Consider the following 72089-nt stretch of genomic DNA (forward strand, 5'->3'; position numbering starts at 1 on the left):
TTTAGGAAGTGCTATGGATGTGGATCCTTGGCACATATAGTGAAGTATCGTTCTAGTTCTGTTGGCACTAGTTTTATGCTCGGAGATGAGAGTAAAGGAATGGTTTGACCTATTTTTGGTTCGATGATGTTCGGCTCTTCTTGTCAGATAGCAGAGGATCAGGGTCATGATATCGATGATGCAGATGAGATGCCAAGTATGTTTTCAGATGTCTAAGTTTTTCATGTTGCTTCAGTAGGAATGAGTGCATGCATTCTTTTGTGGTACAAAGTGAACTAGATAAGGGGAACCATCATGTGAGGATCAAGTGTCGAGTTAGAAGACCCTAGCAGAATAAAAAAAAGTTATTTTAGATTTTCTTTGAAAGTTCATGTGATTGACCTACAGAAAATTTCAAAATTCCAAGTTTAACATTGGAGATAAAGATCTCCACAAGAGTTAAAAATACCAAGTCACCTTAACCAATATGTCTATCACTTTGTTCGCCAGAAACGTCAGGATGTACCACAATTAGTGCCACGATACTTCAGTTGCTAACTTGGCACAGATGCCCTAAGTAATCTTGAGGAGTAAGTTAGCCAATTATATGTTCTGATATCGTAGTTCCCAAAATTCCTCCCTAAGTACTAAGAGTACCATGGGTCAAGTACTGAGTTGTGGGTCTCGAAGTGTAGGATTATTCTAATTTTGTTAGTATAGAAAAATTGGTTTTTAGTTGTGGTTGTAGCGACGTTTTTATAGAAAACGTTGGTAATTTTTTTACATATAGCAGAATTTTTGGATAAACACGACGATATACAAATATATAGTTGTGTTTTTGGGACAACGTCACTAAAAATGCGTTCTTTAGTGGCTTTTATGTTAAAAAATACTGTGATAGTCAGATATATAGTGGTGTTTGTGTGAAAACGTAGCTAAAATCTCGTACTGTACTGGCATTTTATTAAAAACGCCACTATAAACGTATATGTTAGTGGCATTTTTGAAATGCCACTATAAACTTGTACTATTGTGGCGTTTGTTATAAAAACACCGTAAAATCACGTACATTAGTGGCATTTTTTTCATGTAACTGTCGCGAAAAGATAATTATATTTCCCCTTTTCTCCTGGCCGATCCCTAATTCTTTTGAACCTTTTATTGCCTATCTTCCCTCTTCTTCCTTAATTCTTACTCGAAAAACCCCAACGGATGGATGTTTGATGATTATGGTTTGTTAGATGACATTACAGTGCCTGGTGGTGATCTTCCTTCATTTCACCCTTCATCCCCTATTTGGTCATCTAATTCTATCACTTGTTGTAATCCTCTCAGGTTCCTCTCTTCTCATTTTCTTTCTTTTTAATTGATTCATTCTGAATTTTCGAATTACATTATCATATTAGTTTTACATTTCACGCAATTTCAAATAGGTTTCAAACTTTGGGTTCTCTAAAAAAAATTAAAGTTTTATGCTTCATTTTAGTGAATTATGTTTACAAAGTAATTGCTTTCATTTTTTTAGATTTTGTCAGACAACTGAAACTTAGTGAGGTTTGTATTAGAAAACAATAGAGACCTCCACAAGGGTCGTGGGTGCGCCTCCAGTGGGCTCCTTAAAGTTTAATGTTGATGCTTCAGTAAAAGGCATCTATGGTGAAGCTAGTATTGGGGGTATTTTACGAGATCATACGGGGTCTTTCTTGACAAAGTTCTAAAAATCAATTACATTTTTGGATCCTACATGTGCAAAACTAATGACAATTCTTGAAGCTTGTCTGTTGATTAATGCATCTAAATGGAAGAAATTTTCTTTAATTCTCATTGAATTAGATAGTTTACTGTCGGTTAAGTGATTTACTGAAGAAATATTAGCCCCGATATATTTAAAGATGTTGTGTCAAAATGTAAATATCTCTCAGCCAAACTTCATTGTAAAATAAACTTTGCGTTCAGGGAATATAATTGTGTTGCACACATGTTAGAAAAAAGGGATGTTAGTCTAGTACCAGAATTGTTGTGGGTTGCTAATTAATTTTGTAAGGGATGTGTTGTTAGTTATGAGATTTGTTTGATAACCACAACATCTATCTAGTAGTTTGGAACAATGTTGGTTTGTCGAGAATGGTCATTTATATAAGGATGATTATAAGTTATCATTGATGAATAAACTTGGATATTCTTTTCCCCTTTTGGGATTAAAGGATTTTTGTAACGAGATCCACTATTCTTTAAAAAAATATATGATTCTTTTAATCTAATTTTCTTTGTTTGTTTGTTTTGAGCTTTATTTGGGTATTGTTATTTCCACGTTTGTTATTGAAGTTGGTTAACCTTATAATCGTAGTTGCTTTAGAGCATTTGATTCATGGTTATTGTTGGGATGTATATCAATTTTGTTTCTGTTTTGAGTATTCTGTCGCATATAAAAATATTCTATATTGATTTATGGCATCATAAGCTTGAAAACATTTTTGTTTTAAAAAGTAAAAAGAAATTCTACATGCACTTATATTTGTTCTATTTCATGTAATTAACAGTATATGTCTTGCCAATTGAGTTCTAATTCCAGTGATTTCTAATTCAAATTCTGTTATATTGATGACAATAGTGATGAATATCAAATGAGTTGTTTGGTTTTGTTTATGAACAAGTTAATTGCTTTCTCCCCTCCCCTTTCCTTTCCTTGTTTCTATTTTCCAGCTTTGATTGATTAGAGGAATTGTCTCCATATTACAGAGAAGTCGAAGTTTTACAAAGATAAGCTTTCATTCACTACAACGGGAAAATTAAGTTGACTAGCTGTAGAACTCACTGCTGCTAAAAGTAACGTTATTATTTTGTTTCGGGAAAATTGAGTTGATTCAGTAGAGAACCCGCTCCTGCTAAAGGTAACATTATTATTTTGTTTCGGGAAAATTGAGTAGTTCTAAGATAAACTAGAAAGATATGTTAATTGTTTACTACGTATACATATCGCTCTCTCAAAAACCGCATTCTCTTCAGCACTTTGCTTTCGTTTGCATAGCGGGAGCCTTAGTACAAACACGGTTACTACATAAGTTATCATGTTTGCTATTGTTACTTGGAAATCTTTATTAATACAAGTAATCATGTATGCATAATTTATCATGTTTTCTATTGTTTGGGGTTAAAATAAAAGATTAGAAGCCATCTTTTAAACTAATCTTCCGCTCAAATAAGGGAGGAAATGTATGCATATTACTATTGTTTTATTTGTTGATCAACCACCTAAACTCGCAACTTGATGTGAACTGTAACTTCAGCATGTATGTTCGAGTTTCGTAGACTTGCATCAAGTTGTTTCATAAAATGGAAGGTCAATTTGAACATATTGATAGAAGGAGATTCTTTCTCTTAACAATATTTGATTAATAACCCCCCTTCATTTTGTATTTTTCAGTCTTTATATTTCAACCTGCAAAGTGGTCCTTCAATTCACATACAATTTTAAAGAACGGTGAGCAGGCTCCAAGGTATGATGCACTCACATTTCCTATCAAATAGAATTATTATTATTTGAAAACAAGATATTTTATTTTCATCTCTCCATCTTGTTGGTTTTCCGCAATGTTAAGACTTGGAGTCTAAGTGATATCATTAGTCTATTTATGTTTCCTTAACATTAATTCTGTTGTTTTATACTATCAAAATTACTCGGTTACTTTAAGTGTAATTTGAGGGAGAAAAATTATATTAAAAAATATTAAAGATAATATTAGTAATATTATCTTTTCAATGTGAAGTGCGTAGATAGATTTTTCAAGCCAGCAAGTGCAAAATATCAAGCCTTTGAGAGTTTTGGTCTATGTTTAGCTCGATTTATAAATAAATATTTATAACACTTAACTTTAAATGTCTATAAATATATCTTTTAGTTGCTTACATTTGAAATTGATATTTCAGAAATATGAAATGAATAAGAGTTGGATAGATTTGTCAAGGGTAACTGATGGCTATCAAAATGGAGCAGAAACTTTTCTACATTTTGCTTTTGAAAATGCAAGCCATGAGAATATGATTCTTTGCCCTTGTAAGAAGTTTGCTAACATTAATTGGCATATTCGTGAAGTTGTCTAAGAGCATCTAATTCTTTTTGGCTTTGTTCAGGGCTATAAAAAATGGATATTCCATGGAGAGTGTACACCTCGTAGATTATATTTTGTGAGTAATTCTGCTTATCCTTCTAATTCTCATCATTAATCTGTTAGAGAAGATGACATGGAGGGTATGTTGCGAGATGCATTTAATATGAACAGTTATCACCAACCTGTTATAGAAGATGAATATGATTTTGGTGGTAATGATTTAACTAAGATGGGAAGAAATGGATGTGATGAAGAGCCAAATGGAGAAGTGGAAAAGTTTTATAAGTTGCTTAATGAAATGAATGAGAAACTTTATAAGGGATCAAAATATTTAAAACTCTCATTTTGTATTCTTCTTTTCTACTTAAAATGTTTGGAAGGGTGGACCGGTAACTCTTTTACACTATTATTAGAGTTTTTGAGAGATATGTTTCCTTTTGCAAAAATCCCTCAATCATGAAAAGATATGAAGAGAATGATAAAGGATTTGGGTCTTGGTTATGAGAAAATTCATAGTTGTCCGAATGATTGTATGATGTATTGGGGTGATCGAAAAAATCAGGAGTCTTGTCATTTATGCATAAAATCTCGGTAGATGAATGGGGACGTCGAAAATGTGAGTGAGGATGAAGTTGAAGCACAATCAAGAAAGAAGCCAGTAAAGATTATGCAATATTTTCCTTTAATACCTAGGCTTCAAAGACTTTTTATGTCTTCAAAGACTGCAGAGTCTATGAGGTGGCATCATGATGGGCGAACCGATGATGGATTATTAAGGTATCATGCGGATTGTTTAGCTTGGAAGTCATTTGACCAAAACTTTCCAAGTTTTGCAAGAGATCCCCGAAATGTCAGGCTCGGTCTTTCATCTGATGGGTTTAATCCTTTTAAAATCATGAGTACTTCGTATAGTACTTGGCCTGTTCTGCTTGTTCCCTATAATTTGCCTCCGTGGATTTGCATAAAATAATCTTCTTTATAGTGAGTTTAAAGAAGTCTTAAGATCTCAGTCATGCTTTAGAAGAATACATCAGCGACACATTTAAAAGTTATTCACATAATCCTTCAAAAAAAGTTATTCACAGAATCCTTCAAAAAAAGTTATTCACAGAAACTTTTCATGAATGGTTAGGGCATACGGTAAGCAAATATATCCTTGCATGACACGTAAATTATGTATGACTCTTATTGTTTTAATTTATTAATATAAATGCTAACCGATTCACCTTTCATTCGTAATAGGTTTAGAGTGGGAGAGAAGTTAATAAAGAGGTTAAATGACTTTATCAAGGTCTGAATAGAATTGTTAAAAAATATAATGCCATCATCATTAATTAGTTCATGTTCCACACAAATTCTCTTAAAAGATTAAGGAGGACACAAAATTGTTGAGTAGTTTTTACTTCTTCAACTACAAGTTATGCTAGTACTAGAGACAACCATCATGCGGAGGGAGATGTATAATATTATGGAATCCTTATTGATATCATTGAGTTGGATTATTATAGAAAACGAAAGGTTGTGTTATTTCGGTGTGATTGGGCTGATGTAAATACTACTCAAGGTATTAAAAGATATCAATTAGGTTTTACGAACGTTTCTCGATTAATTCACACTGGTCACCAATTGATGGACGAGCCATATGTATTTTCTTCTCAAGTCAAACAAGTTTTTTACTTCTATGATCCAATGGTTGAATGTTGGTATGTTGTACTTCGTAACACCCCTAGAGACTTGATAGACATCAGGGATGGAAGTAGAGATGACATTGAAACAAGATCATAAACTTTTCCTTTTCTAGCACAAAATTTAGATGAACGTATTACTGGTACTAGTTCACAATTCCAATGGGTTCGTGAAGACATAGATAAAGATATTTATGAAAATTGGTATGACATAACAATGTAGTTAGATTTTATATCTTAATTGATTAATTTATAATGTTATCATTTATAGATGTTAATGTCGTCGAATATATATATATATATATATTAATAGTATTGTTGTTAGTAGTTACTAAAATTGTTGTTTGTTTATTACAGAGAGAGCAGCGAGAGAGACAGAGAGAGAAGAAGAACTTCACAAAAAATATGAAGAACTTCAAAATCAAATTGAAGCTATGAAGAAGATGATTAAGCAGAATCAAACGAAGAATTCATCATCCTAGGTGTTTTCTTAGGTTAATGCTTTGTTTATGTTATTGAAAAATGTTGAACTACATTTATATTTAACTTGGATGTTTGTAAACTTTGATTTATTTATGTTTTTATGTATTATTACTTAATTTGAATCATAATTATATTTTAGATGTTTATTGGATATTGTTACAGTTTAAATTTGGGTAATACAAAATACGAAGAAGATATGTTGAAAATCAGTTTCGATTAGCGGTGTTTTAGGGACAAAACACCATTAACAGAGTGCATACTTGGCGGTGCTTTTAGAAAAAATGACGCTAAGTAGAGAACCTGTTGTAGGAAAACGCCTATTAATATCAAATCTTTTGTGGCGTTTGTACCCAAAAAATCGCTATATGGTGAACCTGTTGTAGTATTTGTAAACTAAAATGTCGCTATATAACCTGACCTTTAGCGGCGTTTTAGTATACAAACGCCTACATAACCCGACTTTTAGCGGTATTTATTAGTAGAAAACACCACTAACAATTACGGCGTTTTTATTAGCGGTGTTTTTTGCGGCATTTTTTTACACTGGTAGTATTTTTAGCGGTGCTTTTAAACACCGATATAGGAAAAAAAAGTGCCGCTATAGACCAGTTCTACTGTAGTGCCTCGTTGGCTATGTCTTCGTGTTAGTATATGAGCATAAGTTATATACAACACATAGCAGTATGCAACATTGCATATTATCGTAGACTTTGGGTGCTTCAGGCTTAAGGAAAACAAGTTCGTAAGCGTAGTATACCTTTAAAACATATGTCACATCACTGTAACACCCCTAAGTCAGAGTTCAACTGTAACACCCATCTCCCGTATACCTTTCCGTATACGAGATACATATGTCACATCACTTTTAAAACAATTCCTCATTTAAAAACCCGTAAAATTTTGTTTCTTTTTGTAAAACATTTTAATTTACTTATAATAAAGCATGCATTAAACTTAAATAGACAAACAAAAAGAGATGTTCAAACACTTCAACGATTTACAACAGTTTAATTCAAATGCTTTTCAGAGTGTTTTTACTAAACCTATTATATGCAAACTAAAATACATCAAAAGTAGACATGTATGTCATACTGTTACTGACAAGGTGACTATGGCTTTGATGTCCGATGATCTCCTTACTCAGCTTGTATTAAACCTACGCGTGAAGTAAACACACGTTAAGGATTACTTAGTGAGGCAAAACTAACCATACAATGAAATCATTATATCATTATTTATTACCAATCAAATACCAATTCATTATTTTCTAGTCATTATCATTTCTTTGTAATACACCCGTAGTGCCATACGGTCATTCATAAACATATTATGAATTTTGTGGTTTGCACACATAGTGCCAAAATGGTTATTCATCAACATATGATGAATTCCGTACTTTGCAAACTTAGTGCCTATTTGGTAATCACCACACATATTAATCAATCGAACATATATGACTAGTATAACATATAGTTACACAACATATAGTTACACAATTAAATGCACTCACCTGGCTTTCCTCGCTACTGTATCCAAAATGTAAATCTGATTACTTAGGTACTTGACCTTTGCCCTTCATTTTGCTTGTCTCGGAAGCTTGATTTCGATCTACTCAAGCATCCATTAAAAATATGTACCATGTTAATTTTTAGTATATTTCCTAACAATTATGCTTAAACAATACTCAAAAGGACATATCATTAGCTTTCTATCATAATATTAGCCTATTTTTAACATTTCTAGCTCAATAGTATCGATACCCCCACCATGGTATCGATACTACTATACTATAGTACCAATACCATTTTTGTATTCTCTGATCAACAGTATAAATACCATCATCATAATATCGATACTCCCCTATTGGTATCAATGCCACTTGAATCGGTATCGATACTACTCAGCGGATTCTTCTAATTTTAAGCCGATAGTACATGTATTGTTCTATTAGTATCGATACCCGTGCCCAGAATTTCCAGTTTTCCACCCGATTATCACCCAAATGGGGTCAAATTTTGTTATGTTTACACCATACAATACTATTAAACTTCTCTTTACCTATCCATACTAAGTTTCCTTCATTTAGTTTCTTAAAACATCTAAAATCTTCAAAGAACATTCAATTCTAAGAATCACACCACTTTTTCTAATATGTTCTTAATCCTATCCAATGCTTCTAATATCTCATTTACCTCTTTGACAAGTCAAATCTACCAGTAAAAATCCATAAGCACTCATATATTAACATATCATTTCAAAACTCATTTTCAAAAATCTCCATTATTTCCTCTATCTTATAGTTTTAATCCCATAAAACCCTTCCTTAAGCTTCTATCATACTCAAGGCTTCAAAAACCATCCAAAAATGAAAGGATAAACTAACCATATGAAATCTCACCTTTGAGCTATGGAGGAGAGCTTTTCCATGGGGAAAGAAGAAGAAAATAGAGATGACTTTTGTGGTAACCTATTTTCCTCTTTACTTTAATACCTTATTAGAATGAATTTTTAATTCATTTTCATTTAAAGGACCAAAATACCCTCTTAATCATCCATTGACACAATTTAGCCTAAACCACTATTCCAAATCATTCTCATCTTTTATCATTTAATCAAATAAATCCTCATAATTTTAAATCCTTTCAATAAAGTCCCTAATTCGATATTTGGGGCATTACAATTCTCCCCTTTAAGAAAAATCGTCCTCAAATTTAAAGAAGTACATGAAACGAAGAGATGTGGAAACTGTTTTTTCATATCCTCCTCTCTTTCCCAGGTAGCTTCTTCTATGTTATGATTTTTCCAAAGAAATTTAACCAACGAAATCCTTTTGTTACGAAATTCTTTGGTTTCCTTAGCCAAGATCGCACTGGTTCTTCCTCATATGTCAAATATGGTCGAATCTCTATTTCTTCAGGAGTGATAATATGGGATTGATCGGATTTGTACCTCCTAAGCATTGATACATGAAAACATTATGGATCTTGTCCATATCCGGAGGTAAAGCTAATTGATAAGCTATTGGTCCGACCTTTTTTAATATCTCATTCGGTCCAATGAATCTCGGACTCAACTTTCCTTTTTGCCCAAAACGCAATACCTTCTTCCAAGATGATACCTTCAGAATACTTTGTCCCCCACTTGAAATTCGATTTCTTTTCTTTTCATATCAGCATAAGACTTCTGCCGATCTGAGGCTATCTTTAGATTGCTCTGGATAATTTTCACTTTTTCCTCCATATCTTTCATCAAATCCGGCCCAACCAGGTCTCAATATTTCAGTTCAAACCAATTTAATGGTGTTATGCATTTCCTCCCATACAAACCTTTATACGGGGCCATCTTAATACTTGATTAATAACTATTGTTATACACAAATTCCACTAAATGCAAATACCTTTCCCATGATCCCTTAAATTTAATCACACATGCCCTTAGCATATCCTCTAGTATCTGAATATCTAGCTCTGATTGCCCATTTGTCTACGGATGAAAAGTTGTAATAAAGTTCAATCGAGTACCCAATGCTTCATGCAAGGACTTCTAAAATCTTGAAGTAAACTTGTGTCTCGATCGGACACTATCGATATCGACACTCCATGCAGTCTAACTATCTCTTTTATATACAGCTCTGCATACTTATCCATTGAATAATCTACTTGAACTGGAATAAAATGAGTCGTCTTGGTCAATCTATCTACTATTACCCATATTGAGTCCTTCTTACCCGATGATAAAGGTAGCCCCGAAACAAAATCCATTGTAACTCGCTCCTACTTCCACTTCCACTCAGGAATGGTTATTGGCTATAGTAATCCGGAAGGCACTTGCTGTTCAGCTTTTACTTTTTGACATGTTATACATTTTGACACAAACTCTATGACAACTCTTTTCATGCCAGGCCACCAGTAATAACTTTTTAAATCCTAATACATCTTATTTCCACCTAAGTGCATCGTCAAAGGGCTATAATATGCCTCACAAAGAATATCTTTCCTCAATTCATCATCATCGGGAATGCAAAGTCTTCCACGGTATTATAAACATCCATTATCCCTTATTTTGAAATCTTTGGTCTCTTATTTTTTGACTTGCGTCAATCTCATCAAGAATTTTTCATCTCGATCTTGCAGCTCTTTTACCCGATCCAAAAGTATCGACTTTAACTTTAATTCAACAATCAAAACACCATCTTCTTTTAAAGATATACATGTATCTAAATCCCTTAAAGCTGCAAAAGTCTTTCGAGTGAGCGCATCTGCTACCACATTAGCTTTTCCCAAATAAAAGTCAATAACCAAATCATAATCTTTTAAAAGCTCAATCCATCTTCTCTGTCTCAAATTCAGCTCTTTCTAAGTCAGCAAGTATTTTAAACTCTTGTGATTCGTGTAAACATGGAAACGCTCACCGTACAGATAACGATACTAAATTTTTAAAGCAAACACTACGACTACTAATTCCAAATCATGTGTTGGGTAATTTCTCTCATGATTCTTCAGCTGTCTTGAGGCATAATCCATAACTTTCCCCTCTTGCATCAACACATATCCCAATCCGTTATGGGATGCATCACTGAAAATGACATAATGCTTACCTGACTCAGGTTTTACAAGAACGATAGCCTCCGTTACATTTCTCTTTAGCATATCAAAACTTTCCTAGCATCTTTCCGTCCAAACAAAAGGCATATCCTTCCGTAACAACTTAGTTAGCGGTAGAGCTAACATTGAGAAATTCTTCACAAATCGCCTATAATAACCAGCAAGCCCCAAGAAACTGCGAACTTCAGAAACATTTTTTGGGGGTTGCCAATCCACTATGGCTTGAATCTTTTTGGGATCGACTCTTATACCTTATGCAGAGACTATATGACCAAGGAAAGCAATATTAACTAACCAAAATTTGCATTTGGACAATTTCGCATACAACTTCTTATCAGGTAGTGTCTGAAGAACCACTAAAAGATCAGCATCATGTTCTTCCCTTGACTTGGAATATACCAAGATATCATCTATAAACACTACCATGAATTGATCCAAGTACGGTTACAATACTTTGTTTATTAAGTCCATAAATGTTGCAGGAACATTGGTTAATCCAAACGGTATTACCACAAATTCGTAGTGTCTGTACCAAGTCCTAAAAGCTATCTTTGAAATATCATTCTTCTCAATCTTTAGCTGATGGCACTCCGACCTCAGATCTATCATAGAAAACACTATTGTGCCTTTCAACTGATCAGACAAGTCATCAATCCTCAAAAGAGGATACTTATTCTTTATCGTTACTTTATTAAATTGACGATAGTCAATACATAATCGAATAAATCCATCTTTTTTTTCACAAATAACACAGGTGCTCCTCAAGGAGAAAAACTGGGTCTGATAAACCCTTTATCAAGTAGCTCTTACAACTGTGTTTTTAATTCCCTTAACTCCGTTGGAGCCATTCAATACAGAGCCATAGAAATAGGTTCGGTACTCGGGTAAACCTCAATTCTGAATTCTATTTTACGATCTGGAGTAGGCCTGTAAACGAACCGAACGCACACGAACAAAGGTATGTTCATGTTCGTTCATTTAATAAATAAACGAATATAAAGGAACACGAACATAAATGAACAAAATGTTTTTTGTTCATGTTCGTTTATTAAGGAATATAACTTGTTCATGTTCGTTCATTTAATAAATAAACGAACATAAACGAACACAAACATAAATGACCACGAACATAAATGAACATGAACATAAACGAACATAAACATTGGAGACCCTACCTAGGGGTATAAACGAGCCAAGTCGAGCTCGAGTATTGCTGAGCTCGACTCGAACTCGAAAACTTTCAAAGTCAGCTTGACTCTACTCAAAAACTCGCGAGCTTAAAATTATCAAGCTCGACTCAAACTCGAAAAGGATTGAACTCAAAAAAAATATTAAGAGCTCGATTATTGGATTCTTGAGTTCAAAGTAAGCTGACTTGAGTTGCTGGATGATCACTAGTTACTTGTAAATTCGAATACTCCATTATATATGAAAGAAAAGAAGATTATTTGAGTAGAAGAAACGGTGCTTAATACTTAACACCCCTTCCGGAATCCATCACCTTTGGACTTGGTTTCGAAAGCAACCGGCTTATGGGACTCCTCTTTGCTCATCGGATAACCAGCTGGTGGCGCAGTCAAATAGGGTTCCGGCGCAATGGATGTTAACGGTAAAGAACTAAACTATGTTAATATTGTTGGATTTTCCAAATAAAATTGGGTTAATTATGGAGTTGGTTATCAGAATATCAGATTAATTAATATTTTTAAGATACTTACAAATTAGTCACCAAAATTGATTTAAGAAGATTGGCTTAAACATAAATGAATGAACATAAACAAACATAACCGAACAAACATAAACGAACATAACTGAACGAACATAACTGAACGTTCAGAAACGTAAATGAACGAACGAGACCTATGTTCATGTTCGTTCATTTAATTAAACGAACACAAAATCATGTTCATGTTCATTCATTTAATAAATAAACGCACATAAACGAACTTCCCGCCGCACAATTCACGAACGGTTCACTGAACGTTCAGTTCATTTACAGGCCTATTATGGAGGCAAACCCGATAACTCTTCCAGAAAAACCTTGAGAAATTCCTTAACTGTTGGAATATCTTTCAATCTCACTTCTGGCACTCGTGTGCCTATCATATTAGCTAGAACAGCTACGCATCCTTTGACATCATTTTCTTTGCTGTCATGGTTGATATCACATAGGAGGGTGGTTTCACTTTTTCGCCAATCACTACTATTTCGGAGCCTTCCGTATCCTTTAAAACTAATCGCTTCCTGTGATAATCCACCCATCCATGATGTGGAGACAACCAATCCATGCCCAAAATGATTTCAAACTCATCAAAAGGCAACTCCATCAAGTTGGCCGAAAATACAACCCCTTGAATCTTAATTGGATATTTTCTACATACCCTAGTCACTCTTGTACTTTGACCCATGGGATTTATCGCTATCATTTCATTAGAATTTGGTTCTAAAGGAATTCCTTTAGTCATAACCAACTTTGTACTAATATAAGAGTGAGTAGAACCAGGGTCAACTAGAACAAAAATAGGCTCATCAAAAAGGTGAAATATACCTATTATGATCTCTGGATCATCCCGATCATTAGTGGTCTTTATATTATAAACTCGTTCCACTCCCTAAGTATCTTTTCTTTGGCTAGCCTCAGATTGACCGCCTGATCTTCCTCTTCATCTGCTTCTACTAGGTGCTGCTATGATCTCTCATATTATATTGATTTATCCCCATATCTCTATGGGCGACTCCTAGCATAATGACCCATTCCTCCACAAATAAAGCAAGCGCCAGAGAGCACTCTACATACTCCCTGGTGAAATTTGCCACATGTCTGACATAGGTTACCTCTTTCTCTAAAAGCTCTACCCGAGCTAGCTGCAAAAGAATGGGATTGCTTAGTTTTATGTGTAGCTATAGCAGAATCAATCCTATCAGTATACCGGGAACCTGAGCCCTTGCCTCTCTTAGCATGATGTGTAGATGAAGACATTCAAATTATTTTTCCTATTTGCATACTCTGCTCTACTGCCAAAGTCTCCTCTTGAGCTCTTTCAATTGCCTTAGCTCTGTTTATAACTTCTTGTAGGCTAGGCAAGTTTAAGGCCAACATCATATCTTTTAACTTAGGTCTCAGACCCTCAATAAACCAATATCGTTGAGCTTTATCATTAAGAACCACCTCGATAGCATACCAGCTAAGCTTATTGTATTCAGCCTCATACTCATGCACTGCTCGATCATCTGGTTTCAAGTTAAGAAACTTCAACAACATTGATTTCATAAACTGCTCCCTGATATACTTGTTCTTAAACTCATCTTGGAAGAATTGCCAGTTCACTTGTTCGGGTGACGCATACATCGTTGCATTTGTCCACCACACCTGTAATATCCCAAAATGCAGCTAGTGACTAAAATGATAATTTTGAAAGTTTTGTGTTCAATTTTGAAATGAGTTAAAAGTTATGGGATTTAAGTAAAGAATTTTGATGATGGATTAAATAGCATAGATGGATAATTAAAGGGGCAATTTAGTCTTTTCAGCTTAAAGGATATTTTCCCCCCTTTAAATAAGAGTTATACACGTGGGTTTTGGGAGATTTCTGGAAGCCTTCTTCTTGCTCTCTTCTTCTTCTTCCCGTAGCTTAAGCTTAAAGGTAAGTTTGATTTTAGTTGTTAATTTCTTGAATTTATAAGTTTGTTTTGAATCTTTAGGGGTTATATAAGCTTAAGGAAAGCTTATATAAGCTTAAAACATCAAGAAGAGAGAATTGGAAAGGAATTTCTATTAAGAGTTTAGAAATGAAATTTTGATATAGAAAGGTTTTTGAAATTTTAAGGATGAATTTGACTTGTCCTCAACTTAATTAAGAGATATGAAGCGATGAAAATGAATTTAGAACAAGTAGAGAATTTAGTATGATTCTTGAATTTCGTATGTAAGATAGGATTTTGAGACTTGAGATGGGATAAATAAGTACAAATGGGCTTAAGTATGTGTATTTGATTTTAATATATAAAAGGGGTTGAAATATGAAGTGTTTAAGTTGAAATGAAGTAATTTTCATGCTGAAAATATGATTTCTGGGCCAGGGGTATCAGCATCCATTCAACAGATACTGATACCCTCTCAAACGAAAAAAATTACAGAATGCAATAAGGGTACCGACACCCTAAGGAGGGTATCGATACCCCCTAAAGGAAAAAGTGAATATTGGTTTATTAAGTTCGTTTAAGTAGTTAGTATCGAATTACAAGGTGTAAGTATCTAATAATTTCCTTAAAATGTATAATTATGTAGATACAGAGCCTAAACGAGTTCCAGAATCATTGACAAGTAAGATCGATCAAGGGGAAAGATAAGAGATTGGTATTAACTAGTGAGGCCAGGTGAGTGCATACTAGTGACATGTAGTGTTTAATGGAAATAAGACTTGCGATGAGTCTATTTCCTGGAGTATTATGCATGAAGTCACGAACATAATTATGTGTTTGTTATGATTATATGTGATTATATGTATTACATTAATTGTATGTACGCATGACTAAAGATATTGATATGCTTTGTATATACTATATGATTTGTGTAAAACACTATTATGTAATATTAGAAGAATATGAAATAAGCTATATGATAAAGACATAAGGAATGAAATGAACTTGTGACATAAGCTACAAGTTAATGAATCATTGATATATATGTGAACATAAGATAACCAAGTGATAGTATAAATTTGAGGGCATAAACATAAATAATGATACATAAGTTATACAGGGAAGATTTATATACTTAAAGGAAACAAGGGTGTATGAGTTATAAAGTGAAGAACTACAAAGCTTTATGAAAGAGTATTATAAAAGTCATGGGAAATTGAATTAAATAAATAGATTAAACTAGTATATAGATGATTTATGTGAGTGAAAGGGAAAGTGAGATAAGATGGGTAGAAATTATTTATAGGAAAGAATGAGACTATTTGAACCTTTAGTATAAACTTTATAAAGGAAGACTTAGGTAAAATCATTATATGATACAAATATAGAGCATTATTATACAAATTACATTAAAGAGTATATACGAGTATATGAGTAAGTCTATAGGTTATTGATTGGACATATAAGATTATATAATTGTATGATAATATGAAAAAGTAAACTAAGTTTAATTATGTTGAGCCATATGAGTAGAAGTTATGTGATTATAAGTGACATGATTACATGATCACAAGATATGATACATGACATAAGATATATGAAAGAGAAAGTATATGTGATGTGATATATGAAGTCATATGGAATATTATATAACTACGTGATTATATGAAAAAGAATATAGGTACATGTGAATTATATAGAAATGAACTATGTGACTGGATGTAATCTTATGAAAATTAATAATGAGCTATGTGAAAGAGCTATGATATTATGTGTATATGTGATATGAATATGTGAATGTAGATTAATATGAATATTACTACCCATGTTATGTGTCATGAGAGCTAGAGGTATAGTTGGCATGCCAAGAGTCGAGGGTCTAAGCGGTCCTTCGGGACATATATGTATTCTTTGGAACATGTGTGAGGTCTTTTAAGACACATACTTGATCCTTGGCATATGTATATGATTCTTAAGGAATTTCTATGTGGTCCTTAGGGACATCTTATATGGAACTTCAGTGTATTTCTACGCGGCACTACGGTGCAATTCTACATGGCACTTCGGTGCATTTATACGAGCTGTGGTGACAGCATTAGTGCACAACCTCTATAGACTCACATATCTATAGTTCTCACATATGTACATGGGCTAATCAAGAGATAATAACAAATATATGTTTGTGATATGATAAATGTTATGGAAAGGATATGATGATGTATAGGTATAATATTTAATTAAGAAGGTTAAGTATAAAAGTATGTGATTAAATGATAAACTACTAATGATGATTTATGTGTATGTATGTATTTCTTACTAGGCAATCTGTTATGATTTATATGGTGATATCTGTATTGTTTGGTTAATTCAATCATATGTTCATTAAAAGAATAAATATAAGAGGATATAGTTATAAGATATAAATGATAAGAATATTGATAGTGGAATAAGGTTAGAGATGGAAATAATGTGTGATATGTATATGTGTATAGTACGTTATATATAATGTTATATTGTTTTGATGTGGTATCATAAGATGATATGTTCATACATGTGTAAATAGTTAGAGTTCTTTTATAATTTTATTGCCTCACTAAGTCATAGACTTAGCGTGTGATTGCTTCACACGTAGGTTACAGAAGCGAGAAGAGGAGCTAAGATGAGCAAGACAGGTCAACATCTCCCTTACAAAGTTTAGATCAGAAAAGAGATGTTTTAGATGTATTTTGTTATTTTGAACATATTTGGCATGTACTAATAGATTGAGTTGAATATGCTCTGATAAGTTTTGTAAAACCATATGTTTTATACAATAGAAATTAGTTAGTTTATTGGAAAATACTAATTGAATTTTATTATATTTTGTCAAAGTAAAAGTCTTGAAAAGTCAATGTGACACCTCGAACTCGTATTCGGATCGGGTACGGGTTGGGGGTGTTACAACAACTGAGCTGAACCACAGAGTAACGATACAACTCTGCCCAATTTTTCATGATCAGAGCACTGTATACTTTCCAACATCATCATCTCATCGTTCAACAATAAATCCGCGTCCATTGGCCATTCACTTTCTTCTCCCTGGAACTCAAGAGCTCTTAAACTTCTTAACTCCTTAGGAATTAACATTCATGGTGCTGGAGGAGTAGGGGGAGGCGGAGGAGGTTGGAACCGTGTCAAGATAGCATCGAGAGCTTGCATAAAAGCTCTGAACTTTGGAACAGGCATACCTTGAGGTGCTGGTGCACTGGCGTTCTCAGACGGAATCAAATTTTCACTATTTTCTTCATAGCTTTTACTACCCGATCCATCTCTACTCTCTTGTCTAGCCGCTCTTCTTGAATTCGTAGAATCTGACATCTATTGGAATATACATAAAGATAATACTTAAGTCAGTAAGGAGAGACATTTATCATATTCATTTTATACCCTATCAGTAACCTTGACATCTTAGTGGCATGTAAAATATTTTTACATCAAAATACACTCAATTTCGGTCTAGAATCGACTAAACATGTAGCTCTTATACCAATAAATGTAATACCCATCTCTCGTATACCTTTCCGTATACAAGATACATATGTCACATCACTTTTAAAATAGTTCCTCATTTGAAAACTGATGAAATTTTGTTTCTTTTTATAAAACATTTTAATTTACTTATAATAAAACATGCATTAAACTTAAATAGACAAACAAAAAGAGATGTTCAAACATTTCAATGATTTACAACAGTTTAATTTAAATGCTTTTCAGAGCGTTTTTACTAAACCTATTATATGCCAACTAAAATACATCAAAAGTAGACATGTATGTCATATTGTTACTGACGAGGCGACTCTGACTTTGATGTATGATGATCTCTTTACTCATCAACATATGATGAATTCCATACTTTGCAAACTTAATGCCTATTTGGTAATCACCACACACATATTAATCAATAATACATATATGACTAGTATAACATATAGTTACACAACATATAGTTACACAATTAAATGCACTCACCTGGCTTTCCTCACTACTGTATCCAAAATGTAAAGCTGATTACTTAGGTACTTGACCTTTGCCCTTCGTTTTGCTTGTCTTAGGAACTTGATTTCGATTTACTCAAGCATCTATTAAAAACACGTACCATGTCAATTATTAGTATATTTCTTAACAATTATACTTAAATAATACTCAAAAGGATATATCATTAACTTTATATAACAATATAAACCTATTTTTAATATTTCTGGTTCAATAGTATCGATACCCCCACCATGGTATCGATACTACTATACTATGGTACCGATACTCTATTACGGTACCGATACCATTTTTGCATTCTGTGATCAATGGTATCGATACTCCCCTCTTTGTATCGATACCACTTGAATCAATATTGATACTACTCAGTGGATTCTTCTAATTTTAAGCCTATAGTACATGTATTGTTCTATCAGTACCGATATCCATACCCAGAATTTCCAGTTTCCACCCGATTATCACCCAAATGTGGTCAAATTTCATTATGTTTACTCCATACAATACTATTAAACTCTTCTTTACCTATCCATACTAACTTTACTTCATTTAGTTTCTTAAAACATCTAAAATCTTCTGAGAACATTCAATTCTAAGAATCACACCACTTTATCTAATATGTTCTTAATCCTATCCAATGCTTTTAATCTCTTATTTACCTCTTTGACAAGTCAAATCTACCAGTAAACATCCATAAACACTCATATATTAACATATCATTTCAAAACCCATTTTCAAAAATCTCTATTATTTCCTCTATCTCATAGTTTTAATCCCATAAAACCCTTCCTTAAGTTTCTGTCATACTCAAGGCTTCAAAAACCATCCAAAAACGAAAGGATAAACTAACCATATGAAATCTCACCTTTGAGATTTGGAGGAGAGCTTTTCCACGGGGAAAGAAGAAGAAAATAGAGATGACTTTTGTGGTAACCTATTTTACCTTTTCCTCAGTTTCTTTAATACCTTATTAGAATGAAATTTTAATTTATTTTCATTTAAAGAACCAAAATGATCTCTTAATAATACATTGACACAATTTAGTCTAAACCACTAATCCAATTCATTCTCATCTTTTGTCATTTAATCGAATAAAGCCTCATGTTTTTAAATCCTTTCAATAAAGTCCCTAATTCGATATTTAGGGCATTACAACAACCTTGTAATATTTTCACCTTGTGTTATGTACACTCCATGAGAGTTAATGTTGAAAGTTTCATTAGAGAAGTGGTCGATTTTTAGTTGTGAGTACCCTAGATGCTTGATCAGATGAGCAAAGCTTATGTAGTCTGCAAGGTGTATGAGAAATAATCCGGTTTTTTGGATGAGTATTGAATCAGAGTTACGTAGTAGAAGCATAGAGATCAACATTGGACGAGAATCATTGTGACCTCTTTAGTAGTCGATATCCAGATAGTGTTGGCAAGTTCCGTAATATCTTAGGGTGTGGTATGATGAGTTACCTATGTTCAACAAGTAAAAGAGGTTATTGGGTTATGTAGTGAGTAAACTCGATTGAGTAAGGTTAACCAGAAAAAGGGGTTTGGTGATAGTAGTGAATCTTAGAGCAACACCATCTTTGTGAAATGTTACGAGTGTTCAGTGTCAATCAGCTAGGGTGTAATTCTTTTAGCTTCGAGTTTCTCAAAGATTTCGCTTAAAGTTGAGCGTTTGGTTACCCTTTCAGAAGGTTGTAGATCATTTTGGTGAGTTTTAAGTTGTACACCAGATTGTGAGGACTTTTTCTTTTAGAATCAAATTTGATATGAGTTTAGGTATTTCAAGGTTCCTAAGTATTTTACTTAAGGACAAGTCATTGTTTGGACCGAGTAAATTTTGAGGACAAAATTTCTTTTAAGGAAGGAAGAGTTGTAATACCTCAAATTTCGGGCTAGTAGTTTTGGGTTTACCTGTGAGGTAAGTGGACCTCGTGAAATTTATAAAATAAGTTGTTGAGCTTAATTGGGATGGTTTTAGAGCCCAATTAGCCATAAAAAAGGATTTTTAAATAATGGACAAAATACAAATAGCCAAAAGTGCAATTACACCGTTGAAGAAAATTGAAGCTAAGATTTGTGGTTTTATTTCATTTTGGACGTAGGTGTCCCATTTTGCTCTTCATTTTCTTCCTTTCTCTTCTTCTTCTCTCTCCAAGTCTCCATAACCTCAAGTGGTTGTAAGATTTCATTTTCTAACCTTATTAAGTCTCAAATATGTCCCTCTTACTCCCTATAACACTATTATGTTAAGGAAATCCTTGCATTGTTGTGGCTATAAGAAAAAGGGAGAAAAATCAACCAAGTTAAAAATGAAGGTGTTTTCTAACTAAAGGAGGTTCATTTCAGGTTTCTAAAATCAAGGTAGTGTATTTCTAATCCTTTAGAGTATTAAAATTTCATAAATTTGAAGTATTTGTTAGGATTCAAGTATTTAAACATTTTAGGGTTTATAGTTGATGTTATGATCAAAATACGTTTTAGGTGTTATTAATGCGTTTTTATGACACCTTAGGACCCTAAACAACTTACTAAACCTTCATAACAAAATTAGAAACCAAACCATGGCCTTTAGGATGATTTTTGGGTGTTTCCCAAACATAAAATACTCATTCTAGAGTTTAAGTATCGATACTGAGATAAACAATATCGATATTGGTTAAATCGGGGTAAAAATTAAGGTTTCTAGCAGGGAGTATCAATACTGAGGGAAGTAGTATCGATATTGGACCCTTAATATCGATACTAAGGGTTGTAGTATCGATACCAGATGCTCGATATCAAGACTGGATGCTCGGTCTCGAGAACGCTCGACCTCCATGCCGAAGGACTAGTCTCCATAATGAAAAATTAGTCTCCATACCGAATAAATGGTATTTATACTGAAGGCTTGGTATCAATACTCAAAGTGGTTAAGTGACTTCAAGGTGTCAAATAGACTCAAGAGTGAGAAGTTTAATATTGTTTGATTTCGGGCATCTATCTCAGGTACAAAAAAATGACTAAAATTCCCTTAAAGGCTAAAATTACCAAATTACCCATATGGGCTTAAGATAAAGTAATTAAGATGAAAGATCATTGTAGAGGACATATTGACAAGTGGTATGATGAATTAATCAGGCTATAAAATATAGGAATCATATACTATGAGAATGTTAGCGAATTGTAGGCGTACAATCGTCCTTCTAACTCAAGGGTGAATTAAAGGAAAATGTAGCAAGAGCGACTTGAGCATCGTTACTCAAAGTTGAACCCGAGTCAGTTATCAGGCTAGTGAATAGTACAACCAGTGAACAACAACCACATAAATCATCGTAAAAATCCGACACACGTAAAAACTTCGCTAGAGGCAAAGAATGACTAAAACGCCCATGAGTAATGAATGACCATCATAGAGTAGCTTAATAAATAACAAAAATAAGAGTTTATTAAGCCTTTGCCTAATATTCTAGGTGAGAGAACGAGCGAGATAACAGTAAGTGAGAAGACGAAAAACACTATAGTGAGTACAACTATGTTTAAGGTATACTAAGGTTACATTAGTTACCCTAGGGGCATTGTCAGTATAAGAGGCACTTTTGGGGATAATTAGGGTGTGAGGTCTGTGCACTCACGAGGAGTAGGTTAGCGATGTTAGTGTTATGTGGCCTGTGGGCCTTAGAAATGTATGGGTAGTTATGTCAATTCAGTATAGCCAGGTAAGCTTCCGATGCACGTAAATTCTGATTCTTACCTCTAGGTTATTCCATATTCAAGATAGGCTGGGGTGTTGCTCTAAGACGCACTTAAATTCTTATGACCACACTACTAGACCTACCTCATATATGTTGTGTCAGTTATGCATGTATAGTCCTATCAGTTCAGTATGTTAAATATGTTAAAGCTTGGCTTGAAAATTATGTGATACCAAACCAATGTTTTAGTTTGTGTGACAATTGTATCGTTGCTATGTGACACCTGGTTCCCCTTAGTGATCTACCTGATGACTATGTGAGGACCAAGAGATCATTCAATATGTTTGTGGGAATTACGTTGATGATATGTGACATCGGGTTCCCTAAGTAACTAGTGTCTGAGAGCTTTGTGAGACCAGATACTAGTCAGATTTGCATTTAGATAATGCATAAGAGTATCATTGTCTCATTTAGATAATGTGTAGCACGTTCAGTCATTAGGGTAGAGACCCTTTAGAGGTGAACTTATGGTGATGTCCTTAGCAAAGGATTAAGTGAAACATGAGACCCCTACTTCAGTGATAGAGAAGTAAAGCCTTAAGTAAATAGCACTTGATTTAGGTTATGCATGTATCTACTGCTTAGTACAATGTCTTCAACATACTATTGTTTATGAAATTCTTATGCTTCTCTAGATTTGTGATTATACTGTTGGGCTTTGTAAGCTCAGTCTTCGAATGCTTTTCGTTGACAAGTTTGTAGATTGGGCAGTTTGAGGAGCATCATCACGGCAGGACTTCCAGTATCCCCCTTCAGAATATTGTATTGTAACTTTAGTGGGCATGTGTATTCATAGGACCCTTATTAATGTATTTAGAGATTTGTAATATTTTGATTTAAACTTGTGTCATGGAGCTCTGTTTTGTAAAATATTTGTATAATAGTTATTTATGTTTAATTATAATACCATAGAGTATATTTTCAAAAGAGAACAAACATGCTATGAAAATCAGGGGTTGCTTCAGTAACCAAATGTGGCACTTTAGGCCCAATCGGGTTTAGGGTGTTACAATGCCATTATCATTTGACAACTCCTCGGCATCATCAAGAACTTAGAAAATATAGATAAATTTTCTTTGTATTTCTGTAAACAATTTATTTTTTGATTATTTATTTACTTTTTATTTTTTAAAATTTATTTATTTTTTAAATTTTATCCTGCTTAACTCGTCACCTCAAGGTAACAAGTTCTAAGTGACTATTGCCCATGTGACCGTTGCATCTGTTGGTTGACCAACGACTATTTGTTTTTTAATTTGATGGAGGTGACGAATTCCCTATATTTTTTTTTTAAATTTAAAAATTTTAATTTTATCTTGTAAATGAAAAAAAATTAGACTCGCCATATCGAGGTGACGAGTCATATTAATGACAATAAAATAATGACCCTTATAGGACCCTTTATAAGAGAACAATTTAAAAATAATATCTGAGGTTCATGTGTAGTGTAGCATTTGTGTATTTCCCAAAATAAAAGCTAGGTCGGACTTATACCCTAATAAATTAACCCCCTTTGAATATTGGGCAAAAAAACCTAGGTTTTCTCATTTTGGGCCCATCCTGAATTTTTTTTTAATTTTACGGTAAATACAATGTAATAATTATTTAAAGATAATTTTTAACTATTTAATATTAAATGTTCACATATTACTCAATGTTCACATATATAATATTTCTAAGATCTCAAACAACAACTATTATTCCGTTCTCGGTAACTTTTTTCCTTTTTCGATAACTTGGTTCGCAATTACTTTTTTTATTAGAAATCCACTTTAGATTCTTTTCTTTTTTATTTCAGAATTTAGGCTTTTGAAATTCTTAATATAAGTTTGGATTTCGGAACTTAATTTTTTATGTTTTTAAATTACTTTTTATTGCATATTAATTATAGGTTTCTTTCTCAAATATCATCCTAAATAAAAATGGTTTTAAAAATAATATCAATTTTAGACACATTATTGTGACATATGTTTGTTTTTACAAAAAAAAAAGAGCTTTTGCTTACGTGATGACAGTGTTAAAATTATTAGACTAAAATAAAATAAAATAAAAAGAAAAAGGGACCAAAAATTTGATAAAATTATATAAATTTTGTCTTAAAGGAATAAATGTGTGCAGTACAGATAGAAGATATATATTTGTATGAGTTGGGCAACATAGGCAGCGTGTGTATTAACCTCAACTTCAATCACTTAATTCATGTATATTTAAACATTTGAAAAACTCATATATCTAAAATATGGTGAGATCTAAAACTCATGGCTAAGGTTTGTGATAATGGCTTAAACTCTCCCGAATTCTTTATCCTCTCCGCCAATACCTGAAGCTGTCAGGGAAACTCGCCTCAAACCCCCAGATATTGATCCTCAATCAGAGACTGAAATGATTATCGATGATCACGTTCAAACCCAACCATCCTATGCTGCAATTCTCTCCGGCTCAAACGGTGTTGATTCTGGTAGCAGCGGAAACCCACCCAATGATGATAAGGATATTGACATCCATAATGAGGATATTACTATAGGTACCATCATTGGTTTTCCCTCTATTCAATTTCTGATCGAACCTACGAGTTGATGGAAGCGAGTATGGCGAGAACAGTTGTTCTCAAACTATTGGGATGCATCATTGGTTTGAATGCTCTTACCAACAAGACATTCGCTCTCTAGCACCCGAGCAAGCCATTCAGCCTAATGGATCTTGAGAATGTGTATTTCATCGCTAGGTTCCAGCCTGATGAAGACGTTGAAAGCGTCCTTGCAGAAGTTCCATGGATTGTGTATGGACACTATCTGACGGTTCAACCTTGCAGAAAGGGGCCATCGATAGCAAGAACGTTTGGTGTGCGTGAAGAAAAGATGAGCAGCAGTGATTGTGTTATACTAAAATGTGAAAATGAATTAGGAAAAAATGCTTGATTTAATCGACTACATTGCTAGGCTTATATAGCCCACTAACAACCTGCTAACCAACTAATTGAAGTGCTAACAGAATAACAAATACTAACTAATCTTATTAATATTATAATATTCTAACATTCACCCTACTTCTTCAACTTTCTTGATAAAAAGATGAACACTTGAATCGAAAGTCCGATGCCTCTTTCCGTTCGACTTGAATCGAAAGTGCGATGCTTCCTTCCGTTCGAATTGAATCGAAAGTGCGATGCTTCCTTTCGTTTGACTTGAATCAAAAGTATAGATGCTTCATTCCGTTCGACTTGAATCGAAAGTTCGATACTTCCTTCTGTTCGACTTTATTCACCTTCATTTTCTCCTTTTTTTTTTCTTTCATCTGGAATTCCTTCAGAAATCAAAACTATTTTTTTAGCTTACTGGTTCATATTAAGCTCCCAGTATATCAACATTTGACAAACAATACGGCTTAGAATCAGCCGGTCTTCTTTGGCCAGTTGCTACTTCAAGCATCGGAACCACAGTACCAGGGGTACCAACTCCAATTGTATCACCAAGGGAAATTTCGAAACAACCCATATCATAAAGTTCCTTTTCCACAAAGGCCACTTTGGAAGGCGTAATTGCTCCTTCCACTAGACATCCAACCACACATGAAACATACCCACGCACTGGAATTGAATGCTCCTTAGCAGTAAGGCGAATAACACGGTAACGTACTAGGCTTTCTTCAATGCTATAATTAATATTTGACTTAGAAAAAGACTCAGAAGCAGATACAATGACTGACACTTCTTTTGCACCTGCTGCAACAGCAGCTTCAAAGCCCTTCAAATTAGGAGTTAGAACAGGCAATCTGGCATCCTCTGTGTCACAAACTACTTTCATTACATCTTTTGCGTCTGCTAACTGAGGAACCCATTTAGGAGATAAAAAACTTGTAGCTTCAACAACAGGAAACCCTGAAGCCACCAATCTCCGAATCAATTCAACATTCACAGGTGCAGACACAATATTCTTCTCATTATGTAATCCATCCCTCGGACCAACTTCCACTATCTTCAAAAAAATTCGGTATACCTTTTAAAAACTTGTTTGTTATGTCTCGTATGCCCCTGTTGTTGCACTTGGAACTATACTGCTGGTCTGACCGTATCCTTGATTTACAAACATGTCCAAGTTTCACCCTATTCTTGCTTAAGCTTTTAGCCCTTTGGTTAAAAGTTTCTCCTTCAGACACATCCCTCACCTATATTCTCCATCGTAATGTCTCCCTTGTATATTCTTCATGATCCTCGTCGTAGCTATTTGATGTTCTGCAACTCCTCCCATCAACCCAAGAGTTTCCAATACTTATTTCAATTGCGCTGGGCCGACAAGCACCAGCTGAGAACCTCTGAATCCTATCAATGGTATTCATGCTAGGAAGCTTGTTAAAACCGAGTGGCTCCTCCAAACTCGACATCACAAATTCGAAAGGAGATACAAATTAGGATTACTAATAAAGGATAAGCTAAAGAGAAACAATACAATTTAGGGGAGATAGAAGAATCTAGCGGGTGATTTTCATTGATGCAAATTTCAGTAAATTCCAAACCTCAACCAAACAAGCTAAGCGAAATTTCAGCAACAAACAAACCTAGGAAACCAAAACTCAAGAAAGAATCACAATCCCTAACCGATAACAGGAAAAAAATCAAGAATTCAAATATGAAGTTACCAGATTGAATTTGCAAATCTTTGACTCAAACAACACACAACTGAGTCAGAAAGACGACCGATAGCAAGACCATCAAAAAATCTAAGATGCAGTCATTAACGGTGGCGGAAGCAGCTACTATGGTGCCAGAACCGTTCGGTGAATGATACCATATGAGAAAAGGGCCATCGATGGCAAGAAATAAAGAACGATTGGAGTGCGTGAAGAAGAGATGAGTAGCAGTGATTGTGTTTTACTAAAATGTGAAAATGAATTACAAAAAAAATGCTTGATTTAAATATGGACTTTCAATAGAATACTAGGAACATGAGGTGTTTCGCACGGTTAGCAGTTTACGTTGATCTTAATCAACCTCTTGTCTCACGAGTAGTTGTCGACAATAAGTTCGTTGGGATAGGTTGATTTGACATTCGGTGCATATACCTAAGAATCCAGTCATTGCATGGATGGTTATTCTTGATAGACTGCCAACAAAAAGTAGACTTATCGGATATGGTTTGTGTCCATGGTTCCTGTAATCTTTGACTGAAAGATCTAGAAATGCACGATTATCACTTATTTTTTGATGCGATTTTTTTAGAATTATTTAGGATAGTATACTAACGAAATGCTTGATTAGTAGAAATGTTATGGATTGGTGCTTGTGATTTAATTACAGATTGAAGAGGAAGATCATGTTGTAGCATCTATTGAAGTTGGTGTGGAATAGTTACATCACCTAGATTTGAAGGGAAAGAAACCGGAGGCAGTTTCAAAGCCTTGAGCGATCTGCAACGAATATTTTCATGTTGGTAAAGCGTTTGTTTGCCTTAGTTTGAAGGAGTAGATATAAGTAAGGTGGGAAATGTGAATGGCACTCTTTGTGCAAATTAGGACCTTGATGATTAGGAGTTTATGGTAGAGGAGGCAGTTGTGTTTGGTGTTATTTTGGTTCTGTAAAGAATTATTGTATTGAGTTTTCTTTTATTGAAATATAGATGCATATTCGGCGAAAAAAATAAATTTAGAATATAGAAGTATAAAAATTTAACTTGAACAAAAATCAAAACCTGCATTTTAATTCAATACGAATTTAAAAAATACAAAATATATCATCAAAGGTATAAATTTAGGTTGAATCTAAACCCAACAAATTCATAACATTTCTAACTAAAAAATCTCAATATATATATATAGGTAGAATCCAATTACATTGTAATTTTTTTACACTTTTTTAGGACCATTGGATGAGAGAAATTAAATGCTGAGACAAACAGTGGGAAATGATATGATATTCACCGGAGAAAAAAGGAGCAAATCTCAGCCATTTATTTTCACTCATTCAACGGTCCTAAATCTGCGTAAACCTAAAGAGTTTTAAATTGTCTAAGTGGACCCTAACCTATATATATATATATATATATATATATATATATGTTAGAAGTATAATAATTCGAGATGAAAAAAATCTTATTTAGAAAAAACTGATTCACACAAGTCGCAGAAAAGAACATTTAATTCCAAGGCAAGATCTCGTCGTCAAGTTTGTGTACATTAATTAAGAATAAAACTGATTAATATCATGAAAAAAAATTATTCTATTAAATAATCAAAAGAATTGTATAGAATTAAATACATATTTTTTTATGGAATAATCGATTAGAAACTGGACGAGGCCCACAACTAAGTAATTTCTTTAAGACAGACTTTCGGTAACTCCTTGGTGCTCGAGATCTTTGGTCGTCTGACTCCCATGATACACCAACGAGATGATCATCGCACAGTTGCACAAATGTCGAGATCACAAACTATCTATTGTCTTCGTCTATCACCGAAAAAACTAGAGGAGAAAAAACTTTTTGAATAGTTTGAGTTGTTTTAAATTGTGTTTAACCTAGTAGGTTTACATGAATTTATAGGGATTTCAAATTGTGAACAATTGGAAAATTTTTACCTAATGAAGCATTAATAAGAATCAAACAATCAAGCAATTTTTAAAATTATTATTTTGAATAAAAGAACCTTTTAATTACAAAATAAATTTTGAAAATGTTGAAAACATTTTGATATTTCGATATAACAAATTAGGTTAAATGAATTTTAAGATTGTGCAATAAAGGTTTTCTAAGTATATTCGATATAATTATTCGAATATCAAAACATTACTCTAAATCTTTCAAAAATCATTTTTAATCCTTACTCAAGTGTAAAATTAAGTTTTAATCTTAAAACAATTTCAAAATAATTTTACAAAGTATTTCGAACCATTTCAAAGTCAAAACTTCCAGATTGCTCAGAGGGAACCGATTCCCCCTTAATGGTTTGGCTCCAATAATTCCAGTATGCTCGGAGGGAACCAATTCTCCCCCAGGGGGTACCGATTCCCCCCCTTGTGTAACGGTCGAAATATTTGAATTTTACACTTAGGGAACCGATTCCCCATAGGGCGTACCGATTCCCCCACGCTCCAAGCTGTTTTATTAATTGTTTTCACATTAAAACGGCTATATTATCTTCTCTAATCATCCCCAACGTTCAGAAGTGATTCAAGGTGTATTTAAGCAAGCTTAGAAGCCATTGATCAAAAACAAGAAATATCAAGCAACTAGAATCAAGAGAGAATCAAAGAGAAAGCATCAAACCTCAAGTTTGAGCATTTCAAGCCTTTTTTCGTTCAATATTCATCTTGCTTTCAAGAACACTTATTGTGCTCAATTGTATTCATTTTTTAGTGTTCTTTTCTTTGTTCTAGAATTGTGCAAACAATATACCTTGTGAGGATTTCCTTGTATGTTTGCAAATTTGTATTGTTCTCTTTGGGAGAGAGTGTTCTCAAGAATTTGGGGTATAATTCTTGAGGGTTTGTAAGGTTACTCTTTGTCCTCAAAAGAAAGACAAATTAGTGAATTTGTGGAAAATCATTAGTGTCGATAGCTAAGGTAGTGGACGTAGACTTTGGTTGAGAAAGTCGAACCACTCTAAATCGCTGTGCAATTTCTTTCAATTTTCTGCAAAAGCTTCCACCAAAATTTTTATTTCCAATTCACCCCCTCTTGGCCAATTCCGTCAATCGATTAACTCAACAATTGGTATCAGAGCCTAACTAATTTGAAGGTTTAATCGCCTCTTGAGTCGATTCGGGAAGAGTTATATCGATAATCAAAGTCATCAATGGCCTCTACTTCAAACTTCGACTCCGGTCTCGATTCGATGCCCGTCAATAAGCATCCTTTCTTCAATGGGGCTAATTATGCCTATTGGAAAAATAGGATGATATACTTCATTCAAGCAAGTGACATGGGAGCATGGAATGTCGTAGAAGAAGGATACTTCAAGCCTCTCACTCATCCAAGATTATGGAGTGAAGGAGAGACAAAAATGTTCCAGCTCAACTCCAAAGCCATCCATATCATATTTTGTGCTCTTGGACCAGATGAATACGGAAGAGTTTCATCTTGTACAACCGCCAAAGAAATATGAGACAAACTTCAAGTCACTCATGAAGGTACCGATGAGGTAAAGAAATCTAAAATTAGTATTCTAACACATAGCTATGAAAATTTTAGGATGAAACCAAATGAAGATATCAAAGCTATGACGGATAGATTCTCAACGATTGTCAATGGTCTCAAATCATATGGAGAGATCATTTCAAATGAAAAGCTTGTGAGGAAGTTAGTCTACTCCCTCCGAAAATCGTGGCAATCAAAGAGGATGGCAATCACCGAGTCTAAGGATCTAACATCCTTAACTCTTGAAGAGCTAATCGGTTAACTCCTCACTCATGAAATGATGCTTGAAGATGAGGTGGACCTTGATAAGATTGAAGAGACACCAAAGGAGAAGGAGAAGAAGAAAAACATTGGAGTTGCTCTCAAATCCACAAAAAATGAGATTGATTCGAATGAAGATGACGATGACGAGGAAATGACATTGTTTGCCAAACGGTTCAGAAAAATGATGAGACCTTACCGAGGAAGAAAATTCAAACGAAATGAAGGCCTCAAAAATGAACCAAAAGATAAGGACCCGATCATTTGCTATGAATGCAAAAAGCCGGGGCATGTCAAATATGATTGATCATAATTGAAGAGAAAGGGTCAATCAAAGAATAAGCACAAGGCTCATGTGGCTACATGGAGCGATGAAGAAGGTTCCGATGAAGAGGAACAAGAAGTAGCAAACTTGTGCTTAATGGCATTCGGGGAAGATTCTAAGGTAAACTCTAACTCATCTGATTTTGATGATTTATCCTATGATGAGCTATTAGAGGAATATAATGGGTTGGCTTCGGATTATGAGAAATTGTTTTTAAAATATAAAAATGATGTTTCAAAATTGAAAAATTAAAATAAACTCATATCCAAAACCAACAACGATCTTGAAAGTAAAATCAAAGATTTGCAAATCAAACTAGAAGAGTTTGAAAAGAAAAATTTAGATTTGTAAAATTTACTTTCAAAAGTCAATGATGATCATCAAAATAAAATTGATGATCTTAAAGCTTCTTTTGATAAAGTTGGAACAAAACGTTTTGAAAGAGGAGAAAATTCAAAATCCAACTTTCTTAGAAAAAGTTTTAAAAACTACAATCATAGAGGTCCCCAAAGAACCTCTAATGGAAAAATCGTTAGAAGTATATGGGTTCCTAAGGAGCTCATTACTACTAAAGATAAGGATATCCTACACAAATGGATACCTAAGGGGACTAGGATTTTGGAAACTAATGAATATGGACCCAAAAGAATTTGGGTACGAAAAATTAGAAATTAATCTATGTTTGTAGGAAAATGAGCATTGCAACAAGGCACGGGAAACAAATCCAAATTCATGGTACCTTGATAGTGGATGCTCAAGACACATGATTGGAGACAAAAACTGGTTCATTGAGCTTAATGCCAAAAATGAAGGAGAAATGACTTTTGGTGATGATTCAAAAGGTCACAATGAAGGTATTGGTACTATTGGTAATACCTCTTCCATAAAAATTAAGAATGTTTTATATGTGAATGGATTAAAGCATAATCTATTGAGTATTAGTCAATTTTGTGATAAGGGATTCAATGTCATGTTTGATATTAATGGTTGTAAAGTCATTGACATTGCATCTAATCGGATTATGCTTGTTGGTCATAGAATAGGAAACATATACATGGTGCATTTAGATTCTATTGACATGACTAATTTGTGCCTAGTTGCTAAGGATGAACATGATAGTTGGTTATGGCATAGGAGACTAGGATATGCTAGTATGAGTGTTTTGCAACAGCTAATTCAAGGTGATTTAGTTCGAGGGTTGCCTAAGCTTAAATTTGATAATGATAAAATCTGTGATGCTTGTGCTAAAGGAAAACAAAAGCAAGTTTCTTTTAAATCCATTAATGACGTATCAACTAGTATAGTATTACAATTGATCCATATAGATCTTTTTGGGCCAACTAGGACTACTAGCTTGGGTGGAAAACAATATGCATTTGTCTTGGTAGATGACTACTCTAGATATACTTGGGTTCTATTCTTAAGTACTAAAGATGAAGCATTAGAAAAATTCATCACGTTTTCAAAAGTAATCCAAAACCATAAAGGTTACTCTATAACTAGTGTTAGGAGTGATCATGGCACTGAATTTGAAAATCTTGGATTTACTGAGTTTTGTAATTCTAATGGTATTAGTCACAATTTTTCAGCACCTAGAACCCCTCAACAAAATGGAGTTTTTGAGAGGAAAAATAGAACTTTAGAAGAAATGGCTAGAACCATGCTTTGTGAAAATAATTTGCCAAAATATTTTTGGGCGGAAGCCACAAATACCGCTTGTTATGTTATAAATCGAGTAATGATTAGGCCAATTTTAAAGAAAACTCCATATGAAAGTTTCAAAAATAAAAAGCCTAACATTAGCTACTTTCATCCTTTTGGATGTAAATGTTTTGTTTTAAACAACGGTAAAGAGAACCTTGGCAAATTTGATGCTAAAAGTGATGAAGGAATTTTTCTGGGTTATTCCTTAAATTCTAAACCTTATAGAGTATTTAATAAAAGAACTTTAGTTGTAGAAGAGTCTATACATGTTGTTTTCGATGATAATCCCCTTCCGAGGAAGGATTCTTGTGTGAATGATGATGTAGGTGTTATAAATACAAATGACGTTAGACATGACGTTGGAGAACCATCATCAAAGGAAGAAACGAAAAATGAGGAAACTCATGATCCTCTTGAGAATCTAACCATTGAAGAAAGGGAAGTATCTTATCCAAGAGAGTACAACTATGTCAAGGATGGTGAAATTATAGGTGATCCATCCAAAGGGGTAACAACTCGATCTTCTCTTAGAAATATTTATAATTATGTTGCATTTATTTCATGCATAGAGCCTAAGAATATTAAAGAAGCATTAAAAGATGAACATTGGATTATGGCTATGCAAGAAGAATTAAATCAATTTGAGAGAAGTACAGTATGGACATTAGTTGAAAGGCCTAGTAATAAATCTACTGTAGGTACTAGATGGGTATTTAGGAATAAGCTTGATGATAGTGGTAATATAGTGAGAAACAAGGCTATACTTGTTGCTCAAGGTTATACTCAAGAAGAGGGCATATAATATGATGAAACATACGCTCCCTTAGCTAGGATGGAAGCAATTAGAATGTTTCTAACATTTGCATGTTTTCATGAATTTAAATTATATCAAATGGATGTTAAAAGTGCATTCTTAAATGGTTTTGTAAAAGAAGTGTATGTGGAACAACCTCCAGGTTTTGAAGATTCAAAATTTCTGGATCATGTTCTTAAATTGATAAAAGCACTTTATGGTTTAAAACAAGCTCCAAGAGCTTGGTATGAAAGATTGTCAAATTTTTTAATTGAAAAAAGTTTTTCAAAAGGGAAGGTTGACACTATATTATTTTTAAAGCATAAAGGTAAAGATTTATTAGTAGTTCAAATTTATGTTGATGATATAATATTTGGTTCTACTAATGATGTTCTTTGCCAAGAATTTTCCAAGCTAATGCAAAGTGAATTCGAAATGAGCATGATGAGGGATCTCTCATTTTTCTTGGGACTCCAAATCAAGCAAAGAAAAGATGGCATCTTCATCAATTAAGCTAAGTACGTCAAAGATATGCTCAAGAAGTTTGGACTGGAAAATGGCAAACCTCATGACACTCCAATAAGGTCTTCAACAAAGCTTGACTTAGATAAAAGAGGTAAATGTGTAGATGTTAAATTATATAGGTCAATGATTGGATCTCTACTTTATCTAACTGCAAGTAGACCGGACATTATGTTTAGTGTTTGCTTATGTGCTAGATTTCAATCATTCCTTAAGGAATCACATTTACTAGCTGTTAAGAGAATCTTTAGATACCTTAAGGACACTCCTAGTTTAGGACTTTTGTAACATCCCAAAATACGGGTTAGTGACTAAATCATAAAACTTTAGAGTTTGGTGATTTAAGTGGGATATTTGTATAGTTCGATGATTTATTCGAAAATATTTCCTGAAAGTTTTTAGTAATTATCCAAATAATTAAAGGGCAAAATGGTCATAACCATTAAATGATTAATTTGTGTTATGTGGAGGATACATATGGGGGAAAGGGGTAAGAAGAATATATCTTCTTCTCCTCTTTTTCTTCCATACGAGAGAAAGCCATAGCAAAGGTAAGGGTTTTCTGATTTTTTGGTTATTTGTTAAATTAAAGGTTAGGTTTTGATCATTAGATGATAACTAAGCTTAAGGAAAGCTTAAGTTGTCTTATAATCAAAAGATGAAGAAGTTATAAGAGATTTAAGAAAACGAGTTTTTATATGAAATCTTGAAATAGAGTTGATAAGTTGAATTTGAAGTTAAATCTGACTTGTCATCATGCTAATTAAGGAATATGAAGTGTTAGAATTGTATTTAGAACATATTGAAATTTGAGTATGATTCATGAATTTCATATGAAGAATAGGATTTTGAAGTTATAGATGATTTTCATGGATATAAGTTGGTTTAAGTAATGGTAGTTGAGTTTAATGACATGATAGGGGTTTAAAATAGAAGAATTAAGTGAAAATTGATGATTTTCGGGCTTAAAATACAATTTCTGGGCATAGGGAACCGATACCCTATGAAGGGGAATCGATTCCCATTCTAGAACGAGAAAATTTCTAGTATGTCCAGGGGGTATCGATTCCCCCTAAAGGAAAAATAAAATTGGGTTCAATAATCTGGCTTAAGTTGTTAACATCAAGTTTAAGGTTTAGGCTTCTGATAGTTGTTTTGAAATGTTATATTTATGTAGATATTGAGCCTAAACAAGTTCCAGAATAATCAAAGGATTATAATCGAATCAAAGCAAGGCTAAGGTGAGTGCAATTTTAATTGTACTTATATTATTGAACATTGGCTTGCGATGAGCTAGTGATGGAGTTACTATGGTAAAAAGTGACTCTTAAAATGGATGTTGCATTTATTTCATGCATAGAGCCTAAGAATATTAAAGAAGCATTAAAAGATGAACATTGGATTATGGCTATGCAAGAAGAATTAAATCAATTTGAGAGAAGTACAGTATGGACATTAGTTGAAAGGCCTAGTAATAAATCTACTGTAGGTACTAGATGGGTATTTAGGAATAAGCTTGATGATAGTGGTAATATAGTGAGAAACAAGGCTATACTTGTTGCTCAAGGTTATACTCAAGAAGAGGGCATATAATATGATGAAACATACGCTCCCTTAGCTAGGATGGAAGCAATTAGAATGTTACTAACATTTGCATGTTTTCATGAATTTAAATTATATCAAATGGATGTTAAAAGTGCATTCTTAAATGGTTTTGTAAAAGAAGAAGTGTATGTGGAACAACCTCCAGGTTTTGAAGATTCAAAATTTCTGGATCATGTTCTTAAATTGATAAAAGCACTTTATGGTTTAAAACAAGCTCCAAGAGCTTGGTATGAAAGATTGTCAAATTTTTTAATTGAAAAAAGTTTTTCAAAAGGGAAGGTTGACACTATATTATTTTTAAAGCATATAGGTAAAGATTTATTAGTAGTTCAAATTTATGTTGATGATATAATATTTGGTTCTACTAATGATGTTCTTTGCCAAGAATTTTTCAAGCTAATGCAAAGTGAATTCGAAATGAGCATGATGAGGGATCTCTCATTTTTCTTGGGACTCCAAATCAAGCAAAGAAAAGATGGCATCTTCATCAATCAAGCTAAGTACGTCAAAGATATGCTCAAGAAGTTTGGACTGGAAAATGGCAAACCTCATGACACTCCAATAAGGTCTTCAACAAAGCTTGACTTAGATAAAGGAGGTAAATGTGTAGATGTTAAATTATATAGGTCAATGATTGGATCTCTACTTTATCTAACTGCAAGTAGACCGGACATTATGTTTAGTGTTTGCTTATGTGCTAGATTTCAATCATGCCTTAAGGAATCACATTTACTAGCTGTTAAGAGAATCTTTAGATACCTTAAGGACACTCATAGTTTAGGACTTTTGTAACATCCCAAAATACGGGTTAGTGACTAAATCATAAAACTTTAGAGTTTGGTGATTTAAGTGGGATATTTGTATAGTTCGATGATTTGTTCGAAAATATTTCCTGAAAGTTTTTAGTAATTATCCAAAGAATTAAAGGGCAAAATGGTCATTTAACCATTAAATGATTAATTTGTGTTATGTGGAGGATATATATAGGGGAAAGGGGTAAGAAGAATATATCTTCTTCTCCTCTTTTTCTTCCATACGAGAGAAAGCCATAGCAAAGGTAATGGTTTTCTGATTTGTTGGTTATTTGTTAAATTAAAGGTTAGGTTTTGATCATTAGATGATAACTAAGCTTAAGGAAAGCTTAAGTTGTCTTTTAATCAAAAGATGAAGAAGTTATAAGAGATTTAAGAAAACGAGTTTTTATATGAAATCTTGAAATAGAATTGATAAGTTGAATTTGAAGTTAAATCTGACTTGTCATCATGCTAATTAAGGAATATGAAGTGTTAGAATTGTATTTAGAACATATTGAAATTTGAGTATGATTCATGAATTTCATATGAAGAATAGGATTTTGAAGTTATAGATGATTTTCATGGATATAAGTTGGTTTAAGTAATGGTAGTTGAGTTTAATGACATGATAGGGGTTTAAAATAGAAGAATTAAGTGAAAATTGATGATTTTCAGGCTTAAAATACAATTTCTGGGCATAGGGAACCGATACCCTATGAAGGGGAATCGATTCCCATTCTAGAACGAGAAAATTTCTAGTATGTCCAGGGGGTATCGATTCCCCCTAAAGGAAAAATAAAATTGGGTTCAATAATCTGGCTTAAGTTGTTAACATCAAGTTTAAGGTTTAGGCTTCTGATAGTTGTTTTGAAATGTTATATTTATGTAGATATTGAGCCTAAACAAGTTCCAGAATAATCAAAGGATTATAATCGAATCAAAGCAAGGCTAAGGTGAGTGCAATTTTAATTGTACTTATATTATTGAACATTGGCTTGCGATGAGCTAGTGATGGAGTTACTATGGTAAAAAGTGACTCTTAAAATGTTAATTGATTTGTGATTCTAATATATGCATGAATACATGAAATGGGTATAGGTTATTATATATGTTATATGATATGCATAGACATAAGAGCATGAAACATAAGATATATGATATGATATACATGATTATATGCATATGTGATATATACTATGAGACATGATCAATGTGAAATGAGATAATTTATATGAATATATGAAATGATATATGAACATGCAATACATGATACATGTGATACGATATGAAATACATGGTTACACATACATGTGGTATGTGACAGAAAAGAAAGAACAAGTGATGAGAAAAGTATTCATCGTAAATGCCCATAGTATATGATACGAGAGCTATAGGTATAGTTGGCATGCCAAGAGTCAAGGGTATTGTAGTCCTTCGGGACGTAGTCCTTCGGGACGTAGTCCTTCAAGACGTAGTCCTTCGGGACGTAGTGGTCCTACGGGACATATATAGCAGTCCTTCGGGATGAATACTGAACAAATGTTCGGTGCCCCATGAGGGAATTTATACGAGCTGTGGTGACAGCATTGGTGCACAACCTTAATATACTCACATACCTCTATTCTCAATAATATACATGGGCAACAACATCGACAATTGAAATATAAATTAAAGTGAAAGTGATGCATAAAGGTAAGTTTCATGTGTGCATGACTTGGTTATATATGTCATAGGAAATATATCCATTCATATTGAAATATCATGATCAAATGATAAGAATGCATATTCATGAAACTATTGTTACATGTTTATTTATTGCCTCGCTAAGTCTATGACTTAGCGTGTAAGTGATTTACACGTAGGTACCAAGAAACGTGAAGAGCAAGAATAGAAGTGGCAAGGATAGTATTTTTACTAGAAGATCAGATCAGAAGTAATCGACAAAGTATGTATTTTGTTGTGTATAGAGTGTTGGCATGTAATAAGTCATTAATTATGAGCACTCTGATCGAGTTTGTATTTTGTAGTCTCTTCTATGTAAATTAAAGTATTTTGTTTTAAATAAAGTTTTAAATTTCCCAGGATTTTTCTTTAAGTGTCAAGGTTTTAAAAGTCAATGTGACACCTCGGACTCGTATTCGGGTCGGGTACGGGTTGGGGTGTTACAGTTAATGGCATCAGAGCTAAGGTTTAGTCAATTCTTAGCATAAACCGGAGTCTAGAGTGTTTTATAAGGTATACATGCCAACAAAATAGTGAAATATTCTGATCTGATAGAATAGTAAATATACTGTTGTGCTAATAGAACTATATGATTGTATTTTTATAGATGTCCGGACAAGGTAGTTCAAGAAATGAAGTGGGAGATGATATACCTGCTGAAAGCAGTAATTCACCTGCCCTGGCCAGGCAGAGTGAAGAACAGACACCCTCTGGAGTGCCTGTGAATGATCAAGATGTATTCTTTAAAACTTTAGATGCGGTATTGACGCGTTTTCAACCTCCTGTTACTTCAACTACAAAAATGAATGTTGCAAAAGAGTTGAAGGGTTTAGGAGCTCCAGAGTTTAAAGGGGAAGCTGATGAAGGTCTTGTTACTGCGGACCTTTGGCTTAATGATGTGAAAATCATGCTTGAGGGACTTCATTGTTTCGATGCCGACAAGTTAGATGGAGTCGTCTCCTTGCTTCGAGGGCAAGCGAGAATTTGGTGGACCAACGTTATATTGAGAATGTCTGATGATCAAGTAACTTGGTCTTTGTTTTTAGAAGAATTCAAACATAAGTACATCGGAGATCAATTTGTTCGACAAATGAAGCAAGAGTTCATGAATCTGAAACAATAGAATCGCACTGTATATGAGTACGAGTGTGAATTCAATAAGTTGAGTCGCTTTGCTGCCGAGCTTGTTCCTACTGAGAAGGATGCTTGTGAGTGGTTCGTAGAGGGGTTACGTCCTCGGTTGAAGGAGATGTTGATTGTATTGAATATATCCTCATTTCAAGAGGTAGTCAATCGTGCCAAAACTTTGGAAGGAGCTCAGAATGAGAGATTTGAAAATTCAAGGACTCAAACAGTCAAGAGAACGGGTGCTTCTTCGAGTTCCACACCGTCAAAAAGAGGTAGAGATGCTGGTTCTTGACCTCAAGCTAGATCGGAGTTAGTGGTATCCTCAGCTAGAGGATTAAATCCGATGAGAGGAAGACAAACTCAGTCAGCAGGATCTGGAACTGGGAGATTTAACCAGAGTCAAGACAGACAATGCCCACATTGTGGAAAAAATCATTCTGGGATATATAGAAGGATTTCTGGAGCTTGCTTTAGATGTGGGGTGACTGGACATTTTGTTCGGGATTGTCCTAGAGTAGTCGATGAATCTGCACAGCCAGAGAGTTCTATTTCTTCAGGCCAAAGGGGAAGAGGTAGAGGCAGAGGAAGAAATCAGTCAGAGTTCTCTGCTCAACAAGAGATACGTTCCACTGCTCGAGTGTATAATCTCAGGACCAATGAAGATCGGGATGATCCAGAAATTATAACAGGTACCTTTCTGCTGTTTGATAAACATGTTATGGTATTGATCGATCTGGGGTCTACATATTCATACATTACTAGTAAGTTAGTGAGAGAATTGAGCATTCCGTTAGAAGCTACTAGTAATGAAATGATAGTGACGAATCCATTAGGACACAGTGCTCGGGTAAATATGGTGAGTCGAGGGTGTCCCATACGAATTCAGGGAATTGAATTCCCTGCTAATTTGATGAAATTACCTTTTGAAGAATTTGAAGTGATACTGGGAATGGATTGGTTATATCGTTATTATGCTAATGTCGATTGTAGATTGAAAAGAGTAACGTTGAGAAGTCCAAAAGAGGTAGAAATCGTGGTGTTTAGTGAAGGGTGGAATACATTGGCGAATATGATCTCAGTGATGACGGCAAAGAAGTTACTGTTACAAGGATGTCAAGGGTTCATTTCTAGTGTGTTAGATGTAAGAGCCAAAGACAAAGAGATGGAAGAAATTCCTATCGTTAGAGAGTTCTCTGATATATTCCCTGCAGAATTGCCAGGTTTACCTCCGGACAGAGAGGTAGAATTTCAGATTGAGATAATGCCGGGAACCGCACCCATTGCAATGGCGCCATACAGAATGGCTCCAAAAGAGTTGCAAGAGTTAAAGATTTAATTACAAGAATTGCTAGACAAAGGTTTTATTAGACCAAGTGTATCACCTTGGGGAGCTCCAGTTTTGTTTGTTAAGAAGAAGGACGGTTCAATACGTCTCTGCATTGACTACATGCAACTCAATAAAGTGACTATCAAGAATAAATATCCACTTCCTCGAATCAATGACTTATTTGATCAATTAAAGGGAGCTTCAGTGTTCTCAAAAATCGATCTACGTTCGGGTTATCATCAATTAAAGATTCAAGAGAAAGATGTTCCAAAGACGGTGTTTAGAACAAGATATGGTCACTATGAGTTTATTGTAATGCCGTTTGGAGTTACGAATGCACCAGCTGCTTTCATGGATTTAATGAACATAATTTTTCAATCCTATTTGGATCAGTTCGTAGTGGTTTTCATTGATGATATTTTAATATATTCAAAGTCAGAGGAAGAGCATAGTTCTCATTTGAGACTGTCTTGCAGAATTTACGAGATAAGAAGCTTTATGCTAAATTCTCTAAATGTGAATTCTGGTTGAATGAAGTGACATTTCTTGGACATGTAATTTCTGCAGAAGGAGTTCGAGTAGATCCTCAAAAGATTAAAGCTATTCTGGAGTGGGAAGTTCCAAGGAATGTGTCAGAAGTCCGAAGTTTTCTGGGGTTAAATGGTTATTATCGAAGGTTTGTTAAAAACTTTTCAATAATAGCATTACCCCTACCTAAGGTATTGAGAAAGGAAGTAAAATTTACTTGGACTCAAGAATGCCAAGAGAGTTTTGAAAAGTTAAAGAAGATTTTGATAGAAGCTCCAGTATTAGTTCAACCTGAGTCTGGCAAGGATTTTGTAGTGTATAGTGATGCGTCTCATAATGGCTTGGGATGTGTGTTAATGCAAGAAGGCAAGGTGGTGGCCTATGCTTCGCGACAATTAAAGCCGCATGAGAAGAATTATCCGACACACGATATGGAGATGGCTGCAGTAGAGTTTGCTCTTAAGATCTGGCGTCACTACTTGTATGGTGAAAAATGCTACTTGTATACAGATCACAAGAGTTTAAAGTACTTGATGACCCATAAAGAGTTGAACTTAAGACAGAGAAGATGGGTAGAATTTCTCAAGGATTATGATGTTGTGATTGATTTTCATCCCGGAAAAGCAAACGTGGTAGCGGATGCCTTAAGTCGAAAGACAGCCTTACGAACTATGGTTGCTAAACTATCATTAGGTGGAGATGGTGCAATTTGTGTGGAATTAACTATCAAACCATCATGGTTAGATCAAATTAAAGAATTGCAAACCAAAGATGAAAAGTGTTCAAAGAAGTTGCAGCAAATAAAGAATGGAGAATATATAGATTATGAGATGAAAACTAATGGGAACCTATATTATCAAGGGAGGCTAGTGATTCTAGATGTTAATAAATTAAAGAATGATTTATTAATGGAAGCTCACTGTAGTCCATTAACGATGTATCCAGGAGGAAACAAAATGTATATGGATCTCAAGAGTCGATATTGGTGGTCGGGAATGAAGAAAGACATTACGGAATTTGTATCAAAATGTTTGATTTGTCAGCAAGTTAAAGCTGAGCATCAGGTTCCGTCGGGACTGTTACAATCAATTTCAATTCCTCAATGGAAATGGGAGAATGTAACAATGGATTTTGTGGCGGGGTTACCTTTAACTCCGAACAAAAGAGATTCAATATGGGTGATTGTAGACAGGTTGACTAAGTCAGCTCATTTTATTCTGGTACGAACTGATTTCTCTATGGATAAATATGTTGAGTTGTATATCAGAGAGATTATACGGTTACATGGTGTACCTGTTTCCATAGTTTCTGATCGGGATCCTAGATTCACGTCACGATTTTGGAAGTCTTTACATGGATCATTGGGCACAAGACTGAATTTTAGCACATCGTTTCATCCTCAGACAGATGGTCAGTCTGAGCGAACTATCCAAATTCTGGAGGATATGTTAAGAGCTTGTGTTATTGAATTTAAAGGATCGTGGGAAAAATATTTGCCACTTGCTGAATTTGCATACCACAATAGTTATCAGTCAAGCATCAAAATGGCTCCCTATGAAGCTTTATATGGGAGAAGATGTCATACACCCTTGAATTGGTATGAACTTAATGATAGAGAAGTTATTGGTCCTGAGTTGATTCAGGAAATGGAAGAGAAAGTCCAAGTAATTCAGAATAATCTGAAAGCTGCAGCTGATAGACAGAAATTATATGCTGATTTAAAAAGGAAAGAAATTGAGTTTCAAATCGGAGATAAAGTGTTCTTGAAAGTATCTCCGTGGAAGAAAGTATTGAGATTTGGACGTAAAGGAAAATTGAGTCCTCGGTTTATTGGACCATATGAAATCGTTAAGAGAGTAGGACCAGTGGCATATCAATTAGCTTTGCCACCTGAAATGGAGAAAATTCACAACGTCTTTCATGTCTCCATGCTTAGAAAATATCGATCCGATCCATCTTATATAGTGACTCCCGAAGAGATGGAGGTTCAATCAGATTTGACTTATGAGGAAGAACCTTTTCAAATATTGGCTCACGAAGTCAAGCAATTAAGGAACAAGACTATTCCATTAGTCAAAGTGCTATGGAGAAATCACAAGGTGGAAGAAGCGACGTGGGAACGTGAAGAAGACATGAAGATTCAATATCCCTATCTCTTTGTACAATGAAAATTCGAGGACGAATTTTTTTTAAGGGGGAGAGATTTGAAACATCCCAAAATACGGGTTAGTGACTAAATCATAAAACTTCAGAGTTTGGTGATTTAAGTGGGATATTTGTATAGTCCGATGATTTGTTCGGAAATATTTCCTAAAAGTTTTTAGTAATTATCCAAAGAATTAAAGGGCAAAATGGTCATTTAACCATTAAATGATTAATTTGTGTTATGTGGAGGATACATATGGGGGAAAGGGGTAAGAAGAATATATCTTCTTCTCCTCTTTTTCTTCCATACGAGAGAAAGCCATAGCAAAGGTAAGGGTTTTCTGATTTGTTGGTTATTTGTTAAATTAAAGGTTAGGTTTTGATCATTAGATGATAACTAAGCTTAAGGAAAGCTTAAGTTGTCTTATAATCAAAAGATGAAGAAGTTATAAGAGATTTAAGAAAATGAGTTTTTATATGAAATCTTGAAATAGAGTTGATAAGTTGAATTTGAAGTTAAATCTGACTTGTCATCATGCTAATTAAGGAATATGAAGTGTTAGAATTGTATTTAGAACATATTGAAATTTGAGTATGATTCATGAATTTCATATGAAGAATAGGATTTTGAAGTTATAGATGATTTTCATGGATATAAGTTGGTTTAAGTAATGGTAGTTGAGTTTAATAACATGATAGGGGTTTAAAATAGAAGAATTAAGTGAAAAATGATGATTTTCGGGCTTAAAATACAATTTCTGGGCATAGGGAACCGATACCCTATGAAGGGGAATCGATTCCCCTTCCAGAACGGGAAAATTTCCAGTATGTCCAGGGGGTATCGATTCCCCCTGGGGGGTATCGATTCCCCCTAAAGGAAAAATGAAATTGGGTTCAATAATCTGGCTTAAGTTGTTAACATCAAGTTTAAGGTTTAGGCTTCTGATAGTTGTTTTGAAATGTTATATTTATGTAGATATTGAGCCTAAACAAGTTCTGGAATAATCAAAGGATTATAATCGAATCAAAACAAGGCTAAGGTGAGTGCAATTTTAATTGTACTTATATTATTGAACATTGGCTTGCGATGAGCTAGTGATGGAGTTACTATGGTAAAAAATGACTCTTAAAATGTTAATTGATTTGTGATTCTTCTACATGCATGAATACATGAAATGGGTATAGGTTATTATATATATTATATGATATGCATAGACATAAGAGCATGAAACATAAGATATATAATATGATATACATGATTATATGCATATGTGATATATGCTATGAGACATGATCAATGTGAAATGAGATAAGTTATGTGAATATATGAAATGATATATGAACATGCAATACATGATACATGTGATATGATATGAAATACATGGTTACACATACATGTGGTATGTGACAGAAAAGAAAGAACAAGTGATGAGAAAAGTATTCATCGTAAATGCCCATAGTATATGATACGAGAGCTATAGGTATAGTTGGCATGCCAAGAGTCGAGGGTATTGTAGTCCTTCGGGACGTAGTGGTCCTACGGGACATATATAGCAGTCCTTCGGGACGAATACTGAACAAATGTTCGGTGCCCCATGAGGGAATTTATACGAGCTGTGGTGACAACATTGGTACACAACCTCAATATACTCACATACCTCTATTCTCAATAATATACATGGGCAACAACAACGACAATTGAAATATAAATTAAAGTGAAAGTGATGCATAAAGGTAAGTTTCATGTGTGCATGACTTGGTTATATATGTCATAGGAAATATATCCATGCATATTGAAATATCATGATCAAATGGTAAGAATGCATATTCATGAAACTATTGTTACATGTTTATTTATTACCTCGCTAAGTCTATGACTTAGCGTGTAAGTGATTTACACGTAGGTACCAAGAAACGTGAAGAGTAAGAATAGAAGTGGCAAGGATAGTATTTTTACTAGAAGATCAGATCAGAAGTAATCGACAAAGTATGTATTTTGTTGTGTATAGAGTGTTGGCATGTAATAAGTCATTAATTATGAGCACTCTGATCGAGTTTGTATTTTGTAGTCTTTTCTATGTAAATTAAAGTATTTTGTTTTAAATAAAGTTTTAAATTTCCCGGGAATTTTCTTTAAGTGTCAAGGTTTTAAAAGTCAATGTGACACCTCGGACTCGTATTCGGGTTGGGTACGGGTTGGGGTGTTATAGTTAATGGCATCAGAGCTAAGGTTTAGTCAATTCTCAGCATAAACCGGAGTCTAGAGTGTTTTATAAGGTATACATGCCAACAAAATAGTGAAATATTCTGATATGATAGAATAGTAAATATACTGTTGTGCTAATAGAACTATATGATTGTATTTTTATAGATGTCCGGACAAGGTAGTTCAAGAAATGAAGTGGGAGATGATATACCTGCTGAAAGCAGTAATTCACATGCCCTGGCCAGGCAGAGTGAAGAACAGACACCCTCTGGAGTGCCTGTGAATGATCAAGATGTATTCTTTAAAACTTTAGATGCGGTATTGACGCGTTTTCAACCTCCTGTTACTTCAACTACAAAAATGAATGTTGCAAAAGAGTTGAAGGGTTTAAGAGCTCCAGAGTTTAAAGGGGAAGTTGATGAAGGTCCTGTTACTGCGGACCTTTGGCTTAATGATGTGAAAATCATGCTTGAGGGACTTCATTGTTTCGATGCCGACAAGTTGGATGGAGTCGTCTCCTTGCTTCGAGGGCAAGCGAGAATTTGGTGGACCAACGTTATATTGAGAATGTCTGTTGATCAAGTAACTTGGTCTTTGTTTTTAGAAGAATTCAAACATAAGTACATCGGAGATCAATTTGTTCGACAAATGAAGCAAGAGTTCATGAATCTGAAACAATGGAATCGCACTGTATATGAGTACGAGTGTGAATTCAATAAGTTGAGCCGCTTTGCTGCCAAGCTTGTTCCTACTGAGAAGGATGCTTCTGAGTGGTTGGTAGAGGGGTTACGTCCTCGGTTGAAGGAGATGTTGATTGTATTGAATCTATCCTCATTTCAAGAGGTAGTCAATCGTGCCAAAACTTTGGAAAGAGCTCAGAATGAGAGATTTGAAAATTCAAGGACTCAAACAGTCAAGAGAACGGGTGCTTCTTCGAGTTCCACACCGTCAAAAAGATGTAGAGATGCTGGTTCTCGACCTCAAGCTAGATCGGAGTTAGTGGTATCCTCAGCTAGAGGATTAAATCCGATGAGAGGAAGACAAACTCAGATAGCAGGATCTGGAACTGGGAGATTTAACCAGAGTCAAGACAGACAATGCCCACATTGTGGAAAAAATCATTATGGGATATGTAGAAGGATTTCTGGAGCTTGCTTTAGATGAGGGGTGACCGGACATTTTGTTCGGGATTGTCCTAGAGTAGTCGATGAATCTGCACAGCCAGAGAGTTCTATTTCTTCAGGCCAAAAGGGAAGAGGTAGAGGCAGAGGAAGAAATCAGTGAGAGTCCTCTGCTCAACAAGAGATACGTTCCACTGCTCGAGTGTATAATCTCAGGACCAATGAAGATCAGGATGATCCAGAAATTATAACAGGTACCTTTCTGCTGTTTGATAAACATGTTATGGTATTGATCGATCTGGGGTCTACATATTCATACAATACTAGTAAGTTAGTGAGAGAATTGAGCATTCCGTTAGAAGCTACTAGTAATGAAATGATAGTGACGAATCCATTAGGACACAGTGCTCGGGTAAATATGGTGAGTCGAGGGTGTCCCATACGAATTCAGGGAATTGAATTCCCTGCTAATTTGATGAAATTACCTTTTGAAGAATTTGAAGTGATACTGGGAATGGATTGGTTATATCGTTATTATGCTAATGTCGATTGTAGATTGAAAAGAGTAACGTTGAGAAGTCCAAAAGAGGTAGAAATCATGGTGTTTAGTGAAGGGTGGAATCCATTGACGAATATGATCTCAGTGATGACGACAAAGAAGTTACTGTTACAAGGATGTCAAGGGTTCATTGCTAGTGTGTTGGATGTAAGAACCAAAGACAAAGAGATGGAAGAAATTCCTATCGTTAGAGAGTTCTCTGATATATTCCCTGCAGAATTACCAGGTTTACCTCCGGACAGAGAGGTAGAATTTCAGATTGAGATAATGCCGGGAACCGCGCCCATTGCAATGGCGCCATACAGAATGACTCCAAAAGAGTTGCAAGAGTTAAAGATTCAATTACAAGAATTGCTGGATAAAGGTTTTATTAGACCAAGTGTATCACCTTGGGGAGCTCCAGTTTTGTTTGTTAAGAAGAAGGACGGTTCAATACGTCTCTGCATTGACTACAGGCAACTCAATAAAGTGACTATCAAGAATAAATATCCACTTCCTCGAATCGATGACTTATTTGATCAATTAAAGGGAGCTTCAGTGTTCTCAAAAATCGATCTACGTTCGGGTTATCATCAATTAAAGATTCAAGAGAAAGATGTTCCAAAGACGGTGTTTAGAACAAGATATGGTCACTATGAGTTTATTGTAATGCCGTTTGGAGTTACGAATGCACCAGCTGCTTTCATGGATTTAATGAACAAAATTTTTCAATCCTATTTGGATCAGTTCGTAGTGGTTTTCATTGATGATATTTTAATATATTCAAAGTCAGAGGAAGAGCATAGTTCTCATTTGAGGACTGTCTTGCAGAATTTACGAGATAAGAAGCTTTATGCTAAATTCTCTAAATGTGAATTCTGGTTGAATGAAGTGACATTTCTTGGACATGTAATTTCTGCAGAAGGAGTTCGAGTAGATCCTCAAAAGATTAAAGCTATTCTGGAGTGGGAAGTTCCAAGGAATGTGTCAGAAGTCCGAAGTTTTCTGGGGTTAGCTGGTTATTATCGAAGGTTTGTTAAAAGCTTTTCAATAATAGCATTACCCCTAACTAAGCTATTGAGAAAGGAAGTAAAATTTACTTGGACTCAAGAATGCCAAGAGAGTTTTGAAAAGTTAAAGAAGATTTTGACAGAAGCTCCAGTATTAGTTCAACCTGAGTCTGGCAAGGATTTTGTAGTGTATAGTGATGCGTCTCATAATGGCTTGGGATGTGTGTTAATGAAAGAAGGCAAGGTGGTGGCCTATGCTTCACGACAATTAAAGCCGCATGAGAAGAATTATCCGACACACGATCTGGAGATGGCTGCAGTAGAGTTTGCTCTTAAGATCTGGCGTCACTACTTGTATGGTGAAAAATGCTACTTGTATACAGATCACAAGAGTTTAAAGTACTTGATGACCCATAAAGAGTTGAACTTAAGACAGAGAAGATGGGTAGAATTTCTCAAGGATTATGATGTTGTGATTGATTTTCATCCCGGAAAAGCAAACGTGGTAGCGGATGCCTTAAGTCGAAAGACGTTTGCAGCCTTACGAACTATGGATGCTAAACTATCATTAGGTGGAGATGGTGCAATTTGTGTGGAATTAACTATCAAACCATCATGGTTAGATCGAATTAAAGAATTGCAAACCAAAGATGAAAAGTGTTCAAAGAAGTTGCAACAAATAAAGAATGGAGAATATATAGATTATGAGATGAAAACTAATGGGAACCTATATTATCAAGGGAGGCTAGTGATTCCAGATGTTAATAAATTAAAGAATGATTTATTAATGGAAGCTCACTGTAGTCCATTAACGATGCATCCAGGAGGAAACAAAATGTATATGGATCTCAAGAGTCGATATTGGTGGTCGGGAATGAAGAAAGACATTACGGAATTTGTATCAAAATGTTTGATTTGTCAGCAAGTTAAAGCTGAGCATCAGGTTTCGTCGGGACTATTACAATCAATTTCAATTCCTCAATGGAAATGGGAGAATGTAATAATGGATTTTGTGACGGGGTTGCCTTTAACTCCGAACAAAAGAGATTCAATATGGGTGATTGTAGACAGGTTGACTAAGTCAGCTCATTTTATTCTGGTACGAACTGATTTCTCTATGGATAAATATGCTGAGTTGTATATCATAGTGATTATACAGTTACATGGTGTACCTATTTCCATAGTTTCTGATCGGGATCCTAGATTCACGTCACGATTTTGGAAGTCTTTACATGGATCATTGGGCACAAGACTGAATTTTAGCACATCGTTTCATCCTCAGACAGATGGTCAGTCTGAGCGAACTATCCAAATTCTGGAGGATATGTTAAGAGCTTGTGTTATTGAATTTAAAGGATCGTGGGAAAAATATTTGCCACTTGCTGAATTTGCATACAACAATAGTTATCAGTCAAGCATCAAAATGGCTCCCTATGAAGCTTTATATGGGAGAAGATGTCATACACCCTTGAATTGGTATGAACTTAATGATAGAGAAGTTATTGGTCCTGAGTTGATTCAGGAAATGGAAGAGAAAGTCCAAGTAATTCAGAATAATCTGAAAGCTGCAGCTGATAGACAGAAATCATATGCTGATTTAAAAAGGAAAGAAATTGAGTTTCAAATCGGAGATAAAGTGTTCTTGAAAGTGTCTCCGTGGAAGAAAGTATTGAGATTTGGACGTAAAGGAAAATTGAGTCCTCGGTTTATTGGACCATATGAAATCGTTAAGAGAGTAGGACCAGTGGCATATCAATTAGCTTTGCCACCTGAAATGGAGAAAATTCACAACGTATTTCATGTCTCCATGCTTAGAAAATATCGATCTGATCCATCTCATATAGTGACTACCGAAGAGATCGAGGTTCAATCAGATTTGACTTATGAGGAAGAACCTGTTCAAATATTGGCTCACGAAGTCAAGCAATTAAGGAACAAGACTATTCCATTAGTCAAAGTGCTATGGAGAAATCACAAGGTGGAAGAAGCGACGTGGGAACGTGAAGAAGACATGAAGATTCAATATCCCTATCTCTTTGTACAATGAAAATTCGAGGACGAATTTTTTTTAAGGGGGAGAGATTTGTAACATCCCAAAATACGGGTTAGTGACTAAATCATAAAACTTCAGAGTTTGGTGATTTAAGTGGGATATTTGTATAGTCTGATGATTTGTTCGGAAATATTTCCTGAAAGTTTTTAGTAATTATCCAAAGAATTAAAGGGCAAAATGGTCATTTAACCATTAAATGATTAATTTGTGTTATGTGGAGGATACATATGGGGGAAAGGGGGTAAGAAGAATATATCTTCTTCTCCTCTTTTTCTTCCATACGAGAGAAAGCCATAGCAAAGGTAAGGGTTTTCTGATTTGTTGGTTATTTGTTAAATTAAAGGTTAGGTTTTGATCATTAGATGATAACTAAGCTTAAGGAAAGCTTAAGTTGTCTTATAATCAAAAGATGAAGAAGTTATAAGAGATTTAAGAAAATGAGTTTTTATATATGAAATCTTGAAATAGAGTTGATAAGTTGAATTTGAAGTTAAATCTGACTTGTCATCATGCTAATTAAGGAATATGAAGTGTTAGAATTGTATTTAGAACATATTGAAATTTGAGTATGATTCTTGAATTTCATATGAAGAATAGGATTTTGAAGTTATAGATGATTTTCATGGATATAAGTTGGTTTAAGTAATGGTAGTTGAGTTTAATGACATGATAGGGGTTTAAAATAGAAGAATTAAGTGAAAAATGATGATTTTCGGGCTTAAAATACAATTTCTGGGCATAGGGAACCGATACCCTATGAAGGGGAATCGATTCCCCTTCTAGAATGAGAAAATTTCCAGTATGTCCAGGGGGTATCGATTCCCCCTGGGGGGTATCGATTCCCCCCTAAAGGAAAAATGAAATTGGGTTCAATAATCTGGCTTAAGTTGTTAACATCAAGTTTAAGGTTTAGGCTTCTGATAGTTGTTTTGAAATGTTATATTTATGTAGATATTGAGCCTAAACAAGTTCCGGAATAATCAAAGGATTATAATCGAATCAAAGCAAGGCTAAGGTGAGTGCAATTTTAATTGTACTTATATTATTTGAACATTGGCTTGCGATGAGCTAGTGATGGAGTTACTATGGTAAAAAGTGACTCTTAAAATGTTAATTGATTTGTGATTCTTATATATTCATGAATACATGAAATGGTTATAGGTTATTATATATGTTATATGATATGCATAGACATAAGAGCATGAAACATAAGATATATAATATGATATACATGATTATATGCATATGTGATATATGCTATGAGACATGATCAATGTGAAATGAGATAAGTTATGTGAATATATGAAATGATATATATGAACATGCAATACATGATACATGTGATATGATATGAAATACATGGTTACACATACATGTGGTATGTGACAGAAAAGAAAGAACAAGTGATGAGAAAAGTATTCATCGTAAATGCCCATAGTATATGATACGAGAGCTATAGGTATAGTTGGCATGCCAAGAGTCGAGGGTATTGTAGTCCTTCGGGACGTAGTGGTCCTACGGGACATATATAGCAGTCCTTCGGGACGAATATTGAACAAATGTTCGGTGCCCCATGAGGGAATTTATACGAGCTGTGGTGACAACATTGGTGCACAACCTCAATATACTCACATACCTCTATTCTCAATAATATACATGGGCAACAACAACGACAATTGAAATATAAATTAAAGTGAAAGTGATGCATAAAGGTAAGTTTCATATGTGCATGACTTGGTTATATATGTCATAGGAAATATATCCATGCATATTGAAATATCATGATCAAATGGTAAGAATGCATATTCATGAAACTATTGTTACATGTTTATTTATTTCCTCACTAAGTCTATGACTTAGCGTGTAAGTGATTTACACGTAGGTACCAAGAAACGTGAAGAGCAAGAATAGAAGTGGCAAGGATAGTATTTTTACTAGAAGATCAGATCAGAAGTAATCGACAAAGTATGTATTTTGTTGTGTATAGAGTGTTGGCATGTAATAAGTCGTTAATTATGAGCACTCTGATCAAGTTTGTATTTTGTAGTCTCTTCTATGTAAATTAAAGTATTTTGTTTTAAATAAAGTTTTAAATTTCCCGGGAATTTTCTTTAAGTGTCAAGGTTTTAAAAGTCAATGTGACACCTCAGACTCGTATTCGGGTCGGGTACGGGTTGGGGTGTTACAACTTTGGTATCCTAGAGACTCTAACTTTAGCTTGCATGCTTTTTCTATTGCGGATTATGGAGGAAGCAAATTAGATAGGAAAAGCACCTCCGGTACTTGCCAATTCCTTGGAAATATGTTGATTTCTTGGTTTTCAAAGAAACAAAATTGTGTTGCATTATCTACCACTGAAGCTGAATACATTTCAGCTGGTAGTTGTTGTGCACAAGTTTTATGGATGAAACAACAACTTTTTGATTATGGAATTGAAGTTAGTACCATTCCTATCAAGTGTGACAATACTAGTGCTATTTGTCTCTCTAAAAATCCCATCCAACACTCTAGAACTAAGCACATTGAAATAAGACATCACTTCATTAGAGACCATGTCACTAAGGAAGATGTAGTTCTAGAATTTGTTGATACTTTGCACCAATTAGCGGATATATTTACAAAACCTTTAGACAAGGAAAGATTTTGGACACTTAGGAGAGAATTAGGTTTAACCAACCTATCTTCACTTAGTGTTTAAAATAATTTTAGCACTTTTAAGACTAAATGAAAAATGCTAATTTTTAATTGCATTCATTGCTATTAGTTAGGGGGAGTTTATGATTCTTGATGAAAAATTAATTTTATGTTCAAATATCGTTTAAAGAATAACTTGATTATTTGAACATGATTAATTTTCAATATATGATTTGCCAATACCACTAGAGAAAATTAATTTAGCATTTTATGTGTTTAAAATTGGATTTTAGTATTTTGGTACAGAGGGAATCGATACCCCATGAGGGAATTGATTCCCCCTTTGAAGGGGAACCGATTCCCCCCACAGGGGAATCGATACCCCTGGGGTTTTGGATTTTAACACACGTAGAACCCTTAAATCCTCAAAACCTTCTCTTCTTCTTCCTTTCGCCGTTTCTCCTCTCTAACCTCTCAAATCTCTATTTTTGCCTAAAATCATCGGTTTTAATCAGAATTAACTTCAAATATCGTCTTCTAAACTTGCTATCTTCATTAAAATTGTGTAAACAACATCAAAATCCACTTAATCTCATCATTCAAGGTAAAATTTTCTAAACTCTCTATTTCATCAATTTATGAACATAGAACTAGTTTTAATTAGTTCTAGGTTGAACTTTAGATCGGGCATTAATTGTTTAGTGATTAGAAACTAGATATTACAACTAATTTCATCAAAAACACAAGAATTTTCCAAAATATTTAAAATTTTCAAAATAAAAAATAATTGTTTTTCAAATTATTGTGTTTTAATTGAATTATGTTGTTGTTATGAAAACTATACATATATTGTTTCTCAAAATCTTATTTTTCAAATAGTTTTCAAAAACTTTGCCCATTAGAATTGAATTAGAGAACCTTGAAATATTGAGGACTCAATTGAGTTTTGGGATTAATTGAATTGCATACATGTGTTTTCTAAATTACAGGTTATCCATCCTATTCTGATTTCCTAATCCATGTCCAATCCTAAACGTGCTAGGTCATCATCTAGTCGCTCACACCGTCAACCAAATCCACCTCCAAATCCTCATCCTATTCCTGAAAATCCAATTCCTAATCCTAATCCTATTGATCCTAATTTGACTATCCAAAACTCGTGCTTCAATCATCCTGGTCCTAGAAATCATCGTTTTTGGTATTATCAATATTTCGACTCTTACAAAATTAGAGAAGAACGTATCCCTTCTCGTCAAGGTATGTTAGATATTAATTTTAAATATCTTCTTCTTTTACAGGAGTGGAAATTTGATAAACTTTTTGATCTTGAACCCATTGTCTACCATCAACTTGTTCGTATTTTCTATTCTAATGATGTTTGTGTTAAAAACCGAACTGAAACCGAAACCATAGGAATTCGTTCCTACCTCCTAGGACAATTCTTATATATTGACTTGGCTTACATAGCCAATGCATTCGGATTAGATAATGACGATATTTCATGAACATTGTTTTGAAAACGGTATTAAAATAAACCTACCTCAGATCATTTTTGTTGAAATTGTTGAAACCGTAAACCTTGTACCTAACAAGAAACTCTGTTCATCTCTAGTTTACGGTTGCATTTTGAGTAACCTATTTTCTAAAGCCGGGCTTAGAGTTGGTCTAGATGCCTCCTTTCCTCTAAAGAAACAAATTAATCTTCTTTCCTTAACGAGAGCGGGATGGATAAAGGATAAGGAAACCGGTGAATGGATTCGATCGTCTGAACATACTCCGGGAGCTAGTTCTTCACGAGCTCAACCAGAAGCTGACGATGATCCCGAGCTTCAACAATTAATGCGAGATATCGATGAAGCCGAAGATGAGCCTGAGCAGCCCGAGGAGCAAGCACAACAAACGCATCAAATGCCTCCATATTTTCAATCCTTTATGGAGACATTCGATTTCTGATATGCTACCATGGATTCACGCTTTACTTCTATAGAGTCCCATTTATCCACAATGGGAGCTCAACAATTAGAAATTCTTTGGGAGATGCATGCAAACAACGAAGCAACCAACGCACGTATTAATGAACTCACTCACGAAATGGCCGCTATGCGAGCTCGTTTTCCTCCTCCCGATTCGGATGTTTGATTCTATGCTTAGTTTTAAAACTTTAAACTAAAAGATTATTGCTTGAACATTTTGAATATTTTGGAATGTTTGATTTTGAGGATTGTTAGACTTTGGATTTGTTTGGACGTTTGAGCTTATATATTTGGCTTAGTTAAATTTATTGCATCATCTACATCATTTTAGCAATATGACCAATTTTTCCATGTCACGTTAATTATGAATATTGATTATAAAACTAATGGCTAACATTTCTCTTGATTGTGATCTTAGCAGCTTAAACTATATTCAATTGGCTAAATGATTTCAAAACCTTGTTTAAATTCTTTACAAATGTCTTTTTGATTTAACAAAAAGGGGGAGAAGTGTTAAATGTTTTAAAATAGGAGTAAGTGTTAAAGTAAGGGGGAGTAATTTTCAAAAACGGCGGTTTTTTATTTCAAAATCTTAAAATTACTAAAATATTTTGTTATATCAAAAAGGTGGAGATTGTTGAAAACATTTTGATATTTCGATATAAAAAATTAAGTTAAATGAATTTTAAGATTGTGCAATAAAGGTTTTCTAAGTATATTCGATATAATTATTCGAATATCAAAACATTACTCTAAATCTTCCAAAAATCATTTTTAATTCTTACTCAAGTGTAAAATTAATTTTTAATCTTAAAACAATTTCAAAATAATTTTACAAAGTATTTCGAACCATTTCAAAGTCAAAAATTCCAGATTGCTCAAAGGGAACCGATTCCGCCCCCAAGGGGGTACCGATTCCCCCCTTAATAGTTTGGCTCCGAGAATTCCAGTATGCTCGGAGGGAACCGATTCCCCCCAGGGGGTACCGATTCCCCCCCTTGTGTAACGGTCGAAATATTTGAATTTTACACTTAGGGAACCGATTCCCCATAGGGGGTACCGATTCCCCCCACTCTCCAAACTGTTTTATTAATTGTTTTCACACTAAAACGGCTATATTATCTTCTCTAATCATCCTCAACGTTCAGAAGTGATTCAAGGTGTATTTAAGAAAGCTTAGAAGCCATTGATCAAAAACAAGAAATATCAAGCAACTAGAATCAAGAGAGAATCAAAGAGAAAGCATCAAACCTCAAGTTTGAGCATTTCAAGCCTATTTTTCATTCAATATTCATCTTGCTTTCAAGAACACTTATTGTGCTCAATTGTATTCATTTTTGAATGTTCTTTTCTTTGTTCTAGAATTGTGCAAACAATCTACCATGTGAGGATTTCCTTGTAAGTTTGCAAATTTGTATTGTTCTCTTTGGGAGAGAGTGTTCTCAAGAATTTGGGGTATAATTCTTGAGGGTTTGTAAGGTTTCTCTTTGACCTCAAAAGAAAGACAAATTAGTGAATTTGTGGAAAATCCTTAGTGTGGATAGCTAAGGTATTGGACGTAGACTTTGGTTGAGAAAGTCGAACCACTCTAAATCGCTGTGCAATTTCTTTCACTTTTCTGCAAAAGCTTCCACCAAAATTTTTATTGCCAATTCACCCCCCTTCTTGGCCAATTCCGTCAATCGATTAACTCAACAGAAAATATATGCTCTATTTGAGGAAAAAATATTTCACCTTTAGGCTAAAATATTCGTAAGCCCAAAAGAGCTTGACCGGTTAGGACATTCACGTTACACATATTGTGCACGTCTGTACATGTACAAACCAACAATTGGTTTCACAGTTCCCTCAACAACGTTTGGATAAATTTCTCATTCAAAGCACCAAAATTATCAAATTTTTTCAACAATTCCTCACATGAATGAAATTGATCATTTTATCAAAACCATTTTGACTCGATATGGTGATAGACTCTACGATCGATAGTTGCATAGGATAGGCAGATTTCCTCCTTTGAACCTTCTCTTGTGATAGCATATTTACTTTAATGGCAAACCAGTAGACGTGATCTCCTTTAACTGTTATGGAGCTTGTGTAGATGATGATATACTTCATACAACTACCTTTTTGACAAGAATTTTAGTTCTCATGGGTAAGTCCTTAAAGCCATGAACATCGTCTGGTTCTATAAGAGTCTGAAAGAACTATTCCCAATAGTCTCCTTGAAGTGGCCCAAATTCACTCTCACATAGGTGACTTATGTTACTCGGCTCACTCAAGCACATAATGCTCATTAAAAGATTTTATTATCCTATACTAGTTTGATCATTGTTTACATCATAGGAACAAACTTGTGATAAAAAAAACCTACAGTGACCGTACATGGTTTATGCAATATGGTTATCCCTTTAAACTTAGATCTTGGGATCTCCATTCAATTAGGTAGGGTTTTCCTTCACATTACACCTTTAATTTTCCATGGGTTTTGGTCTCATTCCTTTATATGTTTTCTCAATTTGATCTCAATTTAACCATTTGGTTAGTAGATCCACGATGTTATTCTTTGATCTTACAAAATCAATAGAGATAACTCCCTTTGAGATCAATTCTCTATTGGTATTATGTCGATGATGCTTATATCTCGACTTACAATTATACATAAAGTTATGTGCACTAGCGATTTCGTTTGTTTTCAATATATGAATTGTAATACCCCAAATTTTGACTTGGGAAAGTTTGCTAATCTAGACTTTCAAGAGAATACTAGGAAAATGAGGTATTTTGTGCGGTTAGCAGTTTGCATTGATCTTAATCAACCTCTTGTCTCACAAGTAGTTGTCGGGAATATGCTCGTTGGGATAGGTCAATTTGGCATTTGAGGAATATTCCTAAAAATTCAGTCATTGCATGGATGGATATTCTTGATAGACTGTCAAGAAAAAGTAGGCTTATCGAATTTGGTTTGTGTGTCGATGGTTCCTGCAACCTTTGCTTGAAAGGTTTAGAAACACGTGATGATCACTTGTTTTTTTATCCAAATGTTTTAGAATTATTTAAGATAGTATACTAAAAGACTACTTGATTAGTAGAAATGTTATGGATTGGTGCTTGTGATTTAATTGTAGATTGAAGAGGAAGATCATGTTGTCGCATCTCTTGAAGTTGGCGTGGAATAGTTACGTCACCTAGATTTGAAGGGAAAGAAACTGGAGGCATTTTCAAAGCCTTGAGCGATCTGCAACGAATATTTTCAAGTTGGTAAAGCGTTTATTTGCCTTAGTTTGAAGGAGTAGATATAAGGTGGGAAATGTGAATGGAACTCTTTATGTAAATTGGGACCTTGATGATTATGAGTTTATGGTAGAGGCAGTTGTTTTCGGTGTTATTTTGGTTCCGTAAAGAATTATTGTATTGTGTTTTTTTTTTTGAAATATAGATGCATATTCAGCGAAAAATAAATGAATTTACAATATAGAAGTATAAAAATTGAACTTGAACAAAAATCAAAACCTGCATTTTAATTCAAGATGAATTTAAACAAATACAAAATTTGTCATCAAAGGTATAAATTTATGTTGAATACCCACCAAATTCATAATATTTCTACCTCAAAAATCTCAATATATATATATATATATATAGAATCCAATTACGTTGTAATTTTTTTACACTTTTTTAGGACATTGGATGAGAGAAATTAAAGGTTGCGAAATACAGTGGGAAATGATAAGATATTCACTGGAGAGAAAAAGAGCAAATCTCAGCCATTTATTTCCACTCATTCAACGGTCCTAAATCTGTTTAAAACTAAAGAGTTTTACATTGTCTAAATGGACCCTGACCTATATATATATGTTAGAAGTATAACAATCCGAGATGAAAAAAAATCTTATTTAGAAAAAACTGATTCACACAAGTTGCTGTAAAGAACATTTAATTCCATGACAATATCTCATTGTCAAGTTCGTGTACATTAATCAAGAATAAAAAATGATTAATATCATGAAAAATTATTCTATTAAATAATCGAAAGATCTATGTAGAATTAAATACATATTTTTTATGGAATAATCGATTAGAAACTGATTGAGGCCCACAACTACACAATTTCTTTAAGACAGACTTTCGGTAACTCCTTAGTGCTCTAGATCTTTGGTCGTTTGACTCCCATGATACAACAACGAGATGATCAGCGCACAGTTGCACAAATGTCGAGATCACAAACTATTCATTGCCTTCGTCTATCACCGAAAAAACTAGAGGAGAAAAACTTTTTGAATAGTTTGAGTTGTTTTGAATTGTGTTTAACCTAGTAGGTTTACACTAAATTTATAGGGATTTCATATTGTGAACAATTGGAAATGTTTTACCTAATGAAGCATTAATAAGAATCAAACAATCAAGAAATTTTTAAAATTATTGTTTTGAATAAAGGAACCTTTTAATATTTATCCTTTTAATTTCAAAATAAATTTTGAAAAGATATTCTCTATTAGAGGAAAAAATATTTCACCTTTGGGCTAAAATATTCATAAGCCCTAAAGAGCTTAACCGATTATGACATTCACGTTACACATATCATGCACGTCTACACATGTACAAACTAATAATTGGTTTCACATTTTCCTCAACAATATTTGGATCAATTTCTCATTCAAAGCTCCAAAATTATCAATTTTTTCCAACAATCCCCAACATGAATGAAATTGATCATTTTATCAAAACCATTTTGACTTGAGATGGTGATAGACTCTACAATCGATAGTTGCATAAGATAGGCAGATTTCCTCCTTTGAACCTTCCATTATGATAGCATATTTACTTTAATGGCTAACCAGTTGACGTGATCTCTTTTAACTGTTATGGCGTTTGTGTAGATGATGATATACTTCATGCAACTACCTTTCTGACAAGAATTTTAGTTCTCATGAGTATGTCCTTAAAGCCATGAACATCGTTTGGTTCTGCAAGAGTTTGAAGAACTATTCCCAATAGTCTCCTTGAAGTGGCCCTACTTCATTCTCACATAGCTGACTTATGTTACTCGGCTCACTCAAGCACATAATGCTCATTAAAAGCTTTGCTTAGCCTATACCAGTTTGATCACTGTTTATATCATAGGAACAAACTTGTGATAAAAAAAACCCTACAGTGACCGTACACGGTTTATGCAATTTGGTTGTCCCTTTAAACCTAGATCTTGGGATCTTCATTCAATTAGGTAAGGTTTTCCTTCACATAACACCTTTAATTTTCCATGGGTTTTGGTCTCATTCCTTTATATGTTTTCTCAACTTGATCTAAATTTAACCATTTGGTTAGCGGATTCACGATGTTATTCTTTAATCTTACAAAATCAATAGATATAACACTCTTTGAGATCAATTCTCTAATGGTATTATGTCAAAAATGCTTATATCTCGACTTACAGTTATACATAAAGTTATGTGCATTAGCCATTTCGTTGGTTTTCAATATATGAATTGTAATACCCCAAATTTTAACTCATGGGAAAGTTTGCTAAACTAGACTTTCAAGAGAATACTAGGAACATGAGGCGTTTTGCATTGTTAGCAGTTTACATTGATCTTAATCAACCTCTTGTCTTACGAATAATTGTCGACAATAAGCTCATTGGGATAGGTTGATTTCGCATTCAGGGCTATTTCTAAGAATTCAGTCGTCGCATGATGGATATTCTTGATAGACTACCAACAAAAAGTAAGCTTATCGGATTTGGTTTGTGTGTCCATGGTTACTGCAATCTTTGCTTGAAAGATTTAGAGACTCGTGATGATCACTTGTTTTTTGATGCAAATTTTTTAGAATTATTTAAATAGTATACAAAAGGACTGTTTGATTAGTATAAATGTTATGGATCGGTGCTCGTGATTTAATTGCAGATTGAAGAGGAAGATCATGTTGTCGCATCTCTTGAAGTTGGCGTGGAATAGTTACATCACTTAGATTTGAAGGGAAAGAAATCGGAGGCAGTTTCAAAGCCTTGAGCGATCTGTAACAAATATTTTCATGTTGGTAAAGTGTTTGTTTGCCTTAGTTTGAAGGAGTAGATATAAGTAAGGTGGGAAATGTGAATGGCACTCTTTGTGAAAATTGGGACCTTGATGATTATGAGTTTATGGTAGAGGCAGTTGTGTTTGGTGTTATTTTGGTTTCGTAAAGAATTATTGTATTGACTTTTTTTTTTATAAAAATAGATGCATATTCAACGGGAAAAAATAAATTTACAATATAAAAGTATAAAAATTAAACTTGAACAAAAATCAAAACCTGCATTTTAATTCAAGATGAATTTAAACAAATACAAAATATATCATCAAAGGTATAAATTTAGGTTGAATCTAAACCCATCAAATTCATAACATTTCTACCTAAAAAATCTCAATATATAGATATAGGTATAATCAAATTACTTTGTGATTTTTTTACACTTTTGTAGGACCATTGGATGAGATAAATTAAAGGCTGAGACGAACAGTGGGAAATGATAAGATATTCACTCGAGAAAAAAAGGAGCAAATCTCATCCATTTATTTTCACTCATTCAACCTTCCTAAATCTATGTAAAACTAAAGAGTTTTACATTGTCTAAGTGGACCCTAACACACACACACACATATAACAATCATAGATGAAAAAAAAATCTTATTTAGAAAAAATCGATTCACACAAGTCGCAGTAAAGAACATTTAATTCCACGACAAGATCTCGTCGTCAAATTCGTGTACATTAATCAAGAATAAAAAAATATTAATATCATGAAAAAAATTATTCTATTAAATAATCAAAAGAACTGTATAGAATCAAATACACATTTTTTTATGGAGTATTCGATTAGATACTGATTGAGGTCCACAACTACACAATTTCTTTAGGACAGACTTTCAGAAACTCCTTGGTGCTCGAGATCTTTGGTCGTCTGACTCCCAGGATACAACAAACGAGATGATCAGCGCACAGTTGTACAACTGTCGAGATCACAAACTATTCATTCCATTCGTCTATCACCAAAAAACTAGTGGAGAGAAACTTTTTGAATAGTTTTGAGTTGTTTTGAATTGTGTTTAACCTAGTAGGTTTACATGATATTTATAGGGATTTCACATTGTGAACAATTGAATTCTTTTTTACCTAATGAAGCATTAATAAGAATCAAACAGTCAAGCAATTTTTAAAATTAATGTTTTGAATAAATGAAGCTTTTAATATTTATCCTTTTAATTTCAAAATAAATTTTGAAAAGATATGCTCTATTTGAGCAAAAAATATTTCACCTTTGGGTTAAAATATCCGTAAGCCCAAAAGAGCTTGAACGGTTCGGACATTCACGTTACACATATCGTGCACGTCTGTACATGTACAAACCAACAATTGGTTTCACATTTTCCTCAACAATGTTTGAATCAATTTCTCATTCAAAGCTCCAAAATTATCAAAAAATTTTAACAATCCCCCACATGAATGAAATTGATCATTTTATCAAAACCATTATATTCGGATAACCGAATATAATTGGAAGTCTAAAAAATTGAAGGAATGTAGTTCTGGTTATAAAAATTATATGGATATTTTTAATTAGTGAAATTTAAGTTGGATTGGTGGAATTTGGTGAAAATTGCACTATAAAGAGGAATAGTGCAATTTAGTGACTAAAATGAAATTTTGGAAAATTGGATGGTCAAAAGGGAAATTGAGAGATGAGATTTTTACATACATTTTAAGAATGTTAAAATCGAATTAAAGGAGTGGCATGGAGGTAAAAATAGGGATTCATTAAGGGCAATTTATACTTTTGGATTAAATTGAATTAAAAATTAATTTAATTAGCTTTTAAAAGTCAAAGTTAGGAGATATTTGCTTAGAATTTTCAAGAAATCAGCTTCTTTCTTCCAGCAAGCAGCCGAACCTACGTAGCTAAAGGTGAGTTTTTTGGGCCAATTTAATTAAATTTTGGACTAAAGTTTGAAATATAAAAATAATCTCCATTAAATCTCTTTCATTTGGTAGTAAAATCTCATGGTTTCATGCTTGATTTGGGAAGTTGTGAAATTGGTGATTAAGGGGAGATGTGAATTTAATGAAATAAGGTTGAATTTAGATGTTAGTAGTGTTATATAATGAAAATCAAGCATGAAAATTGATTGGAAATGATTGGAGGATTAAAGTGAAATTTTCGGCCACTATGCGAAATTTTAGGAAAATGTTAAATTTGAATACTTTGATATGAAATTAATTGAGAATGGTTGAAATTGAAAGAAATGAATTTTGGGTGATGAATCCATGTTGGAATCAAAATTTAGATCTTGGGAAATTAATCCCCTAAGTTTCGGCCATATAGAGGAAATATGGGAAAATATATAAAAATGCTTTAAGGGCTTAGTTTGAGTATAACAATGATTGTATGTGCTTCGATTTGTGTTTTGGATCAAGTTGAATATCGATTGAATTGTTAGAGATTGTTTCACAAAGTTTGAAAAATTACAAGATTATAAGGTAATTGTGTGAAAGTTAGAGTACCATGCTGAAAATTTATGGTTTGAATGATAAAATGTTGAATTATAATGATTACATGCTGGAATTTTAAATTTGAAAGTTGGTTGGAACCAAAAAGTTTGGCAAATTTTAGTGGTGGAATTCGAAAAGTCCTAAAGTTTAGGGACTTGATTTCAAGCTTATTAAATGTGAAAGTACCATGTGGGTAAAATATTTCAATGCTGGAAATTTTATTAGCATGTGATTTTTGGAGTTTGATTACAAGCTGGGAGTAATTTGCAAGTTTATTAAATAAAGGGTTGAATTTGAAAAGTCTAAGAAAGTTTAGGATAAAATTGTAAGCTTTTGAATGTTTAACTGTTGGTTTGAATATTTTAATAAGGTGCTGGAAATTTTAGAAAAATTAATATAGAATGATCCTAATGATGAAGGGTTATTATTTATTTAATGGAAAAATTAAGGTGAATTCTAGGAAGAATTCATAATTAGTGGCTCGATTTTGTAAATTAGCAAACGTTGAAGTGTTGATGATGGAAATAAATATTTGTGGAATTTAAAGAGTATGTTTGAGAAGTTTGAATTTATGATTGAAGTATGATTTAGTTTTATATTTATTTAAGTATCGATTTTATTTCTATTAAATTAACATTTAAGCTTAGATTATGTTAGTTCGATACTAACACATAGTTTGAATATCTTATGCTATTATATAACGACGTCAGACCATGATAAATCTAGTAATCCAAGTAACTCAAATGGAAAGAAAAAGATGCGAGATTGAGAAGATTATCGTGGAGAAGGTTCGATAATGAGGCAAAGGTGGGTGCATTTAACATATATTTATGTTATTGAAACAAACAATGACTTGTGATGAGCCAATGTCGGAGTTACGTTAAGAAGTGCATGAGAAGTGTACTTCAAGACTATTTGTTCAATTGGTAAGCTTACAGATTTAGTGAATAAGTTAAGGATGCAAATTTGTGATATATGCCTTGAAATTATGTTTTGAACAGAAAATTTAGAAAATCGTCAGAAATTCTAAAAAAATAATTGAAGAATGAATCTTATATCTATAGCAGTCTAGTTTTGTTTAGAACAAACGGAAACTGATTTCAATGGGTATAAAAATTCATTTTAGCCTAAAAGTCAAAATTGTCATTAATGAGTCCTAATATTTACCCCCATGCAATCCTTTTATCTCCATTTTAATATTCTTAAATAAATATAAAAATCCTATTTAGGAATTTTCATCTTTGCTCTTCCAATTTTTAAAAAATTTAATTTAGTCACTAAATTTCTCTATTCTACTTTAACACACAATTTCCACCAATCCACCTCAAATTATATTAATTAAAAATATCAATATAATTTTTCTAACCCAAAACTACATTTCTTCAAATTTTTCTAAGCTTTCGATTCGATTATTTAAATATTTATCATATTTTATTCTTTAATAAAATTTTATACGAACTCCAATAAAAATTCTAAAATCCACTAAAATTCTATTCTTATTATGAATTACTCTTTTATAGGACCAAAATATAACTTTTGAAAAGTTATATTTTAATCCCTAAACTCTTCCAATTTTACACTTTATCCCCAAAACTTTCAAATTTTACATTTTGTTCATTTGTTGAAATTTTGGGTATTATATCAGGAGTCCAAATCGGATTATTGGCCATTCCCAAACGATACTCCAACGGTGTGAATGGCCTAGAATGGGCGTAGAGCAATGAACGACTGTGGTGCTCCTAATTTAAACTCTTACCGAAGCTTTAACGGCGAAGACCACACTGCCAAAACAAAAGAACAAATGAGAAGTCATGTCCGAACGGTTTTCTTCGACAACCTAATTCGTAGAACGACAGGAGGGTGAAGAGAGGAAAGCGATGACAAGGGAAAAAGAATAGAAAAAGGGGCAAGGGAAGGGAGTAGGGTTGAACATGTGAAATAGGGTTATGATTTGCTTTCTAATAAAGTCGGGTAAATTGCATCCTAATTCCTTGAACTTTTGAGAGTTTTTAAACTTGTCTTAAAGTTTTTTTTTTGCAAAATGGTCACTAAAATTTCTAATTAAATCCTTAAAATCAATTTAAGATTTTAAAGAAAAATCCTCAATTTATAGGGTTTCTAATTTGGGGTGTTGCATACTCTACTAAAGATATGTTTATTTGGGAGGCGAATTGCACACGAGGCCTCTGGATTGGTCTGTGTTTTTTTTTTCTTGTAGGATTGGATAATGGCCATTGTTTTCTGTGTGACATATACGAAGAGACGACCATGCATGTTGTCCGTGGTTGTAATGAGGCATAATATGTTCTCTCGATAGCTGGTTTCAATGCACATGTTAAATGCTCTACTAAATAATCATCAACCTCCAAGTAGTTCAAATTATCATTAGACATCAGGCACAGGTAACATGTGATATGAGTAAAATAAATTGATAAATATTTAATTTTTGTCACCCTATGATGTGAAAACATCAAATTTTAAATTAGTATAGAAAATAGTACGAAATTTTCAAAATCAAAATCGTTGTGTGTGTCAAATATTTCGTCAAACATGAGAAGATTTATGTTATTACTACAAATAAAATCTTTTTTCATTGAAATAATTGCACCATGTAAACTTACACACGGTGATGGTAACAAGAATGTTTTGAAACATAACTTAAAAATTCAGAAACCTCATTGTATTCAGTTCTTTCTAAAAGAATAGAGAATGATTTTTCATTGCATAATCTTAAAGTCGTCAATAACTGAAGTGATTAATCTTATATAATCAAACATGAAAAAAATAAATTCTTTATTTATAGAGTGGACGTAAATGATTTTCTCTATATCGAGATCAAGTCGGAATTTAGGTTGTAACATCATGAATTTCACCATTTAGAATCTAGAATTAAATGTTATGTTAGCAAAAATTACACAACTATGTTAAAACTAAGTTTGATATTTTTTAATTCATTATTCTTCATTAACTATTTTAATCATTAAAAAAAATTAACTTCTATTAAGTAAACGAAAAAAGAAAGTCGTTTTGTTGTCTTGATCTTCCAATTTAATTTTTATTTTGATAGAGTTGAGAAAAGTTTTATGGTGTATTTCTATTGTGAGGTAAAATGCAAAGACTACAACCATTAACGAGTTAATAAAGAACAACGAATTAGAAGAATTTGAAAATATCAAGAAAATTTTGGGACTCAAATTGGGGGAAAGAGTACTAGAATGTAGATACTTTGAAAATGTGACTTGTTATGAACTTATGATCAAGATCTTGGCAGGTCTCACATCAGGAGGTTTTTTTATAATTTTTTCATTCTTCCTCTCCACCGTTGTTGAAAATCAAGTCATTTTTACGGTTCTTTATCACTCTGATTGTTATGGTATATATTTTTTGACTAATAATTTTACACGTTGAATAATGAAATGATATAACCTTTTCATTGTTTATCTTCTTCTTTTTTATTTAGGCTACAAACAATGGGAATGATAGAGTGAAAATTTTTGATTCATTGATTATGAAAAGTAGAGAAAATAGGGTTCATGTTAAATAATGGTCGATTAATTACTTAAAGGTTTATCTGAAGTAACATTGATTTACTTTACTATCTATTGTTTATGATTTTATAGCTTATATTTTTATTCATTGTCAAGGATGGGAAAAATATTTCTAAGAAATGAAAATCCATTTGAAATATAAGAAGGCGTCGAAGACTACAAAATAGAGAATAAGAGAAAAGACTACACAATAAAAAACAAGAGAAAAAATGACTATAAAATTAAAAGGTTTTAATGTAGTTTATGCTAACATAAAATTTGATTCTAGATTTTAAATTGTGAAATTAATAATGTTGCGTCATAGTGTCGACTTTATCTTAATAAGGAGAAAATCAAATATCTTTATAAATAAAGAATTTATTCATTTCTCTATGGTTAATAGTACGAGATCAACCACTTCATTTGTTTATGGCTTTAAGATTGTGCAATGAAAGATCATCTTATTTCTTTTAAAAGGAACTTAACAAAAGGATAAAAGATTCAGAATTTTCAGGTCATGTTTTAGAAAATTCTTATTACCGTCACGGTGTTTAAATTCTACATAGTGTAGTTAATTTAATAGAAAATGATTTTATTGGTAGTAACAACATAACATTCTAATGTATGACGGAATATTTGACACCTAGTACGAGATTATTTTTGAAAATTATCTACTACTCTATTGATGTGAAATCTTTTGTTTTCACACCATAGGGTAGTAAAGATGTAACAAAACTAAAGTATTATTTATTAATTTTGCTGCTCGTTACTTGTTCCTAGAGGCTTATGATAGTTTGCTTGACTATTTGGAGGTTAATGATGTTTAATAGTCTCGTTGGAAAATTACAATAGCTAATATTTTACATTAAAATCATGTATAATATAAAATTAATGATATTTTTTCTTTTTTAGATATGTACAAATTTTACCATTGGTGGTTGTTAATGGGAGTGAGAATTGAGACAAAATTAAATTGTTTTGTTCTTAAGTATGGTCTAAGAAAAATAGCGACAAATTTAAAGTTGATGATGGATACCAATAGTGATATTATGTCAATTATGCCTATAAATCTTTGTATAAAGGTTTTGCGGAAGATTAACGAAGACACTATGTAAAATTCCTCCATTATTATTGTAATCATAAAGACTGAAAGTACAATTGTCAAAATCACATAATATAACAATTGATATATGCAAGAAGACTTTAGATATTATCTCGTCTAAAAATAATTCATTTGGTGTATTTTCTGCTACTCGCAAAGCTTTTCCTTTTTTAAAATAACTTCGATTGTATGGTTTGTAAAATACTAACGTTAGTAATGTGGCAATAAGATTATCTTTGAGGTTATCTTGGAAGAGAAGATGTTGGATGAGATTTTGTGGGGTTACTTGGCTAAGCAAAAAGAACAATCTATCTAGAAGTAGTACAAAAATAGAGTACCGGGTATTTGCAAAGGTTTATGGATGCAAAGGCTTCTTACAGAGTTAAAGCCTAATTACAGTGATCGCTTTGATTTGCAGAGCGGCAGTCAATCTGCTATAGCATTCTCATTCACAATGATGATGATAGGACTAAGCATGTAGAGGTAGATATGTATTTTATCTCAGAGAAGGTCAACAATGGTGCAGTGATGATTAACTTTGTTCCTACTAAAAATGAGCTAGTCGATGTTCTTGCCAAAACTCTTTTAAGAACTAGTTTCGATGAGTTCACATGCAAGTTGGGATTGTACAATCTATACTCACTAACTTGAAGGGAAGTATAGTATAGAATAATGTTAATACATGTTGTTAATATTGTATTTACTATTAATTATATAGTTTGTTAGAGATGTAGGTTATTGTTCACTGCTGTGTAGTTACTGTAGTTGTTGGCAGTTGAAAACTTGTTAAGTTTGTTAAAGCTGTTACTAAAAGCTATTAAGCTTGCCAGCTAGGCTAGTAGATGGTTATTCCAGCTAGGCTAGTAGACGGTTATAGTTTTATCTATATAAGCTTGTCATTGTATTGTTGAAACTCAAATAATAAGAATACTCTTTTATTATACTTGTTGTGAGTTTCTCAACATGGTATCTTTCGCCAAAGGTCATGGAGCTTGCTTGGTTGCGTACTAAGGGGTGTGTTCCGGATGCTGCGTTTGTTCTTTAGTGTGGTGCTACGTTCGAGGCTTCTTCGAGCAGTGTCAAAATGTTCAACAATAAGAAGGTGAATGTGGCTCTTGATGAGATGAACTTCCTCTTATGGAAACAACAAGTTCTTCTTACTGTAAGGAGTCATCGCCTCGAACGATTGTTTATTGGTGTGATGCAGCCCCTGCCTGAGATGGTTACTAGTGATAATGGAGTATTGGTCTCCAATAAGGCGTATGAGGATTTTGTTGCTCAAAATAGTGTTGTGGCCTCTTGGCTATTGTCTACCATTAATGCTCACTTGTTGCCTCAATTTGTTGGTGCTGAAACAACTTCTGTTATTTGGAGTATGGTACTTCAGTTTTTTGCTAATAGATCTACAACTCCTGTTACGAAATTGCACTATAAGTTGCAGTCTCTTAAGAAGGGCGATGATAGCATGCGGATATTCCTTACTAGGGTTAAAGAAGTGTATGATGTCTTGGCATCGTGTGATAGTCCTGTTCCTGTTGTAGAGCATATTGCTAGTATTCTCAAAGGGCTTCCAAGGGATTATCAAACATTGATGGTCGTCATAACATCTTGTAGAGATTCTCTTCCCTTAGATAAGTTTTATATTATGCTTGTTGATGTTGAAACATAATTTGTTGGGTTTGCTGCTCAGGAGGAGAATGATATTTCCAGTGCTCATGTTGCTCGTGGTGTTATGGTCGGTCCTGATGGTGGTGGTCATTCTCAACCGCACCGATCTTATTCTGGTGGTCGTTCTGGAGGACGTGGTCGAGAGAAGCAACGTGTCCAGTGTCAATATTGTGGAAAGGTTGGGCATATGGTTAATAGATGTTGGCATATGTTTGATAAGATGTTCACTGGTGTTGCTGATGATGTTGATCAGTTTCGTTCTAAGCAGGATTCAATTAATGCTCATGTTGCGGTTAGTGTCACCTTTGGTTGTAATTGTTGTCATGCTAAGAAACGTGATAAGTTGTCTTCAGCTCATGCAGATCTTGCTTCTGCTTCTAATTAGTGGGCGATGGATTCAGGTGCCACACACCATGTCACGCCTAAGTCTAAAAATGTCACTCCCCATGCTGATCACTTTGGTCCAAGTAATTTAGTTGTGTGTAATGGTGTTTTGTTAAAGGTTAATATGGTTGGTATTGTTGTATTACCTTCTTCTTCTCGTCATTTGTTCTTAAATGATCTTATGTATGTGACTAGTGTAACGAACAATTTGCTTTTTGTTTTAAGTGTGCTAGGGACAATGGAGTTTACTTTGAGTTTCACTTAAATGCATGTTATGTTATGTTATGTTCGTGATAGCTCTACGACTGAGGTGCTGCTTACAGGGAAGGTTAAAGACATTCTATATGTGTTTTCAGAAGTTTTCTCACCAGATGTTTGTAATAAAGCGCATGCTAATGTTGCTAATGCTCATGACTCTAGCTTGTATAGTGTATGGCATAGACAGCTGGGTCATGTCAGTTATAATACTTTAGTAATAGCTTGTAAGTCCATTAATGTAACAATTCATTCGAATGTTAATAGAAAATGTGATGTCTGCTGCATTGGCAAAAGTCATAAGTTGTTATTTCCTTCTTCTACTTCTGTTTATAATGCTCCATTTGAGTTGGTGTTCACTGACCTCTGGGGTCCTGCTCATGTTGCTTCTAGAGGCTTTAAGCATTACTTAACGTTTGTTGATGCATATTCTAGGCACACTTGGATTTATTTCCAGTAAAACAAGTCTCAGGCTATTTCATTTTTTGGTTGTTTCAGAAACTGATTACGAATCAGTTTAGGGCATCCATTAAAGCAGTTCAGAGTGATTGGAGTGGAGAATACAAAAGCTTATCCCCGATTTTTCTACAGGATAACATTATGCACCGCTTTACTTGCCCTTACACTTCTGATCATAATGGTATTATGGAGAGGAAACATAGGCATGTCATTGAACTTACTTTAGTTTTGCTTGCTCAAGCCTTTATGCCTGTGCAATATTGGTTCTATGTAGCCATGATTGTAGTTTATACTATTAATCGATTACCAACTAAAGTGTTAGGAGGGATATCATCGTGTGGGCAGCTCCATGGGAAGAAATCAGATTATGTTGCAATAAAAGTGTTTGGTTGCAAGTTTCCTCATTTACGACCGTTTCAAACACACAAGCTTGAGTTTCGATCTCAAGTGTGCACGTTTCTAGGTTATAACCGTCACACAAAGGATATCTTTGTCTTAATTCGAGTAGGAGAATATATGTGTCTCGTCATGTAGTTTTTGAAGAATATGTTTTTCCATTTGCAAGTTTGTCTAACAAGTCTCCTACAGCAGGTGCAGTTGATTTCCATGCAAATGAGCCAGCTGAACTAGAATTTGTGGCTGATATTTCAAGGTTATGGGAAGTAACTGCTCAGCCTTATTTCTCGTTGACTAAACTGGGTGTTGTTGAGTGTAGTGATGCACTGCAGGGGTCTATGCAGGTTGAATCAGTGTGTTATGAGTTGGCACATGGAGTGGCTGGTGAATGTTTGTTTGCAGCCGAGTCTGATGAAGTACATGCTTCTAATAACCAGACAACCGTACATGTTGTTGATGCTACCATCAATATACCTGAGCATTTAGTCACACTTGGACTTGCATTGAATAATCACCTTATGCTCACGAGGAGCAAGTGTGGCATTTTCAAGCCTAAAGCATTTACAGTGACTTTTGAAACTGTGGAACTCGTTAATGTATATGATGCGTTGAAGTCTTCTAACTGGAAAGTAGCAGTTCATGCTAAATTTGATTCTTTACAGCGTAATGGTACATAGATTGTGGTAAAGTTACACCCTACGGTCAGTTGTAGGGTGTAAGTGGCTTTTTAAACTGAAAACTAATCCAAATGGTTCGGTTCATTGCTACAAGGCTCTGTTGGTTTCTAAATGATTCTCTCAAGTCCCAGGACATGATTTCATTGGGACCTTTAGTCCAGTGGTTAAGTTTTCCAACAGTGGAACCCGTTAATATGTATGATGCATTGAAGTCTTCTAACTGGAAAGTAGCAGTTCATGCTAAATTGATTCTTTACAGCGTAATGGTACATAGATTGTGGTAAAGTTACACCCTACGGTCAGTTGTAGGGTGTAAGTG

At 33.9% G+C, this 72089-nt stretch overlaps 1 pseudogene; it reads right to left on the reverse strand.

Moving 5' to 3' along the window:
- Window positions 1-25605: 25605 nt before the first annotated feature.
- On the reverse strand, window positions 25606-26641 carry LOC120214565 (annotated as a pseudogene).
- Window positions 26642-72089: the final 45448 nt, after the last annotated feature.

The sequence above is a fragment of the Hibiscus syriacus genome, unplaced genomic scaffold (assembly GCF_006381635.1).
Source record: "Hibiscus syriacus cultivar Baekdansim isolate YM2019G1 unplaced genomic scaffold, ASM638163v2 tig00110065_pilon, whole genome shotgun sequence".
NCBI classification, from domain to species: Eukaryota; Viridiplantae; Streptophyta; class Magnoliopsida; order Malvales; family Malvaceae; genus Hibiscus; species Hibiscus syriacus.